This window comes from Puma concolor, chromosome A3 (genome assembly GCF_028749965.1).
Source record: "Puma concolor isolate L17-30 chromosome A3, mPumCon1.1.hap2, whole genome shotgun sequence".
Lineage (NCBI taxonomy): Eukaryota > Metazoa > Chordata > Mammalia > Carnivora > Felidae > Puma > Puma concolor.
In genome coordinates this window covers 58,878,389-58,950,477 of record NC_141669.1, presented here as the reverse complement: position 1 = coordinate 58,950,477, position 72,089 = coordinate 58,878,389, and the positions used below count along the sequence as shown (strand labels likewise).

The 72,089-nt window shown below is 45.5% G+C and overlaps 1 protein-coding gene across 1 annotated transcript; it reads left to right on the top strand.

Annotated features, from left to right (window-relative positions):
* Positions 1-50,673: 50,673 nt before the first annotated feature.
* On the top strand, positions 50,674-58,624 carry LGALSL (galectin like). Its single transcript, XM_025932088.2, has 5 exons — positions 50,674-51,091; positions 51,896-51,967; positions 52,118-52,206; positions 53,098-53,275; positions 55,477-58,624. The coding sequence occupies exons 1-5, from the start codon at positions 51,056-51,058 to the stop codon at positions 55,618-55,620; spliced, it is 519 nt and encodes a 172-aa protein (XP_025787873.1). The 5' UTR covers positions 50,674-51,055; the 3' UTR covers positions 55,621-58,624.
* Positions 58,625-72,089: the final 13,465 nt, after the last annotated feature.

Sequence of the window (72,089 nt, the reverse complement as noted above, 5' to 3'; positions counted from 1 at the left end):
GACTTCGGCTCAGGTCATGATCTCATGGTTGGTGGGTTCTAGCCTGGCATCAGGCTCTGTGCTGACAACTCAGAGCCTGGAGCCTGCTTCAGATTCTGTGTCTCCTTCTCTCTCTGCCCCTCCCCAACTCGTGCTCTGCCTCTCTCTCTCTAAAGAATAAACAAACATTAAAATTTTTTTAAAAAAATATTTGAGGAGTGCAAGATATGGAGGCATTGGGGCTGAGACTAGAAACTAGAAAGAGTGAAAAATCTAAATGACTAATTGGGCAGATCTTTGTCGAGGGAAAGGACAAGGGAATGCTGATAACCAGAAAGGCCAAGAGAGGCCTCCTCGCAAATGCTTCCTACAGATTCCGATAATATATTTATAAACCAAGCCAAATGCTACAGGCAGACATGTCCCAAATGTAGTGGGTTCGACGAACTGGGGTAACATCAATGTCATGCTTGTTTGAGATGTTTCCAGCATCTTCCCAGAATATGCCCAGAGCAATAACTATTACAACAACCTCATCGAAACAGGAGTGCCCACGAATGCTCCACCTTCCACTTTAAGGGTTAGGCTTTGTGCATTAGCATACATTCCTGCCACACACTAGAGCTCCTTCCTTTTGTGTAAGATGCTTGGGCTCTGAAATAATTGGTTTGCATTTAAATGCCCAGATGTGATTATATAACCCTGATTCAATTAACAGGTCTGACTTGATTCAAGCCTTGCTCAGGAATGAGCCAAATAGTCATCTAAATAATAATTAGAACAAGACAAACCAGCCTTGCTGGTCTCGGATGTTGAGGATGGAAAGAACTTCCAAGTCATCAGATGGAGTTGATGGATCTGGAGGTTCAACTCCCAAGACTGTGCTCACTCACCTTTGAGGTTCAGGGTTATAGGTCTGGGATTTCCTGACGGTGGCCATCAAGGGATCTGACAACTGCTCCCTCTTTTCAACTCAGCAACGATAAAATGGAGCCCAGGAAAGATGGTATTGCTGGCCCAGAGTTATTCTATCAGCTGAAAGTGAGCAAGGACTTAAGTTCAGCACAAAGGGCTGTTGAGTTCATCTGATCCAACTTCCTACACAGTTTGGGAATCCCTGATTGTCATCACACCTCTGCTTGGCCTCTGTCAACAGCAGGAAGCCCCCTGTCTCCACAGGTCTTGGATGGCTCCAACTGTGATAAACTCTTCCTTGCTATGATCCCAAACCCACTTCCCTATAACTTTCATCCAAAGATCCTTCTACCCTTGGCTTCCCAGTGTCATTTCTTCGCTTACTCATCTTCACTCCTTCAAAATAAATTCTGGATCCTGTTCTGCCGAGATAATGTTGACAGCAGCTTGGACTCACGGTTGCTTACAAAACCCAATCATGGGCTCTGCCTTGACTTTTGAGTGTTTCAGCTGCCTCCCCTCTGAACACCACCACAGCTCCAGACCTGGCAGGGCTCAGAGGAATTCAGGAATCCAGCACATTGTTGTACAAAGTCATTCCAAAGACTAGCACAAAATTAGAGAGGAAAATGAAATAAAAAATTCGAGCCTATGCCAATATAGGGATATCTGTTGATAAGAGAATCTGAATTTTTTCCCCAACAGGTTTTGGTGTCAAACTGACAGTGTCATTTATGATTAGTTCATAAATAGTATTACACAATTTTAATAATATTAGACATGGTTCCCACTGAGTGCCAGCTTGCAGGAGGGAAAACCAGACAACCCAGTGTTTTGATTGGTTGTTCAACATGAAGAGATCAGAATCAATCACAGTTTCCACAATGCATGGCACCTGGTATACAGTATGATAATGAGCTATATGCCTGCCTTTGCCACTAGACTGGGAGGTCCTTGGAGGCAGGAAATGTCTCCTTCGTCACCGTGCCTTCAGGATTGGCACAGCCGGCTTCTCAGCAAATATTTATTTATTGGATAAACTGATCCATAAAAGGTTCTCATTCCTGACTGGTTTGCCAGTTTGGGGGAGTTAATCGGTGGCATCTTCTGATGTCAACCACACACTGTGCGTCTCAGCACACCCGGGAACACGTCGTATACCGGAAATCCCAACATCTAGATCAGGAAGCAATTTATAGTACAAGAGAATTACTTACTTTACAAAATGGATTTGCTGCATAGCCCTTCTAAGCCATAAACTCCCTTACAACTTTTTAAATGATCCAATTTCCAAAACTTTGTTCAACATTGCTCGGGAGCATGTATCACAAGTGAATGACACCCCATGTAGCTACTAAAGATGTATCAGTACATATTGAATGATATGTTTGAGTTCGGCTCTGCCAAACTCAGGCATCAACTTTAACGCCGTTTTGATCTTTTCCACACCTCTGCTGGCATCTTCATCAAATCAGAGGGTCTGGCGGAAAAGCGGGAGGTCAGCTCCTTTCCACATCCCCGAGCTCCAGGCAGGCAAAGCCTAGAGAGTGTGGCCTATGAAGGCCCAGGCTTCCCGACCTTTGGAACTTATAAGTCACAATATTATAAATCCAAAAGGTGTCTAGAGTTAAGAAAAGGAGACCTACATTTAAATGCTGTTATTTAGGGGCACCTGGGTGGCTCAGTCGGTTGAGCATCCGACTTCAGCTCAGGTCATGATCCCGCGGTTCGTGGGTACAAGCCCCGCGTCGGGCTCTGTGCTGACAGCTCAGAGCCTGGAGCCTGCCTCGGATGCTGTGTCTCCCTCTCTCTCTGCCCCTCCCCAACTCGCACTCTGTCTTATCTTTTTCTGTCTCAAAAATAAATAAACGTTTTTTAAAAATTAAAAAAAGTATAAATGCTATTATTTACTCGAAACAGCCATCCTGTGAGGCGTTTTTCAGATAATAAAGCTGAAGCTTAGCAAGAGTAATGCCTCCCAAAGTCACACAGAAGTGCGGAGCTGGGCCTCAAACCCAGGCCTACCCATGTGCACATGGCGAAGACTCAAGCTTCCAAGACCCTTCTGAGGGCAAGTGCGTCTGGCCCACAGCCTTCTGTGAGAGAAGGGGCTTCGGCTTTCTGGGCAGGGCAGTGTTGCCTTCAGGTTTTGACTTCTCACCATGACGCCCTGTCAACCTAGAACCACCCCCCCACCTCCTTCCTGCCTCATTTGTAAATGACTTAGAAAAACATGTCTGGAAATCCCATTCTGATGTCAGAGGCCTGGGAAGCCAGCTCTCGCATGACTGGGTTCCTAGTGACCACCAGTTGTGGATGGAAACTGGGTTCTGACACCATTCCACTATCACCTCTCCCAACTTCTTTCCCTGTTTCCCTCTGCCTCAATCTTCACATTATCTGTGGGAGATGGGACAAGCCACAGTGGTCCTGGCATCAGGCCCAGGCTTCAATTCTACCTTTGCAGGTGTCAGATAGAGACCCTGGCTTCCAGATAACCAACCTGGAGTTCAGCTCAGTCTGGCCCTATAATCCAAAAGGGAGAGAGAAAGTCTATCACGAGTCCCTTATCACCTACGGCCTAGGGGAGAAGTATCATTGTGGGAACATGGAAATCCTCAAGTGGTCTCTTTTCCGGCCTTTGCCTAGGGTGACCCTGTTACGCGGCATCGGGGATGACCCCAGGATGGCTTGGGTAAGCCTGCCCTCTGGGAATGAGTGAGGTTGGAATGCAATGGATAATCAGTTTTGTTTTCCATTGTTTACCGCAGCCAGAGGAAGCTTTGGATAAGATAGCTGTGGTTGTATTAGCCCCCAGTTAATAATAATCGCCTTGCCTCATCTGCGGAGTCATGGCCCTTCACCCCTGGCCCCACCCAGCCTACTCAAGCCTCTCTCTGCCCTGTCTCTACCCACACTTTGCCCTCACTCTACCTACTCCTTATCCTTCAACACGCTATGCTCTTTCACACCATTGAGACTTTGTTGTCCCTTCAATTTAAAATAACATTCCCCCAATCCTCCCTTACCTGTCTACACCCAGCTCAGATGTCACCTCCTAGCTATAGATTGCCACAACACGTCAGGCAAAATTAATTACTCCTCCTCCGAATTTCCATAGCACTCTGTACATCACTTTACATCACTCGTCACATAACATGAGAGTATTCATATCTGTCTCGCTGGTCGGACGATGCACTCTTTGGAGGGGAGGGGTCATTTCTTATTTCTACATACACCTCCTAGAACACAGGAGGGGCTCCGTGAATGTCGTTGGAGAGAGGCCACAGCAGCAGCAGTGGAAGATATTTTTGTGTGTGTGCTGCATGTGTCCTGGAAAGCTCCTTGGGGCCAGGAGCACGGGACAGCCTCCTGAGCAATGAGACCTCTTCTCCCTCTCTCACCACATTCTGCAGTGGGACTCGGCTTGGGTCCTAGAGAAGGTCATCCAGCAGCTCTAGTGCAAGGAGGGTGTGCGGGGGAGCAGAGTGTTGGTTGGGGGATCAAAGCATCCTTTGAAGGACATCAAGGTTGCTTTTCAAACCCCTGATGATGGCTCCCCAGGAAAGGAGGGTAGACAGAGAGATGGGGTCCTCATTTCTGATCTGGGTAGCTTTGAACAAGTTACTTAATCTCTCTGGGGCTCAATACCCTCATCTATACATATGGGGAGATAATTCATAAACATCCTGTTGTTGTGAAGACTAATAATTACTATTTACTGAATCTACTGTAGTGCTAAGGGCTTTACAAACATTACCCAGTGAGAAAGCGACAAAGACAGTCAGAACTCGAAGCACTACACCATACCAAAAGGACAAGGAAAACTACAAAAAAATGACACAAATGGTAGCGATCACTATCTACTGAAAGTGCATTTAGACTTCAAAATCTTCATCCTGTAAGGAACTGAAACTGGGGGGAAAAAAAAAAGAAAAGACATGGTTTCCCTGAGCCATGGTAAGAAGCTATTACAGGAAGTACAAAGGTAAGGGGGCAGCAGGGACACCAACAAATTGTGCCTTACCTTCCATACGCTGACTTATTTCTGGGAAGTGGCTGCCCAGCCAGGAATTACATTTCCTAGCCAGGCTCGCATGTAGGTGGGGCTATGCAATGGGTTCTCCTATGGAATGCAATTAGAAATGACGCGTGTCACTTGTAGGTCAAGATGGTTATGAAGAGGGTGTGAAAAGCCAAAAGGTAAAAACAACCAAAGTGTCCCTTAATGAAGAATGGATAAAGCGTGTATACTTATTTTTTTAAGTTTCTTTATTTATTTTGAGAGAAACAGAGACAGCGTGAGTGGGGGAGGAGCAGAGAGAGGGAGAGGGTCCCAAGCAGGCTCCACACTGCCAGCACAGAGCCCAACATAGGGCTCGAACCCATGAACCATGAAATCGTCACCTGAGTTGAAACCAACAGTCCTCCCTTAAACAACTGAGCCACCCAGGTGCCCCTTATGATGGAATATTATTCGGGGTGCCAAAGGAAGGAAATTCTAACATGTGATGTCACAGTTCCCTAAGAACAAGAATGGGTGGGGGGGGGGCAGGTAGTTTCAGAGCTTGGCTCGGTTTGGGGCTGTGTGAGGAGACACGTGTGCTCAGGGCCCACCTTCAAGTTCAGCAGTTCTCCAAAACTGAGTCACAACCTCGTGGCTGCAAGATGGATTCCAAGGACTTTGCTACTGAGGAAGCCCAGAGAAGTTTGCCTCCTTGAAAGACACATCACTCACTCAGTGCTAGGAACTGGGTATGAGCTTAGGGTATAGGAATGCAAAGGGAGAAGGGAGCTGTGGTCCTCAGTCAGCTGAGGCGGACATGGGAACCTGTCCCCACATGCTCTCCTAGGCTCCTTGTGGTTCCAGATGGGCAGCTGTGTTCACTGAGCATAGCATTGAAGGGGCCGGGGATCGTCTGTCTTGTACTCTAAAGTGGGTCCTGCACCGGGGCTGCTGGCTCTGGGATCGGCAACAAGAGTCCCAGCCTCAGTAATGTAGAGGGGGTGGGAGCAACCAGGACAGGCTCTGGGGCTTAAATGGGGTCGTGGAATTATGAACTGGCAGCAACCGCAGCAACCATGCTGGCTGGTTGTCTAGACTCTGGCCCCTCTGGCTTTGGTGGCCAACCAGGAGCCCTGGCGATGATGGAGGAGACACCCAGCCGGAAGACATGCATCCCAGGGGGCTCAAGGGGCCCAAAAGACCAAGACTGACTTGGGTTTCAGATCATCATCATCCAGGACCTGGACTTCTTAGGCTTGTCACGGGACAGTGACCCTGGGAAAGAGAGAAGGTCATGCCTACAATAGAGGGCATGAAGCTGAAGCCGAGCTAAGGAGCCAATAAAAAGAAGCAACCTCATTTCATTATCAATTTTGCAAAAGTTTACTGTTTTAATGAATTGGAGCAATTCAAGGTTACCCAATAATGACAATACTCTACACGCATTCTTCCTGTGGTCCTAAGCTGGAGAAGCAGAGATGGAACGAGGGCCAGGGAGCCAGGGATTGCACACAAATCGGACAGTTGTGTCAAAATCGGGCACTGGCCATAGGGGTGAGTCATGCCGGAAAAGGTCATGTGAGTTGCGTTAAAATAAAAACTGAGAATGATTGGTTTTTATAGATTTTTCCCCCCAGGGATTCAACGTTTGCTAAATGCATGAGTGACCCCCTCTCCCTTATTCCAGGTTAAGATCTCCAGGACTCTCCTGCAGTGGCCTTCAACACCTCTGTTGGCGCTTACCTCCCTTGCCCCGGGCATTCACCACATGACGTGCCAACAGACTCTGAGACATTCAGAGATGCCTCAACACCCAAAGAAAACATAAAGTGCTGAGGCTGCCTTTTCTTTGCATCTCCTGTCTCTTGGAGTCTCTTGGAGTCATTCCCCCATCTTCCTACAAGGTGGTGTCTGTTTTTTTTGTTTTTGTTTTTCTTCAGCTCCCGGCTAATGTTTGCATTTTCTTTCACTAAGGCCAAAGTGGTGTGCAAGTACCCTGCCTCTGGTCTGAGCCCTGTTCAAAGCAAGCCGTTTTAGCTTCCCTGGCATTTTCCAAATTCTTGTACAACCTCCGCCCGGGCCATGAACAAAATCCAGCTGATAAACATCTGAAGCCAGCCTTTGCAATGGTGCCAAGGCCGCCTGGGTCTTTTACTGCTTCCTGGGAGGCAGTCCCAGGGCCCATGCTGAGCTCAGGCCCCTCCCACCTGCCAGACCTGGGCCGGGCCCTGCGGAGAGGAGAGACCCTTAGGAAAGGGAGGCCTGTCCCTCGCCAATCAGAGGGTGACTCAGAGCTGCCAGTCTGGAACCCCAGTTCTCACAACATGACTAACGCTGCCCTCCCCACCCGCTTGCCAGGATGACGCACCCCTCTCCGTCTGTCAGTGCTCACCTTTGTGGGAAGCACTCCCTGGAGGTGCGGGAATAGTTTACCATTCCCTTTGGCACCACGTTGGTTGCTGGCTGTGGTGACTTGAGGTCATTCGGAGACCTGCCTGCCTTCTTGGTGGCCCTGGGCTCAACTATCCCTGACACCCGGGGTTGAGCACCACTGCAGAGAGGCCTGGCTGGAATGAGGGTAACCAAGCTGGGCTCAGAAGCCTGAACCCCAACCTCAGGCCCACTTCCATAGAAAGGCTAATGCCCCCAGAGGCCTGTATACTCGTGGCGGGAAGGGCGAAAGTGGATTCACGTTTCCAGCATCGCTTCTGGCTCCAGCTTTCTTTCTGCTTCCGTCTGAGTCACTTTGCCATCTGTGTGTCTGCTGTCCTGGGTCTGCACTTGGATGTGGAACTCACAGGCCCTTCCCTTGATTTCTACCAAAACCAAACTAAACACTCATGCAAGACCTTTGTGTGTGTGGTAGACTCTGTCGAGGGCTGCTGCAGGAATGCAAACCACTTCAAACAGAATTTTTGACCTTTAATAATAATCCTCTTGAAGGCCACCCTCACCTCTGGGGATGTCACTCGGGCCAGACCACCCCACATTGCTAACTGAACTCATGTTTCTCAAGAGGGGTTCATGAACCACCCGTACCTGAATCACCAGTGTAGGAGCAGGGGTCTCCTGTGGGGATAATGTGTGTGTGTGTGTGTGTGTGTGTGCGTGTGTGTGTGTGTGTGTGTGTGTGTGTGTGTAAAAGAGATGGGGAGAAGTGTGTATTTTGGCTTGTTCGTTCGGATTTTGTTTTTTGTTAGAACGCTTGTTTATAAGTGAACTTCAGATGTTTTCCCATGCTGTTTACAGTGCCCACTCGTAAGAGTGACCCCTTAGATCATATCTGCGAAAGGCAAAGAGTTGAAAGGAACAATGAATGCCTTCTAGTTCAGGGGTCTTCAAGTGTTTTGCTTACATAGACCTCTACAGAATTTTGAAACCTTATGCACTCCCCTTAAACATTTGTGTGTTGGTATCTAAAAATATTCATCTTTAGTTTAAATATCTGCAAAAGATTAAATTCCACTATAAATGTGAAATATTTTAACATGTTAACGGCTTAAACATTTTGAAATAACTATTGTCACTCATTTAAATGTACCTAAGTAGAATTTAGATGTTACAGCAATTGACATCCTCCATTATCCTTTTTAAAATACCACCAATGAGCTCTTCATTAGGTCAGAAATTTTACATTATTTCTTTTTCTCCTTGCATTTATATTTCCGTTTCTCTTCCCCTATAGAACTTTATCCTGATATAATATACATTTATGATTGAAAGCTTTTATTAACCACCTTATCACATTTCTCTTAAAAATATATATAAATGCAAATTAAATTTTTTCTTTTCCTGAGGTCATAAAGCTCTAAAGCTATGGTATCCAATACTTTGGCCACTAGCCACATGTGACTATTTAAGTTTTTTAATTAAATAAAATTTAAAATTCAGTTCGTCATTCACACTAGTCATTTCTCAGGTGCTCAATAGCCATGTGTGACTTATGGGACTGCACTGGACAGAGCAAATAGAAAACATTTCCATCTTTGCAGAAAGTTCTCTTGAACAATGCTGGTCTATAACATGAAAAGATTGTCTCCCAGAGTTAGTCATCATTATAATTAGTAGTAACACACAATTCATCAAAATAGCATAAGTGTATCGCCCGTTTATTGAACATTTAGGTAAGATAACTATTATCCAAAAAGGTAAAATTTTATTAGAAATCCCCCCCCTTTTTTTAATGTTTATTTATTTTTGAGAGAGAGAGAGGTGAGTAGGGGAGGGGCAGAGAGAGATAGAGACACAGAATCTGAAACAGGCTCCAAGCTGTCAGCACAGAGCCCAGCCTAGGGCTTGAACTCACAAACCATGAAATCATGACCTAAGCCAAAGTCAGGTGCTTAACCGACTGAGCCACCCAGGCATCCCAGAAAGGCCTTTTTTTTTTTTTTTTTTGTAAGTTCATTTACCCATTCCTTAGAGAAAGAGAGAGCGAGCACAAGTGAGGGAGGGATAGAGAGAGAGGAAGACACAGAATCCAAAGCAAGCTCCAGGCTCTGAGCTGTCAGCACAAAGTCCAGCGTGGGGCTCAAACTCATGAAATGTGAGATCATGACCGGGGCTGAAGTCAGACGCTTAACCTACTGAGCCACCAAGGTGCCCCTAGAAATACCTTTCTTAATGAAATGGTTAGTGCTTTTTTTCCCCCTATGTATCCATGAATGAATGCTACTTTCTCTGGAATGAGAACAGTTTCCACATCAATTCTTCTACTTAATTTTCACTTTTAAAAATATAAATGCCAAGAAAATGTGCTCAGACTGGAGGTGTTTTATTGTAGTGGTATTATTTGATTGTCTGAACTCTTTCTAAGGAGTGTGCCAAAAATCATACATAACGACAAGATTGTTGTTAGTGGTTTATCATCTGATATTATTAAATGTTCATTAATTTCTCCTTCACCTTTATTAAAATGATGGGATAATGCCTGATTTGCCAAAGGATTTGTGGTCCAGTCATTAAAGCAGTTCACTTACTCAGCCTTAACCAATACTTTGACTTATCTCTTTGATCAGAGTCAAGATTTTTACAAATGACAAGATGACGAGACAGGCCACGTCCTTCTTTCTGCAAAACATGGGAAAAGAAGACCTTCCAAAAGAGGAAAGGTGAAGGGAGAGCCGCCCAAATACAGGAGCATTCACAGGGAGACCAGCTTTAGTAAAGAGGACACCTGAAAGTGAGCACCTGGAAATGGATGTCTTTAATATTATCTGCACTGCAACCCCTTAGAATGTCTTTGTGGTTCCCAGTTTACAGTCCCCACTGCTCCAGGAATCTCAAAAGCTCTTCATTCTGCTCTCCCCTCTCTTAGCCCCCACATTTTTTTAAGTTTTTTTTTTTAACGTTTATTCATTTTTGAGAGAGAGAGACAGAGTGCGAGCAGGGCAGGGACAGAGATAGAGGGAGACACAGAATGGGAAGCAGGCTCCAGGCTCTGAGCTGTCAGCACAGAGCCTGATGGGGGGGGGGGGGGGGGGAGGAGGGCTTGAACTCACAAACCGTGAGATCATGACCTGAGCTGAAGTCGGATGCTTAACCGGCTGAGCCACCCAGGTGCCCCCCACCCGCGTTGTTTTCTTTTGTTTTTTTAAATCCAAATACATAAATTTGTTCAGCCCAGTTACGGGCCTATTCTTTTTTTCTCCCTTTTCTTTCTTTCTTTCCAATATTTTATGCCTAAAAATGATACATTTACATATTTATTTGAATAAGATATAGTATCTAATAAGAAGCATTTATTTACCTATAAACATATGTAGTATATAATAATTAACCCACCACTCAACTTACAAAATGGAACAATACCAAATGACCCTAATGTCTCAGTTTCCCTCCTGGGTACATGATCACATGGTACCTCCTCCACGCTCTTCAGGTTACCCATGGCCGTGTGACTTGCTCTGGCTAATAGAATGTAAGAAGAAGCAACAAGTGACACTCTGGGATGGGCTTTAAGAGCATGGTTTGTCATGGTCCCTACCCCGACCACACTCACCAGAGACCACGGATTAATGGAGGCCTCCTTAGCTGGCCCATCATGAAGCTTTCCTGTACTTACACCGGTGAGATTTCAGAGCTTATGTGTTACTGCAGCGTAACTAGCCCATCATGACTGAAATAGCGCTATCTCTGAAACTTCACGCATATCCCTCGGCAAGGGTATCCCAGAGACATCCACCATCCTTGCTCTTCTTTAAGGTTTTGCCACGTACTTATACCCCTAAATGATATATTTTTATGTGTTTTTGAACTCTATAAATACGAAATCATATTTTGGGTTTTTTTTTAAGTGTGATTTGTGAGATTTATCAGTACCATGAATATACCACAACTTATCCATTCTGCTATTTATAAACGGTTAAGTTGGGTTTCTTCGCTGTTAGAAACATTGCCACTCAGGGGCACCTGGGTGGCTCAGTTGGTTAAGTGCCTGACTTTGGCTAAGGTCATGATCTCACGGTTCGTGGTTCGAGACCCACATCAGGCTCTGTGCTGACAGCTCAGAACCTGGAGCCTGCTTTGGATTCTGTGTCTCCCTCTCTCTCTGCCTCTCCCCTGCTCATGCTCTGCATCTCTCTGTCTCTCAAAAATAAATAAACGTTAAAAAAAAAAAAAGAAATATAGCCACTCTGAATATGCTTGTACACATCTGTGGGGATAGAAATATGGAATTTTCTCTGGAGTATGAGTTCTCAAAGTGTGGCCTGGAGACTACTGCCTAGAGCCTCTGAGACCTGCTTGCAGGGGTGGCTGTGAAGTCAACACTATTTTCATGATAATAAGATGCAATTTGCCTTTTTTAGCCTCATTTTCACACAAGAGAATAGTGGCATTTCCCAGCAGCTGCATGACAAACAATACGGCAACACACTGATGCAGAAACAGCTGGGAATCCCACTGTCTTCTAGTGAATCAGATTTACAAGACTATTTAACAATGCCACTCTTCCCTCTAAGTTGTCTGGTTTTGGAAAATCTAGTTATTTTTCATAAACATATTTTTTATGTCGGTGCGTCATGGGTCTATTATTGTTACTTTTAAATGAGTTAATGATGTTTTTAATTCTTAGGTTGAATGTCTAATATGGTAAATATTGGTCAGTATAACTCAGCTAAGCAAAGTTCCTTGGCGTCCTCAATAATATTTCAGAGTGTAAAGGGGTCCTGAGACCAAAAGGGTTGAGAACTGCTGCTCCAGGACATGTAACTAGAAATGGAAGTGCTGGGTTGTAGCTTTTGTACATCTTGGACTTCCCTGTATAATGTAACAAGAGTCTTCCCAAGTGGTTGTACCAATTCACCCTCCCCCGAGCAATATCCGGGGTTCCTGTACCGCATAGACTATCTCAGAGAGCCTTGTGAAGGGGGTGGGTTTCAAAAGCATCCATTTCTTCCCTCTGTCTCCCCCTACCTGACCCAGTTTTCCAGGTGGATTAGATTTGAAGTCAACGCTATTGTAGGACCCACTGAGGCAGGACAGCTGTGGGTTGAGTTTCTGGAAAGGAGAATGGATTAGTGCAGGCTTGTGGTTTGTTTATCCATTTTGGGTCTTGGAGAAATCATGTTGATTTTAGATCTTTTTGCAATTAAAAATGGTCACTATTTTCCCCCTCCTCATTAAGGCCCCTTGGTCTGTCCACCTCCCCCCCCCCACCCCCCCAGCCCCCCCCCAGCCCCAGGGCCTTCCTTCCCTGAGCTCACCTTGCTGAAATAGCGAGGGCAGATTTTCTGCACATCCAGATTCTTTACCCACTCCAGCCTGAAAAAAAGCCCTGAGGAGGCCATTATTGGCCTTCGGGCTCTACTGGGCTGGAAAGGAGCTTCCCAAGAGAAAAAACGAGTTTCCCAGCACTGCCCTAGAAGAGAGAGCCTAGAAGGCCTGTTCCTGCCTCAGAAACACCAAGAGGTAGAGCTGATTTTCGCATTCTGTTATTCTACTTCATTTCCAGGCAGGAACCATGAATAGCATATAATGTTTTTTCTTTAAAACACACACACACACACACACACACACACACACACACATACACACACCTGGGAATAACTGCACTTGGGAAGTAGGCCAGCTGTGTGCACATCGGCCTGGAAGAATAAAAACTCCCCTGATTTTCAGAAACGTGTTTACTTGAGAGCAGGATTTTTACCAGGAAAAACGCCACAGGGTTGTGTCCACTCCCTCAGTGCCCTCGTCCCTCCTCCCTTCCCACAAATCTCCTACTTCCGTCCCAAGCTGACAGGAACTCGCTGTTCCTCTGCCCCGGGAGGCTGGCCAGAGCCCTCCCATTTTCCGGAGAGGTTCTCTTCAGTTTCTAAGCAGAGTTGTTTCAAACCGGATGCCACATGGAGCCTGGGCTCCTTGCCCTTCCCCCGTCTGCCCCCCACACACTGGCCCCCGTGGAGCAAGCCCCCTCCATTCACCATTCTTGGCTTTGTAGTCTGCAGTGTAACCGAAGCCAACCTCCTTCTGCAGGGCCGGCGGGCGCAGGCTCCAGGCCAGTGGGGGGAAGCTGCCAGAGGAAACTTGACTGGGCAGTGAGGCTCCCAAATGCCTTCCAGCCACGTCTTCCCTCAGCCCCTCTCATTACCTTCCCCCTGCCTCTATGACCAGGAATCCTGAGGCCAGGAGAATTAGACAGGCTCATCTCACCCCAGTCCCTCAGTTGAGTCCAGACTTAAACCAGCGCAGATTACAGGGAGATGGACGGTTGAAAAAACAACCAAAGGAGTGTCTACAGCTTTCAGGCATTTAGTTTGGACACTACTCTTTGAGCAGAAGTTGTTCATTCATGCTTTGATTCGTTCATTCGCTATTCAACAAGGTATCGGCTACATACCAGCTACTGTTCACAGTACTGTGCCCCTGTGGATCTTATGTACTGATGCACGTTAGGAATTTAATGCAAAGGAAGGAATAGGAAGTCATTGGAAATATGACAATAAAAAGAGTAATTAGAAGGCTGCTGAGTGCCAAAGAACGACACTATCCTCTGACCCTGTTGCATGCAGGGCTCACCGGGCCTGAAGCCCAGATCTGGCAATCAGGAAGGCCAGAAACCCAGCCAGGAGCATAACAGCTAATGGGAGTGGGAAATTGGAAACGTGGCTTTGGATTTTCCCCAACACAAGTGTGGAAGGAGGTGGGCCATCTGAAGCTTCAGGGAGGGGGCTGGACCCAGCAGCAGCAGATGTCTCTGCTCACGTCTGGGGAGCAGCTGGCAGTCAGAGGGTCTACCTCAGGCTGGGGTAAGGGCTCGGACTTCCTTTCCCGGTGCTGGTTGTTGTAGGAGCTGTGACACCATTATACCCCCTGGTCACCCATGATGACAGAAGGGGAGGACCCAAAAAGATGCAACCACTGCCTTCCTCAAGAGCTGTGGTAGTGTCCGTGTGTCTCCAGATCAAATTCCATGTTCCACAGTGAACTAGTCATCTGTGTGGGGAGGCTTTATCACTGTTTCTGATTACTGTTTCTTGAGCATTGCCTCCAACATTTTGCTTTCAGTTTCTCTGCTTCCAGCTTATCTGTCACACGAATAGTGGCCTATAAATACACCTTCCTTCATTCATCAAAAATACACTGGCTGGCAACCGTCTGCCAGGCCCCATGCAAGGCACTGAAAATGTACTTTTGGAGGAAAGGCAGGCATCCCATTCTGAGGGTTGTGATGGGAGAGGAACACACACCTGGGAAATGCTTTCATGCGGGGACCACTGAGCTGAGTGCTCAGTAAAGGCACTCCTGTACCGTGGTGTGATCTCCAGAGCTCATTCAGTATCCAATGCACTGTGCTTGGCATTGGGATCTCAAAGGCCTCAGCTCAGAAGGGATGGGGAACTCACTGGAGATGAGTGAATAGAAGATTTCGAGGCAGGCACCTGATGTGCCAGGAGTACTGTGGTCAGAGTAACTGCCTGTGTGCAAAGGCTGAGAGGCAGGAAAGAGCAAGGTTCACGGCAAGGCCAATGCACATCCCCAGGGTCAAGCCTGAGTGTGGGGGCAGGGAGGTGGCCTATTGGAGGGGAGCCTGGGGCCGAGAGTGGAGAGGCCAGAGGGTATGGAGGCTGTGCCAAGGAGAGTTTGGACTTTGTCCTATAATTAAGCAAGAGGAAACTATGGAAAGTTTTTAAAAAGCTGGGCATGACATGGTCAGATCTGAGAGATATACTCACACACATATATCCACACATATATTTATATATACACACATACATATTGTTAAAACATATAGATGCATATACAGTGAAATCAGTTAAAATACTAAATAATCTAGGGGCGCCTGGGCGGTTCAGTCGGTTAAGAACCCAACTCTTGATTTTGGCTCAGGCCATGATCTCCCGGTTTGTGAGATTGAGCCCCTCGTGATGCTTTGCATCAACAGTGCGAAGCCCGCTTGGGATTCTCTCTCTTTCTCTCTCTCTCTGCCCCTCCCCTATGCACTTTCTTGCTCTCTTTCTCTCTCTCAAAATAAATAAATAAACATTAAAAAAAGAAATTATCTAAATAATCTAAATAAGTACACGCTTTAAATACATATGTGTATTTATATTTCACCCATATAAACCTAGATACATCAGTTACTGTGCTTTTCTTCTTCTATTCCCTCTCTCCTAGCCAGTCAGAAACTCAAACGTTGCCCAGGAGAATTCCAGTTTTCTTAGTAGAAATATAAGGAGAAAAACTCAGTTAATATTCAGCCGAGATTCTTTTTCCCCTTTCTTCCAAATGATGCTTTTGAACATCAGTAGGCAAGGCTATAGGGAGGATAATTCAGAAGGGAACAGGAGAGAGGGGTGGGCTTGTGACACCTCTCCCATGGAGATGTCCTCCTCCCCCACCCTTGGGGTGAGGGATGGCACAGAGGGTGGCTGGAGACGCTGGGGATGAGGGGGTCCAGTGAGAGGCTGTCAGCCCCTTGGATTTGACGACTAGAAGGCTGTGCAGAAATGATGCCTACCCCTGTGGCCCCTTCCTCCTCTTTCCCATGAGAAGATCTCCACACCCGGGCAGAAACTGTGGACACCTCTGTGGGGCCAAGTTATCCATCAACAGTTGCTGAGGGCTGCTGGCAGTCACACTGCAGAGGGGGGCGTGCCTGGGTCCTGACATTGCTGAGCTCAATCCAAACAGGCTGAGCTGAGACTCTAGGACAGCCCTTGCTCCCCTCACTCCAAAGTACCCCAGAAGTATAGTCCCCGACACCCCACACAAGAGGGGGAAAGGAGTGGTGAGGAAGGGAAAGTCGTACATATTCTACATACCATCAAAAAAAATTTTGACGTGACTTACGGTAAGTCAGGGATATAGGGGTTACCCTTAATTCCTCCCTCCTTCTCACTCTTCATGTTTAACTCATCCGTCAGCTCTTCCTCAGAAGCATACGGTAAGCCCAACTGCACCTCTTCATCTCCACTGTCCCCTCCCGGTCCGAGCCCCATCGGCTCTCATTTCACGAGTTCGTTTGCTAGGGCTGCGGTAACAAAGGACCACGGCCTGAGCGCTTTACAGAAATTGATGTTCTCGCAGTTCTGGGGGTTAAAAGTCTGAGATCAACGTGTCAGTAGGGTTGGTGTCTTCAAAGGCCTCTCTACTGGACATGGAGATTCCACTTTCTCCCTGTGTCTTCACGTGGTCTTTTCCTGTGTGCTTGTCTGTGTCCTAACTTCTTCTTGTAAGGAGACCAGTCAAACTGGATTAGGACTCACCTTAATGACCTCGTTTAGCCTTAATTGCCTCTTGCAAGGCTCCGTCTCCAAATACAGGCCCATTCTGAAGTACTGGGCACTCGGACTTCAGCATATGAATTTCAGGGGAACAGAATTCAGCCCATAACACTTGGACCACTACAAGACTAAGGGCAGATGCAGATGTCTTATAACTGCTCTCCCCACTTCCCTCTTTGCCCCCCTCCAATTCGTTTTCCACACAGAATCCTAAGTGGATTTTTAAAAACATACATCTTACCATTTGACTCCTCTGTCTCAAACTCTTTAGTGCCTTCCAACTGCACTTAGAACAAAACCCAAACTCCTGGCCTTGCATGATCTGGCTCCAGTCTACCGCGTCAGTCTCCTGTCCCTCTCCCCATCAGCCACCACACTGCCATCACACCCAGCTTCTTTCTGTTTCTGGGGCAATCCAAGCCTTGTCACAGCTCAGAAGCTTTCTACACCCGACGTGCTTGCCTGAAAGTTCCTTCCTGCTACGTGCAGCATGTCTGTCCCCTCCGTATACTTCATGTCTCGGGTTAAATGTCCCTCCCTCCCACTATTCTTGCCAACAGCAACCTATAAACGCCCTTCACGGCACTCACGTCTAACCATCACCCCTTTGCCAGGTTATCTACTTACCGCCTGTTTTTTATTTCTTCTACTAGAATGTAAGATTCGTGAGGGCAGGGACTTTGTCTTCTTTTCATGGCTTTCTCTCTAGCACCTGGAAGAGAGCCTGGCATATTCTAGGTACTCTGTAAACACTAACTGAATGGTGATCATGCCAGAATAAATTATGTGGAAAATGGACCCATAAGGAACTGAATGATTTGATCTGTTGCACAATATTGTTGGGTACGCGTTCATTAAATTTCAAAGGCTTCTGCCAAAATGACTGCTGTGTTTTTAGAATAATTGTTCTTGAGCCTTCCTTTCTGGCAGTGGTGGAAAAGCAGGAGCAATTTCCTGTTGAAACTGCTTCCAGGTCTCCACCATTAAACCATCTCATCAGTGGAGCAGAGCACACCCCTTTAATTGTCCAGAGCCATTACAGTGGCACAGACTTTGGCATTGACATTTCCAAACAGTTTGAATCTTGTCTCTGCTATTATAAGCTGCATGGTCTGGCAAGGTGTAATTCCCTGAGCCTCCCTGTCCTTATAGGTGGACTAGAGAGAAAAGTACCTACTTCTCAGGAATGTTCTGAAGTTAAATAATGTAATAGATAAAATTAAATGAAATAAATGACATAATAAAGCCCCACACATCATGAATGTTACTGATCGGTAGTCATTGTTATGGATCCAGGAAGCAATGATGCAGGACTTTGGAGCAGAGTCACGGAGGCAAAGAACAAGAGATAAATTCAACACATGATTGTGGGATTGCCCTGATAAAATCTGTAATTATTTGGATTGAGTGTGAGAGATGAAGCAACATTAATTGAACGGAACTTGAAATTCCTAGCCGGAAGATTAGATGTGCAGTCATGCCATGCAAACATTTCCATGCAAAAGCTGCTGTGTAGAATAAGTCCTCGAATCATTTTGAATTCAGATACATACTGCTCAATTTTTAGCTCTGGATACCTGTAAAATGGAGTTTACTTGTTCCTGGCCAGTGGGAGGAAGAAATCTGAAGCGATAAGGAAAAGCTGGAGTGTTTTTCTTTTTGTGTCCTTCTAAGTTTTATTTACCATGTGGCTTTGCCTTTCATATGTGACTGGATCTTTCCATTTCTTTTGCACTTTAAGGGGAAAGGGTCCTCTGGCAGTCCTCCCAAGGTTACAGATTCAGGCTCCAGTGCCCTGGAGAGCTCCACGTGCTACTCTGGTTATCCAGGACTCTCAGAGAGGTGCATATTGAAAGCATGCACTGAGAAAGTGGTGTTCCTGAGAAGTGGAAACCTGTATCCTACTGAAACCAGATTAGCAATCACAAGGCAGTCTCTTAAGTTTAGGGTGGGTGGTTGCTGTTTTATGTTTTATTGGTTGCTGAAAGAAAAGGTGGAGGGGAGAGGAATCATCAGGAAAGCATTCATAAAATAGGGATCCAATCACCACCACCCCTGGCCAAGTGGGGAGAGGAGGTGAACATAATTGTCACAATGAGAGTCAACCTGTCTTTTATCGTCCAGCTCAGGCCCAAGTCATGACCTTTAAAATTGCAGCAAGAGGGCTTCATGTAAATACATGTTGAATGAATTAAACTACAGGAAAAAAACCCTAAGTGTGCTTAATTATATACTCCAGAGAAACAAATGTATATGTTCACCTAGAAACATGTACAAGAATATTTAAAACAGTATTATTCATAATAACCTAAAAGTAGAAACATCCCAAATATCTATCAGTAGGAGAATGGGTAAGTAAATTCTGGTCTATTTACATAAAGGAATACTACACAAAATGAAAAAGAATGAACAATGGATACACTCATCAACATTGATGAATTTCATAGGTATCAGGTTGAACCAAAGAAGTCAGGCACAAAATAGAATATGGCAGACATATTCTACAGTGACCCCCAACAAGTCACACCCTTATATAATCCCCTCCTTTTGATTGCAAACAGAGACTGTGACTTGTTTTCAACAAAAAGAATATGCCAAAAGTGATGGGAAGTTGTTTCCTTGGTTAGGTTATGGTATATGTCACAGTAATGAGCCATCACTCCCATGGTTTGTTACTTTAATTTTTTTCAATAGGTTTGTTACTTCACATGAGACTCTGTCTTTGTAGAGAGAGATATTCCTCCTTACTTTCATGAAGTAAGCTGTCATGTTGTGAGAGAACCTGTGAGAGGACCACGTGGCAAGGAACTACAGATATTCTCTAAAAGCTGAGAGTGGCTTTTTGCCAACAGTCATACAATCACAAAGAAGGGAATTCTGCCAACAACCTGGATGAGCCTGCAAATAGATCCTTCCCCAGCAAAGCCACCAGATGAGAACATAGCCCAGCCAACACCTTGACTGCAGCCTTGTCAGATCCCGAGTGGAGGATCCAGCTAAGCTGTGCCCTGACCCCTGACCATAGATAATGCGAGATGATAAACGTGTGTTGTTTTAAACCATAAGTTTATTGTAATTTGTTATGCCACAATGGAAAACTAACACAGAAAATATATTGAATGATTCCAAGTTCAACAATAAGAAAAATTAATCAATGGTGATAGAAGTCATAATAGTGGTTACCTCTAGAGTGAAGGAGGGATTATGAACTAGGAAGGAGCAAGGGTTACTTTCTAGAATGCTGAAAATGTTCTGTGTATTGTTCTGGCTACCTGGATGTATAGATATGCAAAAATTTATTCAGCTGTATGCATCAGACAAATGTGCTTTAAACACTATACTGTATATGTCATGTTCTTGATTTGAAAATTTTAGAAAATAATAAGAAGAAAACCAAGGGAAAGAGGGAATTCTGAAGGAGGATCCCTTGTCCATCTCTTTACCAGTCTTGCATCCAGTTGAATCTCCAGCAGAGAGTGTGTGGAGGTTCCCAGAATTTGGATTCTAGTACCTTCCTTCAGCCTTCCCTTGGCTGATGGGAACTTCCCTGTGACACACACGCTCCTTTTCTAGTTACAAAATGAAGCCACTTGCAAAATTCTGGGAAGAACTAATAATTTTAAAGTAGTCCCATGGTATTAATTTAATGATGAGTATTTGACTAGTCCTCATGACCCAGAACGCCTATGATGCAGGTGTCCTCTGGATGAGGCTCACTTGTGACTATCTCCCTCTAGAAGTTTGATGCTCCAGAATGTCACTTAGCTAGTGCGAGCAAACTTGGCCAACTGTGCAGTAACCACATCACAAGGGGAATTTACTGTTCTCTGCTGTCTTTGTGTCCACATTCCACTGGGTATAGTCCATACTCGACTATTCACATATTTGGGCATTCTGGAAGGTTTCCAGTTGCCTTCTGCCTCTTGAAGTCAATCACCTAGACAGGTACCTTCACTGCCCAGTCCCACCCCACCCCCTGATATCAAGCAGAGTTTCCTCTCACTTCTTTGCTGGAGTCTTCTGCCTGCTCTGCCCCTAACATGACGTGTCAGCCTTATTTTCTGCTGGGTCTTCTGCTGATAGTCTAGTTTTGCCTGTGCTCTCCAAGTGGGTGCCAAGGAAGTGCTGCTGTTTTTCAGCCTTTCTTCAAGGTACTTATTTATCTTAGAATTTCCCTCCCCACTTCTCTTGAAGATGAACCCTTCCATTTTCATGGGGCAGGGGCAGTAAATATAACTAATTGGGGAAAAGCAGCCGAGCTACCTGGATGGTTAGGACTCTAACCTCCCTGACTCCCAGGTGGGAGTTGAGAGGAGAGGGAAGAAACACAGATGAACCCCCCACCCTCACCACTGCCGTGGTCACAGCACTGCACCCTAGAGGTATGTGCCCCAGCCTTTCGAAATACTCAGAACCCTCAGGGGAAGAACCTCAGCCCTGTGATTCCCATGATCAACTCTGGTCACTGTCTTAGCATCAGAGCAGAGATGGATCCATTGTACAGGGGGATGCTGTGCCATGAATGGGACCTGTGACACCCAGCACCAGAACTCATCAGGCAATGGGAGAAAACACACAAGGATTAAAATGTATAAGCCCAAGCTAGTATACGGAAAAATTCTTATAATCCTTAAAGTTCTGAGATGAAAGAAACTCGGTTAAGGTTTTCCCAGACTTGGTACCGTCCTAAAAAACGCACACAATGTTACCAATGAGTTGTGAAACTGGAAGAAACTTTACTAAGCCTTCAATAGCTGAGAAAAACAAATTTCAAACACGTTAGAGATAAGGCCAACTTGTCTTTCTATTCTCTCCAGAGAGAGTGAGAATACAAAAATTTTTTTTGTCACATGAAGAGAAGAGCGAAGTGTATGCAGACCAGAGGTATAGGGAAAAAAATATGATAAGGGTATATTAGGCCACAAACTAATACAAGTATTGTTATTTTTCTGGATTCTATGTTTATGGTATTTTTTCATAAAATATGCAGTTTACAGTGATTTCTTTTATTACCCTGAATAAAAATTCACTTTTATACTTAATTTTTTTAAAGATTTTATCTTTTAAAAAAATTTTTTTTTCAACGTTTATTTATTTTTGGGACAGAGAGAGAGACAGAGCATGAATGGGGGAGGGGCAGAGAGAGAGGGAGACACAGAATCGGAAACAGGCTCCAGGCTCCGAACCATCAGCCCAGAGCCCGATGCGGGCTCGAACCCACGGACCGCGAGATCGTGACCTGGCTGAAGTCGGACGCTTAACCGACTGCGCCACCCAGGCGCCCCAAAGATTTTATCTTTTAAGTAATCTCCAAACCCAACATCGGGCTGGAACCTACAACCCTGAGATCAAGAGTCACATGCTCCACCAACGGAGCCAGCCAGGCACCCCCGTACTTAAATTTTTATTGTAATTGTATCCTTTTTCTTAAAGAGGACACTTCCCATCATATAAGTATCACAAAACCAGGATCCGCCCTGAAGAGCCCACCTGCCTGAAACTCTCCCTAATTGCCTCTCACACCTCTGCCTCTCTCTCTCACTGCCTTTCCTCCCCGCACCTGCATAGATAGAGATCTTCACAGAATCCCCCAGTGGCTCCAGACATCATGTCATGGACAGTCTTTGAATTATAATGTGGATGGAATGTTAGCACTTGGGTCTACTACACATTTTACAGGTGAGGAAAAGAACGCAGAGAGACAAAGCAACTGTTACAGGTCACACAGTAAGCTAGAGGTGGAACGGAAACTCAGGACCCTGATTCCAGTCCAGTGCTTTTGACCGTGCTGCTTGCAGTCTGTTATTTGTTAACCCAGCAGTTTGCAAACTACCCAGCGCATCCAAATTACCTGGTTGGTTGAAATGCAGGTTTCTGGGCCTCAGCAATTGTGATTCATTAAAGCTGGATCTAGAAATCTGAGGGTTTTTTTAAAACAATTTTTTTATTTTTATTTATTTTTTTTTCAATGTTTATTTTTGAGAGAGAGACAGAGAGACAGAGCGTCAGTGGGGGAGGGGCAGCGAAAGAGGGAGACAGAATCTGAAGCAGGCTCCAGGCTCTGAGCCCTCAGCACAGAGCCCGACGTAGAGCTGTAACTCACGAACTGTGAGATCACGACCTGAGCTGAAGGCAGGCACTTAACGGACCGAACCACCCAGGCGCCCCTAGAAATCTGAGTTTTTAAAAACCACTCCAAGAAAAGCTAAGGCAGAGATGGATGGACGTAGCTTACTTATCCCAACCTCCTTACTCCTCAAACCCTACACTGTCTCCTTCCTCTTAGCCACTCCCTCTCCCAATACAGTGGAGAAGGAAGTAGTAGATACACACACACACACACACACACACACACATACACACACACACACACACACACACACACTACTACAGCCCTTTTCCCTAACACATTTGGCTTGCAAGCCATTTTCAAGGATAAATACCCAGTGAGCTCCAAAGATTATCCAAACAGCAAAAAGATCCCAGATCCCATACCAGGATTTTTGGAAAATAATGCTTATTCCTCCTCCACATGAACTGTAAAATCTGGAGCTGTCATATCCAGTTTCATTACTGACCATGGGAATAACCACAGGGTGAACCAGAGAATAGCTAGTGTGATTAATTTGTGACTCAGGCCTTCAACACCACTTTGATGCTAACTAGCAGTGATCTGATCTGCTGGCTCCAGATGTCTGGGGCCTCGTGAAATTAGCAGCCAGAACAGGATACACACTGTTCATTTCCAAAGTGGATGCCATCTGAGGCCTTAGCAATCATGGTCCCTGAACTTCACCTGCTCCTAGGAGCCCAAATTACAAGAGGACAACTTTTGCCTATTCCCAGGTATAGTGAGGTAATGTATATGAAACTCTGCAAATTCTCAGGAGAAATATAAATGTAGTGTTTCTACTCACAGTTATTATAAGCCCAGATCTGGAAGTCCTAGAAAGATGCTGTTGAGCCCAGATTAATCAGTCGGCACCCCCTAAAGCACATCATAAGCACAGACCTGACGAACAACTTGGCCCCAGAAGAATCCCTCATGGCACCACAGTTCTATTTTTATAAAAGCTACAAGGAAGATTATTAATGGCAATTCTTTTTGTTATTAATAATTAAGCTTGCCAAAAACAATTTCCTCTAGTGCGCAGGTCCTCAAGCACAACCTGTGTGGGGTTCCCTGACACACAAGGGGCCTCCTGGGGTTCAGACCAACCAGCCGCTGGAGCTGCTGGCTACTTTTGCCATCCTAAAAGCATTTTATGACTATTTTATGTTCTTTGGCCTTCCTGCTTCCTCCGTGTCCCGTGTCCCAAAACTAAATTCAAAAGAGTAGGCTACTTGTTTCTCTAAGTAGATGTGTATTTAGTGCTCCAAGAAGACATTTCATCCCTGCCTTCATAAACATAATAGTCCTGATTCTAGAGGTAGAAAGCTAAACAGCAGCTTGTCCTACTGGCTCAGGAAATTCTTTTCTCCATTGGTAGGATCCAAATAAAGATTACTTGGGTAGATCTGTGATTCTGTCTTGGCAGACAGTTGCCGAGTCTGAAATCCAGAATCTATTGGATGAACATTCATAGGCTTAATTTCAGAATCTCAAATGACGGACCCATTCCCACTGACTGCAAGTGAGGACGAGAATGCTTGGCTAGTTTTGATATTTGAAACTAACGCCCACAAAATAATAGCAAAGACCATCTCCTGATGTTCCTTGTATCAAAATATAGTCTCAAACTCTCTCAACAAATAACAGTTGAAGTTCTATCGTTGAGTAAATTACCTAATAAACTCTCAATAAACATTAGTTGCATAGAATTATGCTAAGTACCTTGGTGCCACAAAAATGACTAGGACATCATTTCCAGAGAGGACCTCACAATCCAGTCAGGGAGACAAAACATACACACTGGTAAATACAAGTAGAATATGAGAAGTACCACAAAAGAGATACAAACAAATCTATAGAATTTCAGATGCAAGAGATTACTTCTGGCTGAAGGAAATCCATGAAGGTCTTAAAGGAGGTGACATTTGAGCTGGGCCTTCAACATGGGCATAGTCTCGCTACAGGATCCGCCGTGCATTTCTCCAGTTACCCACTCAACAAAGTTTTCTTGCCAGTGGAGCTCCTGGTTATGACTCATGTTCATTTTCTATTGCTGTATAACCCATTTCCACAAATTGGATAGCTTACAACAATGCACATTTATCACCTCACAGTTTCTGTTGGTCAGGAACCCGGGTGCAGAGTAGTGAGGTTCTCTGCTCAGGGTCTCACAAAGCTGAAATCAGCTGGGCCATGTTTTCATCTGGAGTTCTTCCAAGTTCATTCAGGTTGTTGGCAGAATTTCCTTGCAGTTGTAGGGTCGAGGTCTCTGTTTTCTTGCTGACTGTTGTTTGAGGGTTGCTTTTAGCTCCTAACAGCCACTCTCATATTGGAGCTAGGCAGCCTTCTCACAACATGGCAGCTTGCTTCTTCAAAGCCAGCAGGAGAATCTCTTTAGGGAAGGCTTAAATCTTCCTTTAAAGGATTCACCTGATTGTGCCAGGCCCATACAGGGTAATCTCCCTTTTGGTTAATTGAGGGACCTTAATAGCCTCTGAAAAATCCCCTCCTCTTCGCCATCTCACGTAACCTAATCATCCCAGTAAAATCCCATCATATTCACAGGCCCCCACACTCAAGGGGATTATTCAGGGCATGTACACCAGGGAGCAGAAACCCTGGGGTCCATTTTGAGGACACTCTGCATCCCACACAATTCAAGCAAAAGTGTAAGCTTTAGCAACCATGTGATAACACACTTCTCAATGCAAATTCTATTTCCGCCCACAAATTTAAACATTATTTTATTTTTTTTATAAAAAATTTAATGTCTGTTTATTTTCAAGAGAAAGAGAGACAGAGTGCGAATAGGGGAGGGGCAGAGAGAGAGGGAGACACAGAATCCGAAGCAGGCCCCGGGCTCTGGGCTGTCAGCACAGAGTTCGACGCGGAGCTCGAACCCACGAACTGTGAGATCATGACCTGAGCTGAAGTCAGATGCTTCAGTCACCTAGGTGCTGACCAAGTCACCTAGGTGCCCCTCTGTCCACGAATTTAAACCAATACGACTGTATGAGGCAACGAAAGGGATAGTGAATGTGGAAAAGAGATGTGGCAGGTTGTATTTTCAAGCACAGCTTCCCTGATACAGTGCGTGTTCATTACACTTAATACATGTACACAACATTACTACAATATAGTGCTGAGTCCACTATACACACATGAACACACATACACAGTACCCACGCTGCTCTTACAATGGACATTGAAACCTCCTTCCATTGAGTAGTGGGGTCTATGTCACCCCCTCTTGGACTTGGACTTTGTAACGGTCTCGGTCAATAGACTATGGCAGAAATGATGCTAAATGACTTCTGAGACTAAGTCATAAAACTAATAGGAACCTCAGCCTTGTCGCCTCAGACATTCACTCTTGGAACCCAGCCACCATGCTGAGAACCCCAGTCACATAGAAAAGCCACATATAGGTGTTCCAGTAGACGGTCCGACTAAGGTCCCAGCCAACAGCCAGCAAGAAACACCAGACATGTGAGTGAGTGAGCTTCGGATGACTCCAACCCCCCACTGCAGAGTCACCTTTCACCTCTGAGCCACCCCAGCAAGTGCCATGTGGGAGCAGTGGGACCCTGCCCAAATCACAGATTCCTGAGTGAAACAAATGACTGTTTAAAGCCACTTAATTTGGGGTGATTTGTTAAGCAGCGATAGGTGACTGGAACGAAGGCAAGCTGGACCCTGGCAGCTCTGGGCACCCCCAGAATCAAGAGGAAGCCCTCCCGTTACCAGGAAGCCGAAAGGGTCAAAGACTCCGAGGCCCTGCAGCCTGGCTGCTGTGGAGCTTCTAACCTTCCCCGCTTTCATCTGGGGCCCCCTCCGCGCAGCCGATTAAGAAGTCTGAACTACTATCCACAAAGAGCTTGACGCACTGCTCTGAGGGCAAAAGAGAAAGCGAGCGGGCGGGAGAAATGAATGCGACACAGAACTAGAGGAAGAGACGGAGAGGAAAGAGGCGGCTTTCAAAATCGGGGTCCGAATTGCAAACACACATGTAAATGGGGGGATGCTGGAGAAGACAGATTTTTATAAAAGATACGTCCCCCCCCCCACACACACACACACCCCAAGCTGCCAGCAAGACATACACATAGTCCAGCCTCCATCCTGTCTTGCCCTCTCAGGTCTGGGATCAGGAATCTGGCTTCCAAATACAGAGTGAATCCCCATCGCCCTGCCACGTCCCCGGTTCTCTACAGAGCATGTCATTCCAGCCGTTTGGCTGTTATCTCAAGAGGCACTGCAGTGCGAAGGGCTTCTCACATGTGTTCTTGCTTACTTGGCTGGTGTGGGACAGGGGGTTTCTGAAGGATCCAGACATCCAGCATGAAGGGGGCAATGTGGGGGGCTGTTCTGGAAGGCGAGAGCAAATCATGCGTGACACACCAAACCCACACAGACTATACATGCAACACACACACCACACACAACAATGCACATGGCACCCACACACCGCACGCATAACACACATGCACACGCACACATACAGCCATCTAATCTTCAGGAAGAGGGACCTGGCGATAGGGAGGGTTTGACTCAAATACTTGCACGAATCTAAATGTGTAAAATTACAAATCCTAGCATTACAATATTTTGTAATCATTTAATCCAATGTCACCACTTGTGAGGCAAAGAAGCTGGGGTGTAGCTGAAAGTAGGAGAGTCCCTTCTCATTCCCAGGCTGGAGCTTTCTGTCGGATCTTGCCAGGGAAGCCCTCGCTGTGCCTCTTCTCAAGTTCTAAAAATATCCATGGTGGTGAAGACTTCGGCCCCAGCCGCGGGTGCGTGCGTGCACACGTACACACACACACCCACACACACATACCCTCGTCTGTGCAACTGTTGTTTTGACTTAAGTTTAAAAGGAAAAAAAAAAAAGGAATTTGTTGCTTCCTTTTGTTACCCATGCATAAAACCCTGGGCTTCCTTTCTTTCCAACATCTATAATCTCATCATTTGTTTTTCAGTTTGTGCACCAAACCCAGATCGGAAAACTGCAAGGATAAAATTGCCGTGGTAGCAGAGGCTCAGAGCAAAGTGAGAAAATGCAGGCCGCAAGTAGAGCCTCTTGTCACCCAGATGTCCCTCACTTCCCCACACTCAGAATTCACCCTTCCCTTCGGTGCCCCACAGACACCACCTGAGCCCCTGAACCAATGACCCCAGGAGGCCAGCCTTCCACTGGATCCTCTACCCGAGACTTTCTGGGACTCCTCAGGAATGCGACTCCACGGGTCACACTGCGGATGGCTGCTGTCCGGGAGCCATGCTGGACACTGACCATTTCATAACCCGCCCTCTAGGCCACCCTGATTCTGCGGAAGACAAGACACGTCCTCACCGAGTCAACTGAGAGAACTTTTGGATCCTGGGCCCCATAAAAGAAAGAAACCGATTTCCCCTCACCCTTGTCTCCCAGGGCCTCTGGCTGCTACATAATCAGGTTAATCGTTATCTACAGGGATACACCATGAGGAACTTCTGCGCTTGGTGCCAGGAGCGTTTTCCCCACAGTCCAGCTTCACCCACGATCCTGGACTGGGTCTTCCGTCCGTCCCACACCATCCTCACCCCTGCTAGGCCAAGGACCCTCCGTTGTGAAGGGGCTCACCAGTCCCCTGGGATGCTGTCGAGCGAGCCTGCCAAGGTGGCATGAATGGAGCTCAGCAAAGTTACTGTGTGTGGGACAGTGTCTTTCCCATAGCTGATGGGAGATTCTCCCCAGATGGCAAGTGCCTTAGTCTGCTAGGGCTGGCCTGACAAAATACCACAGACTTGATGGCTTAAGCAACAGAAATTTATTGTCTCACAGTTCTCGAGGCTAGGAGCCCAAGATGAAGGTACCAGCAGGTATGGTTTCTCCTGGGGCCTCTCTCCTGGGCTTGCACGTGGCTGCCTTCCCACTGTCCTCACGTGGTCCTTCCTCTGTGTGCACATATCCCTGGTGTCTCTTTTTGTGTCTCCAAACTTCCTCTTCTTATAAGGACACCAGTCAGATTGGATCCGGACCCACCCACTTAATCACCTCTGAAGGCCCTATCTCCAAAAACAGTCACATTCTGAGGTACTGGGCTTCAGCCTCTGAATTGAGGAGGACACAATTCAGCCTATAATAGCAAGAGATAAGCTGCCACATGGCTCCGCTGCCTAGCAGACAAGTGATATTCTCAAATTGTGCAGGAGGGCCCTCTGGCAAGTTCCCCCAGCTCTCTCCCCATCTAGTACAGGAGACCCCTGAGTAGGCTCCCTGCAGTGTAGCTGGCTTTTCCTCTCTCACCTCTTTCCTGTCTTTGCCATGGCACAAACTCTGTGCCGCAGGGTCCTCAGAGCCTTGTCTTCTAATTTGCAAGAACCTGATTTTGGAAGCTTACAATAACCTCAATATTGGTATTCTCTTTGCATTCTGGCTATAACAAGCCCATTAAAGAAAGGACCCAGAATGCAGGGGGAGAAGGAACAGCGCCAAGATTGATATTTCAAGACCTCCTTTCTTTGCACATTTTTTTAATGTTTTTTATTTATTTTTGAGACAGAGAGAGACAGAACATGAGCAGGGGAGGGGCAGAGAGAGAGCGAGACATAGAATCCGAAGCAGGCTCCAGGCCCTGAGCTGTTAGCACAGAGCCTGATGCGGGGCTCGAACTCACAGTCTGAAGGAAAGTTCTACCAAGACCAACAGGAAGAATTAAATCAGATAACAACTGAATCTCTAGTAGAATCTAATCTCAACCTCTCCGCACTTCCATTTGCTCATGTGTGAAATGTGGATAATTATTAGGTACACAGGTTATTTTAATGCAGAAATCTCATGCTTCACATATAGTACATGCTCAATAAATATTCATTAAACTTTTAAAACATTTTATTTTTTCAGGACTCTGAATTATGTCCAGTAGTGTCCAGGTTCTGGTCAATGATTGTAAGAGAAACAATCCTTTTCCTGGAAAGCTTCGTATCGAGTTTTCAAATCAAGCACTTGGTTTTGTTTTCTATATATTTTTTTCTCTTTCAGTCTACAAAGGCAGACGTAGTGACTCCAGAATTTCTATCTAGAAGGTATAAATTGGATTTTTAAAAATTAGTTCAGGAGACCTAAAGATGCATTTACATAAAAGGTAGCTGCTTTATACATTCACGCACAGGTTTTTGTGTGACCATAAGGCTTGATTTCTCTGGGATAAATGCCCAAGAGTACAGTTGCTGGGTTGTATGATAGTTTCATGTTTTATTTTTTAAAGAAACCATCACATCGTTCTCCAGAGTGGCTGTGCCCCTTGACATTCCCACTGACAATGTGTGAAAGATCCAGTTTGTTCCCATCTTTGCCAGCCATTGGTGGTATCACTATTTTTTTTATTTTAGCCATTCTGATAGGTATGTTGTGATTTCTCACTGTGGTTGTAATTTGCCTTTCCCTAATGGCTAGTGATGTTGAACAGATTTTCAGGTGTTTATTTTCTGTCTGTATATCTTCTTCAGTGAAATATATCTTCATGTCTTTTTTTTAATGTTTTATTTATTTTTGAGAGAGAGAGAGAGAATGAGGGAGGGGAAGAGAGAGAGGGAGACACAGAATCTGAGACAGGCACCAGGCTCTGTGCTGTCAGCACAGAGCCTGACACGGGGCTTGAACCCACAAATCATGAGATTATGGCCTGAGCTGAAGTTGGACGCTTAACTGACTGAGCTACCCAGGTGCCCCTATCTTCACATCTTTTACCCATTTTCTAATTGGATTCTCTGTTTTTCATGGTTGAGTTTCAAGGGTCCTTTCTATATTCTAGACGCTATTCCTTTCTCAGATAATGTGCTTTACAAATATTTTCTCCCTCTCTGTAATTTGTCCTTTCATCCTTTACCATCGTCTTTCGCAGAACAAAAATGTTTAACTTTGATGAAATCCCATTTATTAATGTTTCCTCTTACGAACTGTGCTTTTGGTGACAAGTTTAAAAACTTTCTGCGTAGACCAAGATCCTGAAGATTTCATCAGGCCTACTTGAAATCTTTGTCAGATAATTCTAGCATCACTGTCCTCTCAGTGTTGGCATCTATGGACTGCCGTTTTTCATTCAGTTTGAAATCTTCCGGGTTCTTGGTATGATGAGGGTTTTTTCTTCGTTGAACTTTAGACACGTTTGAATTATGCTATGAGACTCTGGATCTTTTTTATACCTGTGTTAGCTGACTTTTTCTGACACACCTCTGGCAGGTGAAAAAGAGAAATGCTACCTCATTATTCCTAGGTGGGGATAGAAGCCCAGGTTGCCCCACTCAGCCAAGGAAGATGGAGGGGGGATTCTTTATTACTGCTGGGCGGGGGCGGGAGTTCCAGCTCCTCACACGGTCATTGTTGACACTGGCAGGTGGCTTCATGACTCCTGGGTGGTGGTAAAAGTCCCGACTCCTCATTAGGCCTCCTGTGACACCATCCCAGCAAGGAGGACAATGGGTTCCTCATTACTGCTGGGTGGAGGCAGAAGTCCAGGCTCCCCGTGTGGTCTTCATCCAAGAACCCATAGTTAGTAAGTTGCGGAATTGACACTCAGGCCCCAGTATGTTGGCCTCCAAAGCCCAAGTCCTCAACCGCTGCATCATAATGCTATGAACTGTGATTATAACTTCATACAAATATTTTTGTATATGACCAAAGAGGCATGAGAATAGTCATTGTGCCTGAGTGAAATATGATGAAACTTTGATTTAAAAATATATTTTTTAAAGTACTTTTGCCTCTAGGATGATGGAGTAGACATACTTGTCTCTATTCCTCCCACTGGTGCTCCTAAAAACTCTGGATATTAAATATAAGACAAACACTGAAACTCTGAAAGGTAGAGAGAAGAAGGTGGACAGGTCAGGAACCTCAGGGCCTAAGGAGTGACAGTGGTGAGTGTCCTGGTTTATGGTTAATTTTCATAAACTTAAATTTCCCCATCTATAAAATGCAGAAACTAGAAGTACCTCATGAGGTTGTTGAGAGGATTCAGTGAGACAAGGAGTGTTAAACACTTGTCACGGGCTTGGCCTGTAGGAAGTGCTTCGTGTGAGAACCGCCATTGTTATTGGCTGTCATGTGCAACCATGGCTCCAAACACTGGCTTTTAAGGCAAGGGGGTCCCTGTTCCCAGTGACTTGTCTTTATCATTTTCAAGCCTGCCATTTGCATTCCAACTGATTCCAGTAATGTCTGTGAGGTGGTAGATTTTGAATCCTCTTTCTAAAACTTGTGTTGTCGGGTTGTACCAAGCGACAGTCCACTGGCCATATCAGAATGATTCGGAGCCCTTGTTACAAATACAAATGCCCAGGACCCAGCCAACCTTCTGGATCAGAAAGTTTGCGATAGACTTACTACAATCCCTTTCATTCTTAACATTCCTAGACAGTTTCCCCTTTGCTTGTTTTTTGCTTTCTTACTGACTTTGAGATTTGGAATTCTTCCTTCTTGCCTGCTTCTAAAATTCTGGCATAGTAAGACTTCCTTCAAGCGAGGAAAAAAATGCTCTTATCCATATTTTTTTAAAAAGATGCAGTAATGGCATTAACATTATGTTTCTTTTATTTAATAGCTAAATTATGGAAATTAAGTAGCTTTTAACAACATTTACAAGTTGAATTAAGTGAGACCTCAGATCCATAGTCTTGCGTTTATTTGTGAAGGCTCAGATTACCAGCCGTTCTAAAATATCTTGTTTTAATTTTTTTTAAGTTTGTTTATTTATAAGAGATAGACAGCATGAGTGGGGGAGGGGCAGAGTGAGAGGGAGACACAGAATCCAAAGGGGGCTCCAGGCTCTGAGCTATCAAGCACAGAGCCCAATGCAGGGCTTGAACCCACAAACATGACCTGAGCCGAAGTTGGATGCATAACTGACTAAGCCATCCAGGTGGCTTATCTTAATGCCAGATATCTTAATGCCAGAATATCTGTGCTGAATATTTTCCATTGTCCTTCTAAACCCACTCAACTCTCTTTTCCATCCTGCTTAGGGCTTCAGGAGACTGACCTTTATGGATTGCATTAACCACCCTCTGGCATTTGGGCTGGGTCAATGAGAGGCACCCCAGGAGATCAGAGGGTAAGTAGAAATCATCTAGGTCAGGATATTCATTACCTGTACCCTCCCTGCTGGGTCACCAGGGATTGACTGTGTCTCTCTAAAGTCCAGCTTCTATCAGGCAGCCCTTTCCTACAACTGTCTCTCTGGGATCCATTACCTGGGCCCTCCCTTCACCACTTTGGGCTTAGAAATGGTACCACTATTGCTAGCCCTGGGCACTGGACTACCCTTGTTAGCTTCCCTTAACATTACCACACCTTCGTAAATATCCTCTTTATTAAACACTCCTCACCGCATTCAAGGCTAAGACCTTGACTGACACAAATGTCCTACCCAATTCTTTCTTTTCTTTCAAAACTCCGAGGGCGACTTCCATAAGACTTTCATTTTTACAAGTGAGTAAATGTGTCACCAACAAGTTTACCTTTGTAGTGGCATCAACTGGACTCCTCAGCCACAGGAGATAAAATTAGTAAAATAAGCATAAGGGGAAATATCCAATATTTAGCCTCAACTATTATCAAAACACAAATTAAGCAACAGTGAACTTTGTTTTCTGCCGGTCAGTTCCCACTATGCTGGCAAAAACATAAAAAATAATGATATTACCGGTTCTGGCAAGGATATGGTGAGCCTTTGTTAACAGGTATAACTTTTGGAAACCGTGTTAATTAATACAACTCTTGGAATGCCGTTCAGCAATATATTTCAAAAAAAAAATGTTCAAACCCTTTAATGCAGTAATTTTTCTGCTGATAGTTCATCCAAAAGGAAATAATTTATGAAAATTAGAGGGCTATATTAATGCTTAGGTTAATTAGATCAATGCTTAAATTTTAAAAAAACATTAGAAATAAATTCTACTGATTGGAAGATTGAGTAAATAAAATGATAATTAAAAAAATTAAGTAACCATGAGAGGAAATCCCAGGGTATAATGCTAAGTTCAAAAGTATGGTTCAAAATTATAGCTATGTAAAAATTACCTATGCATGCGGTCGAAGACTAAAATACAACGATTAAAATAAAAAGAATTTATTTTTTTAAATTTTTTTTAACGTTTATTTATTTTTGAGACAGAGACCGAGCACGAGCAGGGGAGAGGCACAGACAGGAGACACAGAATCTGAAGCAGGCTCCAGGCTCTGAGCTGTCAGCACAGAGCCCGACGCGGGGCTCGAACTCACGGACCGCAAGATCGTGACCTGAGCGGAAGTCAGACGCTTAACTGACCGAGCCACCCAGGTGCCCCTAAAAAGAATTTATTTTTAAGATGATCTAGAATTCTGTTTGGTTATTGCTCTTTTTCGCTTACTTTGTCTATACAACTAATTTTTTAATGGCATCAAAGGATATTTCACTGAAATAAATATATATAATAGAGTATGTATACAGTAATACACTGCATTGTGTACCATTTATGCCATACCACATGATACTACAGTAGGCACTTAACACAAAACATGAAAGTAATATAGTCTCCATTTTACACACAAGGAAGCAGGGAGCTGAGAGGTTATGTAAACTTGCTCAAGAACACGATGCAAATAAGAAGTAGAGCTGGGAGCCAGCACCATAGCCTACCACTGTCTGCTAGAAGATCTGGCTGGACGGAGAGGACCCTGAACCAAGGCACCCTTCTAGAGGCTTCCCCTCTCTGACATCTCTAATGCAGTTCCTGGTTCAGCTCCTCCAGCCATCCCTACTGAGTCCTGAGAGCAGAAGCCTGGAATGGAGGCATTCCCATGGCTCTATTCTTGACTTTCCCCCTCTTTACACTTCATCCCTTGGAACACTGAGCTGCCCCCAGAGTTGTAACTATGATCTGTCTGCGGATCTAGACCCCTTCATTCCCTTGTATGTGAAACCTGCATTTCCAGCTGCCTGGTAGACCTTCCTATGTGTCAGGCATCTCAACCTAAACATGTCCAAGCATCCTCTTTTCTCAGAATACCACCTGGCCCCCTAACCTTTATCTGCCGTTAGTGATAGCATCACCTTTCCCAAGAATCCAGGCTGAAAATCTTTGACTTCCATCCTGTTGTATACCATTCGCACATTCAATCACTTGCCAAAGCATGTAGATTCTTGCCTTGCTTTGTTTATTGTGTCCTTTGCACCTTCCTCTATCCACATACTAGTCTCATTAACTTTCAACTGGACTATCATAATCCTCACAATTAATATGGACTCATAAATTCCAATACTAGTTTTTGCTTCCGAATCACACACGCTCACGCTCACACACACACACGCACACACCCATGCCAAAACCCACACCTACGGATCAGAACCTCTAGAAGTGCAATGGAGTCTGAGAATTTTTTAAATCCCCAAATAATTCCAAGTTGAGGAGCCCCTGACCTAATGATTCCTTGCCTCTCGTGTTTTCTTCAAGCACCCTCTTCTCCAAATTTTAATCCAGGCTGTGCATTGCTTTCAGAAATCTTTCTAAAGCAGCTACTTACATTACTCTTTTCAAAGACTTCCATTGGCTCCCCCACTGCCCCTGCAGCACCTTCCAGTGTGGACACCTGCTGACAAGTATTTATGAGGGGAGGAGGGGAGAGAGGAACCCAGGGTTGATTTTAACCAGCTCCTTAAATGCAAAGCTTCTCAGCATTTAATACGCAGCTATAGAGTGTGAATTTTCAAGACAGAGTGATGTAATGTGTAGTTTCCAAATTTATCTGACCGTGGAATCCTCCTTTGATGAAACATCTCATTTTTCTAGAGTTCTAAGGAAGCCTCTGGGAAAGGCCAGCCTAAATAATTCCAAACTCCAGAACCTGGCCCCAAGGCAGCCCATAGTCAGATCTCGGGTCTGCCTTTCCAGCCTTGTCACACACCGGCCTGAAATACCCACTCAGACCAAACGAGTCACCACTCCACCAACACTTCTTGTTCTTTCTCTCTTGAGGTGGAAAGAGCTTTATTCTGAGAGTCAAACAGGAGTCAACCACTCTGATTCTTGTCCTGTCAATCCACAGGCTCATTTCGATTTACCAAACTAAAGTGTACATTTACACAACGTAAACTAGATCTTCAGCTGAAGGAAAAGGAAGTCTAGGTTCCTCATCGATGCTAAAGAATGGTATCAATGATGCGCATGCTCACGGGTTCACGTGCACATTCACAGATGCACGCACACCAAGGAAGGTTTTTTTTTTAACGTTATTTATTTATTTAAATTTTTTTTTTTTTAACATGTATTTATTTCTGAGAGACAGAGAGACAGAGCACAAGTTGGGGAGGGAGACACAGATTCCAAAGCAATCTCCAGGCTCTGGGCTGTCAACACAGAGCCTGAAGCAGGACTTGAACTCATGGACCACAAGATCATGACCTGAGCTGAAGTCAGACGCTTAACCAACTGAGCCACCCAGGCGCCCGTATTTATTTATTTTTCGAGAGAGGAGAGAGAGAGAGAGAGTGGGGGGGGGGGGAGGGAGAGAGAGAGAGAGAGGATCTGAAGCAGACAACGCAGAGCCCAATGTGGGGCTTGAACTCACGACCGTGAGATCATGATCCGAGCCGAAATCAAGAGTCGGCCTCTTAACCAACTGAGCCACCCAGGCACCCCCACCAAGGAAGTTTTGATAATTTGGTGCTGCGGGGTATGAAACCAACTTTTGTTCTTGCTGTTCTTCTTTACTAGAGAAGCTTGTTGCATTATTGGGAGGGAGAACCTAAGATGAAAGCATGCCCAGGGCTGCACAGACAGGTTCCATGAAGTTATCTTCTTCCACTAAATCTCTGCAAAGTTGAGACCATCAGACAAATATCTCCTTGCCTTTTGGGTCACAGCGACCCCTGAAAACAACTCAAGCATTAGGAGGGGAATTTCACAGTTTTCTTTCTTTTTCTTTGTCAGATCAAATCCTCAGGATGTTTGAAAACGGATCTTTCTTAAACCCTAAATGTACGGACGTCCTGGGACCCTTTGAGCCACTCTTGTTCAGTGCCAGGTCTCCTTAGGTAAGTACCCTGCTCTAAGGAAATGAGGCAACATGTATCAGTGCTTCAGATGCATGAAACAGAAACCTGACTGCGGTGGCTGAGACAAATGGCTTATTTCCCTAGGATAAGAATTGTGGAGGCAGCACTCCAAGGTTAGCCATCCAAAGGTTTTGACACCATCAAGGACTGATTTCTCCTACCTTCCTGCTGTGCCATCATTAACACGTAGCTCCTACCTTCGTTACGTCCGTGTTCCAGTAAGAAAGAAGGATGAAGAAGAAAGAACAAAAGACACAGGCCAGCTCTTTACGGGGGGGAAACAGGGGCATTTATGAAAGCCCCATCAATCAGGCTTTTATTTAAATCCCATTGGCAAGAACTATATTACACGACTACCATAAACAGCAAGGAAGTCTGGGAAATTGAGCTTTTTAGCTGACAAAGAGCCAGTCACCTCCAAATGGGTTCTGCTTGCAAAGAAGAAGAGGTGATTGGAAATTAAGTAATCAGCCAGAAGTGTCTGACTCAGTGGAGGCACCAGGCCGCCTGCACCGTCAGGCAGAGAGCACTGAAGATTCTGTATGGACACAACCTGAAATTTAAGCGCCTAAAAGGCATTCAAAATAGAAAACAGAAGCCATGATGTGTCCTGAAAAATCGCAATTGTCATCAAAGCTAAAAACTGCTTTTGCCCAGTGACAAAAAAGGTTGGTAGGCATTTGAGCGACAAGTTTTTTAGTGAATTCCACTAATCCATGTATCTACACACAGCCTGAAAAAGGGATGGATTGTCTTCTACAACTTGCTGTTGCTGAATCCACTGTAGGCTTTTTTTTTTTTTTTAGAAATTGTTCTCGAAGAGTCCAGTGTGAGTTTACTGAGTATTCAATGACTTGAATGTCAGAACCTGAGCAAACTTCGGACATAACCATCCCAGCAAGGCAGACAACAGAGTGTTAACAGCAGATAACTGGGACAGTGAAAAAGAACGACTCATACCTTCCGTAAAAGTCCAAGAGAAATACCATTAAAAACACAGACATTGGGGCGCCTGGGTGGCGCAGTCGGTTAAGCGTCCGACTTCAGCCAGGTCACGATCTCGCGCTCCGTGAGTTCGAGCCCCGCGTCGGGCTCTGGGCTGATGGCTCGGAGCCTGGAGCCTGTTTCCGATTCTGTGTCTCCCTCTCTCTCTGCCCCTCCCCCGTTCATGCTCTGTCTCTCTCTGTCCCAAAAATAAATAAAAAAACGTTGAAAAAAAAAAAAATTAAAAAAAAAAAAAAAAAAAAACACAGACATTTTCCCAAGAGCTTTACTGCTGTTTCACGAAGGCTTTCAGGAGCTTTCCACTCGTGTGACAGCAAAGCCAAGAGAATTGAGCTGGCATCCTCCCCCCCCCCACCCCCCCCACCGTGACGCAGGCGAGTAGGTCCTTGTTAATCTTGTTAAATCTTAAGTGCCTCTCAGTTTTATGAGCCACACTCACTTTCCCTTCCAGGCCTCGCTGACCTTGTTGTCTTTTTGCAGCTGGAATGTCATCCCATGAAAGAAGTGTACAGTTAACTCTAGGATAACACCAGGCTGAAGAGTATGCGTGGGGCCTGCATCTCGGGGAGGAGCACAGGGCCGAGAGTCCGTATCGGATTCCATCAAATTCATTTTAAATCTGTTAGCCAAGATCTTTGGGAGACTGAATTTTGGTGACCTGGATGTTGCGTTTGTCTTTGCTTTTCAGAAGGGGAAATGAATTTGTCCTAAGGGTGGTGAAGCTGCATGGGGACGCATCACACAGGGGAGTCGAAAACGTATGCAGTTGGTGCAACCATTGTTGGACAGAAACCCAGCAGAAACCACAAAACTGTTAGATGTGCACACCCTATGATCCAGCAATTTCAGCTCCAAGTGAGCCAATGCTTAGATTTTTCATAAGAACGTATCCCAATTTTGCTTGTAAGAGTCGCATTCTATGAAACAGTTCACTTTTTGATACTAAATCCAGCTCTTGGAAGGGACAAATGTTCTAGAAGCAGAAGCAGCTTGCAAGTGCAGTGTCTAAGGATTAAAATATAGGCATCTCAAATCCTGAAACAGCTCGCCTTTTGAGCACTGCCTGGTTGAGGGCTTATTTTCACTGGGTCCCATGTACTATACCCAGCTAGAAGTGACTGCAGAAAGTTCAGAATCATCCAAGAGAAATGGAGGGCATGAAAAATTCCCAAATGGTTCCTCTCCCTTCCACCATCACTCAACGCCGCCTCCTCCTCGCCGATGGCCCTCCAGACTTATTCCTGCCTTATTCACAAGTGTGTGAATTCTTTAGAGTATTGTTATGCTGTGAGCTACAGGGTAAGTTTCTAAGATAGCTTCATGTGTTGTGAAATGGGTAAATCTTGTTGAAATATCCATAAGAGAAGGTGACAGAGCAGGTGTGAAGGAAAAGAACACATTAACATAAGGGTCGATGATGGCGACACAGTTCAGTAGCAAGAATGATCTTTATTCAGATCTCAAGTAGAATCCTTAATCCCTCTGGCTCAGAGGACACATTTGGTTTGCTGGGAAGTTTACACGGCATATTGTTGAATGTTATTCCTGCTGACTAGTTATGCGACGAGCACTTACCACCAAATTTTGTTCCAGCCTTTTGGACCAGGATTTCATACGCAAATAAAGGTAGAGAGGGTTTCACACAGCATTTCACTATTAGGCTCAAAGAGGGGATTTTACCAAATTCCTGTAAAAAGAATGTGAAGCCAGTGAATCTTCTGGAGCCAAAGTCTTAAGGATAATGACAGAAATAGAATTGCACGTGGCGGGGAGGGGAAGTGTGTATTCTGCCTCATCCAAAATAAAACTTATCATCTTTGGATATCTCCCTTGCCTAAGCCTGGTCTTTAGAAGTAAGAAGTCTAATTCCATAATATTGGAAATGATTTAAAAGTATCTTTAAAAGAGGGGACAGTAGGTTGAGTGCCCGACCCTTGATTTCAGCTCAGGGCATGATCTCACGGTTCATGGGGGTGAGCCCCACATTGGGCTCTGCACTGACAGCGTGGAGCCTGCTTGGGATTCTTTCTCTCTGCTGCTCCCCTGCTTGTGCTCTCTCTCTCTCTCTCTTTTTCTCTCTCTCAAAATAAATAAACATGAAAAAATTAAAAATATCTTCAAAAGGGTATGTGTATGTATAATGCCAAAAATGGTGATGGAAAAGATGTTCTGCTGAAGTTCCTCTTTTCTCTCCTCTTCTGGTTAAGTCCACACACTTCCCCTCTGCGGAGCAGCCCAGGCCCCCGGCTCTTACCTCCTCTGGTGCCCTCCTGGTCCTTGACAGTGTCGTACTACCTTACACACCCTCCGAAGGGCCCAGGGCCCACTCACTCACAGCTGCTGAACCTCACTCTCCTTCCTTTACCCTCTTCCCGTGGTGCCACCTGCTTTTCCTTCGGGCGCTTTTAGCTAACACCTCGCTCCCGTGACCGGCAAAACACAGGACTGGCCTCGCCCTGCATTTTATAGCCTTTCTTCCACCAACTCACTCTCTTGCCCTAAACTCCAAAGGAGCCCTTCCTTCTTCCAGGCCAACGTTAAGAAGCCTAGCCCGTGTCGTATTTCTTGTTCTGGAATTCAAGCCCAGTCATTGCCCCTCAGCATCTAGTCCTGATTCTTAGATTTTCACAGGCAGGATTTAATATTCAAATGTAGCAGGCAATACAAAATTATCATCCTTTTGATGTTGTTTTTAATAAATTCACCAGCACCAGGCATGTACTTACGCGCACGCACAGCACACACACACAGACACACACACACACACACACACGAGCAGGCACCCAGGACCTTAGGGAGAACCAATAACAAACAATATTGCTGCTGTTACTATTTTTAGGCTCTCTTCAACCCTCCCTGAGTAGCTAAAACAACATAGCTGAGTAGATAAGAGCTCTGATTCTAGGGCCACACTGCCTGGGTCAAATCTCAGCTCCGCTACCTGACCTAATTTGGCAAGTGAGCTAATCTCTCCATGCCTCAGTATTCTCATCTGCTAAATGGGAATAATGAAAAGACCTACCCCATAGGGTTGTCCTGTGGGTTAAATGAGTTCATCTTTGAACAGACACAGAAGTGCACTCACTGCCCAGATCCCCCTTCCAGGGAGGACCTGCTGTTCAGGTACAGAAAGGATGGTAAGAAGATTCCAGCTCTCAACGACTTCAGTGCGTCTGAGCTGGCAGACATGCCAGAGGCCATGCCCTTCCCAGGGAAGCCCACATTTGAGGGGCGGGGGGGAGGGGGTGGATATAAAGGCCACCCCTTCTAGTCCGGCACAGGACACCGACACGCAACGCTTGCCTCAGGCTCCCTGCCAGGTCGGCCAGCTGAGGCTTTGTTGAGCCTGCATTGCAATTTGACATCTTCCTGCCTTTTCCCCTTCTCTTCAAAGGTGTCCATCCCTAACAAGCATCTCACATCCCAAACTCTGTCTCAGCGATTGCTTCTAAAGACCTCAACCCGAGACAGCATTTGCCAAGGATTTACACAGGTACCTGGAGCACAGTGAACACTCTGTAAGTGCTTGTTGAATAAAATTAAATAAGGAATCTGGAAAGGCAGTACCTTCACTGCTCCTCCCTCTTAGAGAAGATGTTACAATTAATGTTCACGATCAGGTTATTTTAAATTTTTTTTTCAACGTTTTTTATTTATTTTTGGGACAGAGAGAGACAAAGCATGAACGGGGGAGGGGCAGAGAGAGAGGGAGACACAGAATCGGAAACAGGCTCCAGGCTCCGAGCCATCAGCCCAGAGCCTGACGCGGGGCTCGAACTCACAGACCGCGAGATCGTGACCTGGCTGAAGTCCGACGCTTAACCGACTGCGCCACCCAGGCGCCCCTGGGTTATTTTAAAGAGCCACAGAATCTCCCTAATCGGGGTGAGGAAACAATGATGCTAGCATAACTATTGTATTGCTACGTTTACGCTTTAGGATATTTTTTTCACTACTATCTTTTCTGTGCTTGATCTTACCAACTCAACTTGTTATTGCTCACAAGGGTATTTTGTGACGTTTTAAAGTTAGGTTCAGTAACGTTTCCCAATGTCTAACATGACTTTATATATAGCCCCTATATGGCTTCTAGAATCAAGATTTCTCAGCGGTGGGAAGAACGCTCAGTGCCGTCTTTACAACCCAGGGCAGATCGTTCGCAGGCTGTGTAACAGGAGGGAAATGAGTGGACTCTGGCCTGGGGACCCTGGAGTCCTCAACAGCTCTGAGGTTGTATTTCATCTGCGAATTGTGGCTGTACCCAGATTCACTTCACTTCGTGAAGAAGAAAGAAAGGACCCTGCTCTCAAGGCCCTTACCCTCTGTTGTGGAAAGGCCACACCAAGTAATAAACAGGACAACCAAAGACGGAGGTAAATACCGTGGAGAAGATGAGGAGACTGTAAGGAGCCCTGGTAAGGGCCTAAATTAGGAAGGGCCTCTCATGGAAGGTGACATTTAAGAATTTCAGGATGAGAAGCCAGAAAAGTGTCTAGGGAAGCACATTCCCGGAAGACGAACAGCAATTGAAAAGACCCTGAGGAATAAGTGTCCTTGGCTGTCGGGGGTGGGGGGGATAACACCAGGAGGCCAGTTTGGGCTGAAGAGCAGCTGAGGGAGAATGTGGCCTCCAGGTGAAGTTGGGAACATGGGGCTTGATCCTATAGGCCTTAAAAGTCACAGAAAGGAATTAGGGTTTCATTCTAAATACGATGAGACCCCAGCAAGTGATCTTAAGGAGTGTTGACGTCACACAACTTATTTTCTAAAAGACCATGCTGACTAAACACAAGCTCAGCAGTGAAGAAGGAAGCTGAGTTACAATTTACTAAAAGATATGGCTTCTCCCAGGTTCCTGGGTGATGCTCTATTTTAGCATTGTGTCATTATTTCAAAGGGCTTTTAGGTGAACCTGCGGCTATTTTATGTGCCACTATGAAGGCACTGAGAACGAACAATACTGTGGGTTAAAACCATCACCGGACCTGAAAAAACACTCCTCCTGCCCACACTCAGAAATTGCAACCATCCTGTGTTCTCACCAAGCCCATTCCTTCTTATTTCTATATATAGCATATCACCTGGCATCGGCTCGTCTGTATAAATCATCTAGAGCCAACCCTTGGTGGTAATATCTCTAGGATAATTGTTAGCTATATCACCTTGGCTTGAAATGGGATGATAATCATTTTTTGGCCTGTCCTAGCTATGGCATCAGTTTGTCAACGGTGACTAAAAGAGAAAAGGAGGAGCATTGGCCTCCTGAAAGACAGGGCCTTCTGCCTTCCAAAGAACTGAATGTAAACAGGATGTGTCGGTTTGTCCTTAATTTTCTTTCAGACTAAGAAGCTACTTATTCAAGCCAGGTGGAGGAAGAACTGGCCCAGGAGAGCCCAGGGCTAACAGAAGGAGTAGGGAGGGGTCTGCAAGGCCAGGAAGGAAGTAGACCAACCTGCCCAGGGGAGAAGCTGGGATTACCAGGGAAATGAGCTACTTTGCATCATTAAGTGCCCGTGCAACCCATGTGTGAGGTGGGCAGAACTGGCCAGGAATCCAGTTGTGGGAGGGCAGATTCCAGATCAGTGTTAAGGGGAACATCTGTTACCAGAGAAAGCTTCAGAGGATATAAATTTAATACTTGTGTCTCTGCCTCACTCATTACAACACACACACACACACAATTTTTTAAAGCATGCGTTTCCTCTCTTCTCCTGATGGAGTTTTCCCTGGCATTAAATGGATGGGATCAAAAACAAGCACGGGCAGCTACTTTGTTTTCTCTCTCCAAGTAACTTGTGTTTATTCTTGGTAATTAAAATGAGGATTGGCTTTTCAGAAAAGCTGAAGATCTTCCTTCCGCCCCCATTCAACCCAGCCTTGACACACACGCGCAGGCTCGCAAGGCATCTTGAAAATCCGTGCCCAGCCCAAGCCCTCCTGAATTCATAGAGTTCCGACTAGTTCTTATGTATTGGAGCAACACTGAGCCAACGCCGGCCAAGGTTGTGAATGAAGGAAATGTGAGTTTCATCAGTGTAGACTGCCAACTTGAACTTCTTCTGCAATTTAAAGCATTTCTTCAACTCTTCATTTAATCTTTCTCTGTAGGATAAATTAATCATTTGAACAATTCAGGCCTAAAATAAACGCGTAGCCGATCATCTAAATTTAGATAGAAAATGTGTTATCTGATTGGAAGTGGAACGTAACCAGCCTCTGGATCCAAAGGATTTCATTTTTATTTTCTGGGCTATGCTGCCATATTGGCAAGGAGCTCTTAGACCCATTCTGAACCTTCTCAGATGGAAGAGGCAGGGTGCAGGGGAGGAATCTGCAATCTGAGGAGACTAGAGATACCCCCAAGAAACTCGTATGAAGAGAGGGGCAAGTATTTTAAGTGCAAGCATGTGTATGGTTGCTTTTATTTATTTATTTTTTTAAGAAAGTAAAAAATGACCATACTGACAACAAAGACAGAGCCCGGCTCCATAAAGAATAATAAATAAATAATAAGTGAATGAATAAATACATGAAGTCTGTTTTCTCTGCCTCTCTTTGGTTGGTCAAATCTGGATGCCGAGTTTAAATTTCCGGGTCTGTCCCGGCTGGCAGTCCGCGTTCAGAAGCTGCGCTGTGTTCATCCCTACTCGGCGTAGTTCGCCCTTTAAGAAACCCAGAAGTCTGTGTCACCCAAACACATTTCTCTACAAACCAAAAGACTCCCTGGCAGCATGCGGCCAGAGTTTCCCTGCCCACTAGCTGGGATTTCCAAATGACCGCTACATCTGAATGTTGGTCTCCTCCCAGCTGGCCAAGCCGTGCAAGTTTCCATGAAACTACAAAACTAAGACACCCTGTATGCCACTCGACAGCAAGAAAGTAAAATCACAGAGGCAATAAAAAGGAGGACAATAAACCAGCAAATGAAAACAGAAACATCCAGCATAATGACAGGGGTGAAATTAGGCCTGGGGCGCCGGCACACAGGCCTGTCACACTCCTTGTTGGAAAAAGGCTGGCCGAAGACCAGATCCACCTCTTGGGATTGCCGAAAGGTGAGGCTGGGGAGAAGGCGCAGAAGCACATCCTCAGCTCTCAGGATACGCCCAATGCCATGCTGGAAAGAATCTTAAAATATCTTTCATTCATGCTGCTGGTTCCAAACGCCGAAAGCAGTGTTCTTTATGTTTTCCTCGGCAGAATACGTTCACTGCTCCGTCAGCTCTCTTTACCCCTCCCAGGAGTGAGCTCTCTCTCGGGACAGGGTACACCCCAGCAACTCTCAGACACGCTAAAGGGCCCACGGTGACATCCCCAGGGTAGGAAACAGCAAGGACTTCTGAAGCCCGCAACTCCTCCAGGGAATGGGTTCATTATTATCTCCTTCAGCTTGGACGGTTTCTGAAATCAATCCTTCTTGTACTAAAGTAATTAAAACACAGGCAGGAGGCTGACTCTAGTTTCCTCATAAATAAACCGAAAATAATGAAAGGTTAGGAACTGGCATTGACTGCCAAGCTTTATGTCTGTCCCCTAATTACTTTCGTACATCACAGATTCGTGCGTGTCTGAAATCATTATTTGATAACGGTGACCATAGTTCCTAAAATAACTAAGAACTGTAATCATGTATTGAAATGTAGAAAAATAGCTTGATAAATGTTTGCCCTCCTACCTAACTAGGTAAACAAAAGAACGCTGACTTTGTATGTTTTGCTGCTTACATGAATATTTCTCTTGAGCAGAGACTGGCCTGACAAAAACAATTATGGGGAGTTGAAAGGCTGAAAGGCCTATAAAACCGAGCAGTGTTTTCCTCCTCAAAATGGGCTGCAATCATCTTGGGGGGTCTGGGGTGGGGAGGGCATCGAGCCACAGTATAAAATAAGGTAAACGTTGGGATGCTTCAATTTCACTGTATTTAAGGGGAGAGAGAGCACATTGGGTTTATCAAAAATAAACACGGCCAGGGGCGCCTGGGTGGCACAGTCGGTTAAGCGTCCGACTTCAACCAGGTCACGATCTCGCGGTCCGTGAGTTCGAGCCCCGCGTCGGGCTCTGGGCTGATGGCTCGGAGCCTGGAGCCTGTTTCCGATTCTGTGTCTCCCTCTCTCTCTGCCCCTCCCCCGTTCATGCTCTGTCTCTCTCTGTCCCAAAAATAAATAAACGTTGAAAAAAAAAATAAAATAAAATAAACATGGCAATATTATAAAGCAGAGTGTAAAATTCTCAATATCACAAAGGCATTCTGAGCTGGGGGCTGTATGCACACGGGGCTTCACAGGCCCTCCTTCATGTCAGGCATTCTTCATGGGACCCTTTGTGAAGTGCTCTTGCAGTGTCAGGAAGAAACGACTGGCAGAATATAAAGCCAGGTGTTTCTGGTGTGCAAAGTTTCTTTTTTTTTTTAATTCTTTTTTTTTTAACGTTTATTTTTGACACAGAGAGAGACAGAGCATGAACGGGGAGGGGCAGAGAGAGAGGTAGACACAGAATCGGAAGCAGGCTCCAGGGTCTGAGCCATCAGCCCAAGGGCCGACGGGGGGCTCGAACTCACGGACCGCGAGATTGTGACCTGAGCTGAAGTCGGACGCTTAACCAACTGAGCCACCCAGGCGCCCCTCGTGTGCAAAGTTTCTACTCGAGATTAGATTGGAGAAATCTCATTTCTTGTATAAAAATATGAATGATAGGAATCTTAAAGTACATTGCAGACAACCGGTCTTGAGTTGGGGGTAATTTTGCACTCCCCACTGCCACCCCGTCGGGCACAGCTGTCAATGTCTGAGGACATCTTTGGTTATCACAACTTGGAGTAGGGGAGCGTTACTACTGGCATCTAGTGCTCAATGTCCTCTAACGCACAGGACAGCCCCCCACAACAAAGAGTTTCCCAGCCCAAAATGTCAACAGTGCTGAGGTCAGGAAACCCTGCTCTAGCCAAAGTGTATACATACACACAGAAAACTAGTGGCCTGAAGGTCAAGTCAGGCCTTGGGGATCAGGGCCCTCAGAAGGCCTATGAAGGCAGTCACAGTGCAAGGCAAGGAGACACATGTCTATCTGCACCAGGCAAGAGACAAAACACAGCCGCGGGGGACAGGGGTTCAGCTAGTTGCCAGACCAGGGAGATTTAGACTTCAGGCCATAGATGGAACGGCAATGTGGTGTTTGAAGGTGTGCTTTTGGGGGACTGTGAAAGTCGCTGTACGCATCTGATCAGAAATGTGCTGTCTCCTCCAGAAAACCGCCTTAATCCTCCAAATGGGAGAGAGCCGCCCCCCTCAGTGCTCAGGCTATGGGTCCGAGGTCCTTATTACCTTACCAACCTCTACCTTCTGCCAGTCGTCCTCAGAGTGAGCTGTAAGCTCCTCGAAGACAAGACTCGTGCCTTTTCAAATATTTCCTTGTGGTCCATAGGATCATAGAACAAAGCAATCCCCGTGAAATGGCTGTTGAATTTACATCAATGTTGTAGTGTCCCCCCAATATTAGAAACGCTGCATGCACACGTGTGAATAAAACACGTTACATGGGAAGAGAAAAAGGAAGTGATCTACTGTTTTCATCTGGAAAAATCCTTCAGCAAACTCTACCTTCAAAGACCTGTTTATACTTCTTTTTTGATGCTAACCATCTGCCTGACTGCCTTCCCCCTTTCTTGAGCCTTTTTAGCAGTTTCCAGTAGTAATGCGGTTCATCTTGAAATTTCACTGCTGCATCTCATAAAAGGGTCATAATCTTGGTTAATGTTATTTTAGACGTAAATGCCTGAGATCAAAGCACAGGGCAGTTTGCCTATCCTTCACTACACAACTAAAAATAAAAATTAATTAGGCTCTATAATTTGTTAATTTGCTAATGACTTTTCCCTGTAAAATGCAGTTTGACTCTGCTCAGCTTTAATTGTAACAAAAATTTGATTTAGGCTTTCTCCTTCCTCTTCATATTCAAAATGAGTCACTCTATAGACTGAGAAGGAATCAAGCATTTTGGGGATAAAAAGTAGTTTGGGAATAAAAGGCAATTTTGGAATAAAAGGCAATTTTCCATGTTAAAGTATTCTGGGAAGCTTCAGTACCTTCCTATTGTTCCCATTCCCAAGATGTAAGAAACTCATCCCAAGCAATCCAAATAGCTTCAACTCCACTTACAAAACAAATCAAAGGACTATTCTTCACCTTATAAAGGTGAAGATTCAACCCAAGATTGCTTTCATTCAGCAGCACTTACTCTCAAAGCCATTCAAATTCAGATGATGTTTACACATCTTTTCAGGAATCAGAAAGAAGAACTTCCTAAGAGCTAAGAAGGAGTGACAAAAGAGCCCAACCCCTTAATTTTGCAGGTGAAGAAACAGGCTCAGAAGGCAATATGAACTCTCTCAGCTACATAATGATAACAGCTAGGACTTATATCAAAGGCCCACAGCTTCTCACATCTTTATCACTTCCACCGTGTCTAAGCCGTCATTATACCTTAGCGGGCCTGGTACAGAAGTCCTACTTCTACCCTCCCTCCTGTGCCCTCCCCTCCCCACAAAGATCACTCCACACAGCAGCCAGAGGGACGTATCTACAACAGAGGGAAAACTAGGTCACTCCTTTGCTCAGAAACTTCCGATGTCTTCCCACCTCCCTTAGGTGAAAACTAATCCTCACGTGGCCTACGCAGCCTAATCTATTTGTCATTATTTGTCTCTTCTATCCAAGCACCCAACACTTTCTTCACTGGATCCTGACCCTTACAGTTCCATCCACCAGAAACCCCTTCTTCTAGACTGCCAAATGATTCCCTCCCTCCTTTCCTTTCTTCGGGGGTCTTCCCAAACATCACTTTACCAGAGGTGGCTTCTCTGACCACCTCTATGTAAATAACACCATTCCACCTCCTCTCTCTCTCTTTCTCTCTCTCCCTCTCTCCCACCTTGCTTTCTTTCCTATTTTTTCTAACACTTTTACTCCCTGACACATTACATATTTATTTATTCATTGACTGCCTTTCCCCACTAGAAGATCAAAAAAAAAAAAAAAAATCCCTGCTGGATCCCCAGACAGTATTTTTTTTATAAAAAATTTTCTTAATGTTTATCTATTACTGAGAGACAGAGAGACACAGAGCATGAGCAGGGGAGGGACGGAGAGATGGAGAGACACAGAATCCGAAGCAGGCTCCAGGCTCCGAGCTGTCAGCACAGAGCCCAACACGGGGCTCGAACTCACAAACCGAAAGACCATGACCTGAGCCCAAGTCAGACGCTCAACCAACTGAGCCACCCAGGCGCCCCTAAACACTCAGTATTTTTGAAGTCTAAGTGCTACTATGTGCCAGGTACTATTCTAAGGAAGGTACAAGGACCAATTTACTCAGCCTTCCCAACAAGAACCAACTATTGTCATCACTGTCATCTCTGGTTCGCGGATGAAGAAACTAAAGCACAGAGAAGCTTAGAAACTTGTCCAAGATCACCCAGCTAGTAAATGGTAAATCCAGAATCTGAACCCAGAGCACAGGCTCTTTAACCACCGAGATGTATTGGGTCACGCTTAACTAATGACGAAAAATGACTTCAGTGTTTTTTTTCTCCACACCGTACTCTCAGAAATTGGGATACATTCCAGTGTGCTTTCAAAATGTCAGCAGTTTCCTATAACTGCCTAATATTTTAAACAATCCCTAAGACTCATAAACAGGAGCAAAAATGTGAGCCACAGTTCTGATGCACTTGTTCAGAGCACACAAACCATAGGACTGTGACATACACATGTGTGCAGGCAACTCTCCACACTGGACTGGGATTACCATTATTAGCTCTGGTCCATAAAGGGAAAGCTAAGACATAAAAGCTGCAGTGATGTTCCAGGACACACAGCCAGGAACAGTGGCTGGAAGGGAGCCATTGAGGGCCCCTCTGGGACTGCAGCAGGCCACACATGCTCCCTGCTTATTAGTGTAAAACACCCTGGTGACTCACACAGTGGAATGCTTAAGCCAAGATGTCACCTAATAGAGGGTATGTTGATACAGCTTTATCTGAGAAGTTACATAATCATCCCAATGTGGAAATGCCAAAAAGGAATTTGTGCCTTGGAATAAAAGAGAGATGTACCCCTGGGAATGACTGACTCCACAAAGGATATAAGGAGTTTTCCAGTGAGAAACTTATTACCCTAGACAGAGCAGGTGACTTGTAAAAAAGAGGTCGCAATGGGGGCTAAGGATTCACTATGGGCAGTTCCACTTGGTTACGACTTAGCCAGACCCCTGCCCTAGACAGCCTCCAGTGTCCCCCAGACCCGCCCCCTCCCACAGGGGAGAAAGAGGCCTATTCTGTTATCCAGCCTCCTGGGATATAAAAGTCCTTACTTTGAGTCCTTTCTGCCTCTTGCTTTTGGGTCAAATATTTATTTATTCAAGTCTAGAGACTTCATTATCTTTCTACCCTAGAGGGCCGAATGAATCTCCCCTTCCACTCTGTAGGAATTTTCTGAAAGAACTTACTCTCTGAAAAAAGTCTCGAGCTCTGGGATACCGCTCCCACCCTCCAGTCTTCCCTTGACCTCTGCCTCCGTCGTTCCACCTGCCCCAGGACGTGACAGAAGGAAGGAGGTTGGCTGGAAGGGAGGGGCGAAAGTGTCACAAGCACCTGTCACCTGGCTGGCCCTGGTCCCCACCTCCCCAGCCCCCAGAACCTCCGCCCTCCCTCCCGCACGCCCCGACTGCGACTAGCCCGTCCCTCCCGCCCTCCCGCCCCAGCCTCCCGCCACCTTCCAATGGCCAAGGGCAAGCTGAGCAAGCCGCGGCAGCCCAGCTGGGTCCCCGCCCTGTTCCCGGTTCCCGAGCCGGGCCCCTGCGACCTTTAAATGCCGCCCAGGGCCAGCGCGACGCGGCCTTCGCCACCCTGCTTCCTCGGGCGGCGACAGCAGCACCCCGAGGAAGAAAGCAGCCCCGACCGCGCAGCGGCGGTCCGGCAGCAGCGGCCACCTCCGACCTCCCGGCCCGAGCCGCCTCCCGCTCCCCTCCCCCTCCTCCCCGGCCCAGCCTGCCTGGTCGGCGCCTGGCCCCAGGCGTGCGCGCACGCGTGCCCGCCTGTGTGCGCGCGCCCGAGCCAGCCTCGGACCCGCGCCCCCGCCCGGCGCAGGACCGCCCCGGGATCCCCGCCCGCGCGCCGCGTCCCACGTCCCCCGCCGCCGCCGGGCCGCCAGCCCTGCACCCCGGCGCGCAGTGCAAGAAGATGGCGGGATCCGTGGCCGACAGCGATGCCGCGGTGGTGAGTGCGGAGGGGTGCACGCGAGGCGCCCCCTTCCCGCGGCCCCGCACGCCGCCGCCTGCTCAGCCTGGCTGCGGCGGAGAGGTGGCTGAGGCCCAGCCCGGCGCCCCCCGCGTGGGAAGGCGCCGGGTACCTGTTAGCGAGCGCCGGCTGTGAGAGGCAGGCCTGGGGGGCAGGCGGGGCGCCCCGGGTGCAGCCGAGGGAGCGTGCGTGGGGGCGGACGGCGGCATGGGGGTGACCGACAGCCCCCTCGATGCCGTGCAGCCGGCGGCCAGGTGTGTGCACGTTGCACGTGTGAGTGTGCGCGTGTGTGTGTGTCTGGGGCGCGCGCCCCGCCGCCGCCTCCGACGTCCCGGGGATTCCCCCTTGGAAATGGGTCTGGCCCGGGGGCTCCCGAGAGAAGTTGAGCGCGGCCCTGCACTCCAGCCACGTCCTTCGGGACAGGCCTGGGCGACAGCGGGTCCAGAGGCGTTTGCATTTAAAGAGGGGCCTGTCCTCCACCGACGCGGGGCTCTGGCTCCCCGGTGTGCCTCGACCTGGATTTTGATCCAGATCTGAAGGTCTGGGGATCTTCAGAAGCTTAGCTACCAGGTGGAAAGGACGGGTTTTGTTCCGGGGCTTTCTGCGGCTATTCAATGGGCTGTGAGGTGGCAGCATCTGCAGACGCTGCCTGTGTCCTGCCAAGGCTGCTGGATTCAGCCAGATCCCTGTAGGTTCTTCCCCACCCCTTCCCCTTCCCCTCTCCCGCCCCCACCCCCAAAACTAGAGCCTTTGGAAAGCCAATCTGTGTGCTTCTATTTTTAGAAACTAGATGATGGGCATTTAAACAACTCTTTGGGCTCTCCAGTTCAAGCCGACGTGTACTTCCCACGACTGGTAAGTGATTTAGTTCTGTGCTCTGTGTCTCTGCCTGTACCCATTTTCTTTCTAACTGCATTTTCTAATGAGTCAGGTCCCCAGGATCTGAGGGCTTGGCTCTTCCCCTACAGGCTGTAAACTTCCTGCTTCTCCTGTCATCCTTTGCAGATAGTTCCATTTTGTGGGCACATTAAAGGTGGCATGAGACCAGGCAAGAAGGTGTTGGTGATGGGCATCGTAGACCTCAACCCAGAGAGGTAAGACAGAGAGTCCTTGTCACGGGAAGGCTTATCAGGGAGTTACAAGGCGGCGCCCACTCTTGTTGTGGTTTATTGCCCCTCCTCCTCTCCCTGTGGCCAGTGTTGCTAGTTAGAAGCGCCAAGAAAGTACCATGTTCCCATGAAAAGAATGTGTATGAATCCTAGCCATCATTTGTCCAGACAGCTATTTATATCAGAGATTATAAATATAGGCCCACATCATTTTCTCTTTGACCCTTAGGGAGGCCAAAGGATTTTTTTCTAAGGGTTTTTAAACATGGTGCTTAGAGCAAGATCTGTCAATGTAAATGGCAAGCAGACTTTACAAGATATTATTCCCCTGGTCAATTTCTGGGGCTGCTTCTGAGAATTCTGAAATGGATTAAGGCACAGATGTGTGGGTGGTTTGAAGTATCTGACATCCCTAATATCAGTCCTTTTGCAAAGCCTCCTTTGGGTATCAAAACACCTGGCTTGATTGTAATCCTCCTTCTCCATACGTAGCCCAATTCCCTGTGTAAAAAGTGGCCCATTAAAAGCAAACACACCCTGGGGCGCCTGGGTGGCGCAGTCGGTTAAGCGTCCGACTTCAGCCAGGTCACGATCTCGCGGTCCGTGAGTTCGAGCCCCGCGTCAGGCTCTGGGCTGATGGCTCAGAGCCTGGAGCCTGTTTCAGATTCTGTGTCTCCCTCTCTCTCTGCCCCTCCCCCGTTCATGCTCTGTCTCTCTCTGTCCCAAAAATAAATAAACGTTGAAAAAAAAAAACTTTAAAAAAAATAAAAAAAAAAAGCAAACACACCCTGAGAAGAAGGAGCAAGTATGGGGGCCTGGGTCATTGACAAGTGTTGTCATGGCCAACCCTGATTAACGAGGTAATTTTCTGTTCAGCTTTGCCATCAGCTTGACCTGTGGTGACTCTGAAGACCCTCCCGCCGACGTGGCAATTGAACTCAAAGCTGTGTTCACAGACCGGCAGCTACTCAGAAATTCTTGTATATCTGGGGAAAGAGGTGAAGAACAGTCAGCAATCCCTTACTTTCCATTCATCCCAGACCAGCCATTCAGGGTGAGTACCTCGAGTGCCTCAATTCTAACTGCTGGCAGGGTGATGATGCTGTTCTCCGGCAGTGTATGCCAAGAAGGCTTTAAGCAGCCAGAATTTTTGCATGTCCAGGAAATTTGTCACCTGACGGCGAAAAAAAGAAAAAAAGATCAAAAGAGCTCTGTTTGCTGATAGGAATTAATACCATACTAGCTCTTGGCTCTATTTAGCTAGTACATTTAGTAAATAAACCCATGTCTGGATTGCTAAGAACAAATACTTTTCTGTGTAGTACTCAACCTAGTACTGGGAACGTAATCTATACTGGCCCCGAAACACCTGATTAATAAATAATAATAAGTGCTAGAATTTTCCTCAACCTGTAAGGAGCAGTAAGCCTTATTGGTTGTGACCTTTTAAAGAATATAGTGATGATCTTTTCATTGTTTCTTGTTGCTTTTGCCTGTACGGCCTGGTCCTGTTTCTGCCTCTGGGTTAAGTAGCCTCAGTGTGTTTTATTGCCACAGGCTGTGTGGCTGACAGACTCCTTCTCTTGGGCCTAGATGAGTATAAATTGGCTCTCCACTATCTCGTGGGCAGGAAGCACAGCCCAAACTTCCCATCCAACCAAGCAATATGAGTAGCACCTTCCTCTATGAAGGCCAATGCCAAGAGATACAAGTAGTGTGGGTAATGTGTTAGGAAAGGATTTACTGAACTATTAGTCCTGGTGATGAAGTTGTCTGCATTACACCTTGTTAATATACATCACAATAATGACAACTCAGTTAAAAGCTCCCTGTTGCATATAAGCCTACTAAAAGCACAGCTATCCTTAACCTGTTGCACTTCATCTAGAAATTTACAAGGGCCTTATAAAGAAGTAGTGGGAGGAATAAGAATCCACGACATCTACATCAGTGATAGAATCGAGATTGTTGTTCTCATCGTAGCCTGGGGAAGGCACCCCTGTCCATGTCCCATGCCCTCCCCCTTCTCTAGAATGGTAATGACCCCTTAGACTCCTCTTGACTGTGACAGTTTTTTTTCTTCCTTTTGTTTTTTTTTGACTGTGACACTTTCTCAATGATGAATCTTAATGTGTAGCTCATGAGTATGAGTAACCAGAGCTTCTGACGGCCAAGAATATAATGCTCCCCAACAACCAAATTGAAATGAAATCAGCCCTTCTTGGTGATACAGTTTTAGTAATAATATGTATTAAATGTGACTAATATCACATATAAAGTCTCTTCTTGCATGGGAGCCACCAGTGCTTTTAATGAATACATAGTACAGAACCAATGATTAAAATGTATGGTGAATTACTTGAGGAAAAGAGGAAGAAAAAGCTTTTGCCATATGGAATCAGCATTTCTTTAGCTTAACAAAGCCTTGTTAATTACACCTGGTCCAGTGGTAATTACCTCCTCTCTGCTGTAGTGTTTACCATGTTTGAGTGTCTAGACTGTTATTACATGCTACTAAGGGGGTTCCGGTTCTGCTTTGTTAGGGTCTTCTCTGAGGGTAGGACAGAATTGTGCAGGGGATGGAGGCACCTAGGTGGCTTCATCAGTTAAGCATCCGACTTCAGCTCAGGTCATGATCGCATAGTTCATGAGTTTGAGCCCCTCATTGAGCTCTCTGCTGTCTCAACGAAGAGCCTGCTTCAGATCCTCTGTCTCCCTCTCTCTCTGCCCCTCCCTCTCTTGCTCACGCTCTCTCAAAAATAAATATTTTTTTTTAAAAAAGAAAAAAATTGTTCAGGGGATGACAGTGGAGACATTATGTGTCATATAAATAAATATATGCTACTTTATGTCCCTTTCTGGAGTACGAGGAGAAGGGAGAAATTAAAGCATGAATAAATCTTTAAAGGATATTGAATAGTATAGAGCAATGGTTCACAAAGTGTGTTCCTCATTCCAGCCATGCCCGCATCGTGTTGGAACTTGATGGAAATGCAGATTCTTAGATCTTACCCTCGACCTACTAAATGGATAATTTGGGGGGTGGAGCCCAGCAATCTGTGTCGTAACAAGCCTTCTGTATGAGTCTAGTACACCCCGATGCTTGAGAACCACTGAAGATGGTGCCTTTCTCTAAAATGAAGTATTATTTATTTGTTTTCCCCAGCAGGGTTCAGTGAAATTGTGAATTGAGATAGATGATGATTTAAAAAAAAAAAAAAAAAAAGAGATAGATGATGATTTTGTTTCTTCCAGGTGGAAATTCTTTGTGAGCACCCACGTTTCAGAGTGTTTGTGGATGGACACCAACTTTTTGATTTTTACCATCGCATTCAAACGTTATCTGCAATCGACACCATAAAGATAAACGGGGACCTCCAGATCACTAAGCTTGGCTGACACTGTTGAAACCACCTCCGTTTCAAATAGGATCAGGTGCCACGCCTATCTGACTGTCGGTCTGGAAGAAGTGTCCTAGAAGATCTGGAGACTTAAAAAGAAAACAAAAACAAAAAAGCAAGCTTCCCTGTCTCTTCTTTCTGTGCAGTTTAGACCCAAAATGACAACTTCAGACTGTGGTTTGCCCTTAGGAAGCCGTCAGAACAAAGACACCGAGCCATCATTTCCAGAACCAAGAAATACATTTATGCTGGATTTTATTCAGACTAAACGGACATGGATTTGTGATAATTTGTGATTTGGTAGCAAGTTATTCATCTTTTCAAAACAAGGTGATACTTAGAAACAAAAGTGCTAAAGACCTAAAACAACACCACCACCAACAAAGACGGTACACCGAAATCAACTCATTTCTGCACTGAAGTGGGATCGTGTAGCACAACCAACATTTTAGTCAGGGTATTTACATAGAATGTAGGTTGTTCGAGGTTTGGTTGGTTTTGTTTTTTTGGTTTTTTCTTCTTTTTTTTTTTTTGTTTGTTTTTGCACAACATAATCGTTAATTCAGATTTTGAAAGCTTTCTCGGAGTTATTTATTTATACTCAGTGTATGTATTAGGGAATGATTAATGTCTCAAAAACAAGTTATGAACTTTTGAATGTACAAATATCTTAGGTCCAAAGGGGAAAATTACATATTACAATCATGAAAGAATTGTATCTTCCATACCCCTAAACTTAGGATCTCTTGATATAAATTGCTGTAAGTGCTTTTGGGAAAACTTGGCAACATTTCGATAAAACTGCTTTTCAAGTAATCGATGATTACATGAATTCTATTTACGTGACTTTTTCTCCTTACTGTGAATTAGCACAGTATTGGCTTCCTTAAGACTAATTAACTACTTTTTCCTAGGTCTTTATAACAGCTCATTAAGTTGTTATTAAACTGATTGAAAACATATAACAGATGATTGCATAGACAATTTTTAAAATAACTGTTGTATAAACTTTTAAAAGTATACTATGAAAATGATTCTGGAATGCAATGTAAAGCAGAAGCAAGTGGCCCCAAATAACTTACTTGGAAGTAATTTATATCAACTTAAGCTGTTAGCTCATTGTATTACTTTTATCATGTGACCCTCGCCAATGTCCCTAAGCAATGCCTTTGGAGCTTCAGAGGAGAGGATGCTTCCCGCTGTGTTGGCTGTGCTGAGACATTAGGATAAGAGGGTATCCGGATTAGGAAATGATCCAGTTAGTTTATCTGGAAGGTTAACTCCCAGAACTCCAGGTCTCTTGAGCCCAGCCAATAGTATGAATGCTTCCACTTAAGCTGGAAGAGTTTCCGTGCACTTGTGGAACTGATCCATCCGACAGCAGAGCGTCATCAGGAGGAGCCTGCAGTACTGTAAATGTCACCACGCGGCAAGGGATGGTCGGAGTCCTGGGCACTGGACGTCACAAAGTGCATTGGCCCTGGAGAGAAGGACCCCTGGCATTGCTTTGGTCAGGTAGTGGGGAGGACTGAGGGATGCTGGGGTGGGGGTGTATTTATATATAATTTAGGTTTTGTTTGTACAGCATACTGCATCATGTTATGACACGTCCTTGCCCTGCTTTGCTTTGGAGTTTTTTTTACACAACATGCAGAGACACGGAAGTGGCCACGTCATTTTCACGTGTCGAGAATGTAGACAGTGTTTCAGTACCAAAGTCTTAAGAAAAAGCAACCTAAAATTGTGAATTTTTTATAGGTGATGTATTTGGGTTCTTCTCAACTTTGAAACTGTTTAGCACAGTTCCACTGTGTTCTAGAAGAAGATACTTTATCCAATGAGACTGGCTGAGCATTGAAAAGCTTTATGTACCAGCTGACTTAATCAGCCATATTCAGCCAAGAGGGCTGTTCTGTGGCTTCAGGTATTTTCAAGCCTGTGATTAACTTCTCGTGGCTTCTCAAGCCACTAGATTTTGAGGAGTGTTTGTACAGGCATTTAGAGGGCACCCTGAACTATATTTGTAGGGGTTTTGGTCGAAGACCCCCACGGGAGGTTTCCTTTGACTGGCTTGTCCATCCCCACGCACTGCATAATTCAGCAGAAACCAGAGGAGCTGGGTGTGTTGATTAGAAATGACACTGTTCTCTCTACCTATCGCTAACTGCTTATCGGCCAAGCCCTTACGCAGCTTAGTGTGAAGATACACTGTTAACCCTTCCTTTCTCTGGGAGGCCAGTGGGAACCTCTTGGTTAAGCCTGTTGGAATTAATCTAAATGATGTGATGGTTTGATTCAGGTATAACGAAATTAGCAGGGGGGCCGTGTTAATCATTAGCTGGAAACTGGAAACAGTGTTCTTGCCTCTCATTGGCATGTGAGGTATAAGGTGGGAATTCAGGGTGGAAAGTGCAATTTAAAGCTTCACAGGAGAGCATTTGGGTGTGTAAGGAGTTATTTCTGACCAGAGCCTAATTTTGCAATATGACCAAAACCAAGGAATATAAATAACAGTCAGGCTCTGGGGGAACGAAAGGCAGGCTTTAGACAATCTGTCCATTTCTGCATCAAAATTGAATTGAATGTGTATATCTACTTAAAAATTAATAGAAGTGACTTCTGCTTTTTGGGCTATCCCAGAATTGTCTGAAAAATACTATTTTTTTTAAATTTGAAACCCCGTTTCGAATCTTGCCAACCTCAGTTCAAAACCCCTAAGAGATCACTCTTGGAATTGATGGTGACTTGTTAAAATGGCAAATCCTTTCATTTGTACTAAAAAATATATATATCCAAAAAGAGGGAGGGAGCCCTGTGGCCTTGAGAGAAACAGCCTTGGCATTTTCCGGCATTAATGTAGAAATAATGTTCTTATGATCACATATTTTCAAGGAAACACTTTCTTATTTACTGCGTGGTGTAAAACGTTGCTAAATGTGTTCTTACATTATTATGTCACTGCTGAAAGTTATTTGCACTATAATAAAGGAATTTTCTACAAAGCGGTTTCTGGTTTGTAACATGCTAAATTTGGCACCAGATATGATGTACTTAGTATAAACCAAATGGTATTAACAGTGTTCCCTCACTTTAATATATGCTCCAAGACCACTTGTTCACATGTTTCCCACTTTGATAAACTGATCAAGGGAAGGAAAGTGCCTCGGAGACCTAATGAGTTTATGTTGTGTGTACAATGGGTTTTCTTTTTAAGTATAATTTATATACAGTAAATTCACTTTGATGTACAATTCCACGGGTTCTAACGCATGCATAGATTCCTGTTAACCACCACCTCAACCAGGATACAGAATTGTTCCATCACCCCCCAAAATTCCCTTGTGCTATCCTTTTATAGTTAAATTTGTCCCTCACTCCTAACCCCTAATCAGGCAACCACTGTTCCATGTCCCCTCTCTATAGTTTTGCCTTTTCCTGAGTGTCCTAGAAAGAAAAACATGCAGTACGTAATCTTTTGAGGTCGGTTTTTTCCCATTTGCGTAATGCATTTGAGATTCATGTGGTGTGTGTATCAATAGTTTTTATCGCTCAGTAGTGTTCTGTTGTATAGATGTACCAATTTCTTTATCCATCTACCTGTTACGGATGCAGTGGGTTCTTAATAAATCATTACATATAATCTTAGCACAGTATATATACAAAAGCAAGACTGAATATCCATGTCTTCTCTTTCCTGTGGTTTGAATGATTAGGAAGGAAACTTGATTCCTTGGCTATTCTGCCTACAAATAAAACTATAGCTTATAGAAGTTTGCCGAGCTTCAGTTCGGGAGGTGAGCAGACATATTTACTCACATGCTGGTTCTAGGGTCCTACTTACGCCTTAAATGTTTTTATTAATCCCTTTTTTCCATTTTTATTTTTCAAAGATGCAAAGTTATGAGGCATGATTCTGTCACAGCTTTTGCAGTTAAGTATAGGCAGGGAGGCACCTATATGCGCACCTGTTAAGGTGGGGACAGTTTGCTGACACTATTGGACAGAGATGGGGGAACTTCCGTGCCCCACAGCCTCGCTAGAAAGATCCCTTTTGAAATATGACATTATACTTGCTTTGTGACAGCATTGTGGATTAGATGGTGTGGAAGACAGCTATAATTGGAGCCTCCAAGTGCCTCAAACACTGAAGGTCTTCACTCATGCAACAGGTATTTATTGAGCTGTGCCAGTTGCTGTTCTAGGCACTCAGACAATACATCAGTGAGTAAAACTGACGAAGGTCTCTGGTGGGTTGAAACTTTAGTGTGCTTAAGAATCACCCAGAAAGCCCGCTTAAAGGCACAAGCCCAGCCTCATTCCGGAAGATTGTTTCAAAAGATCTGGAGTTGGTCCCAAGAGTTTGTATTTTTGGGAAACATCCTGGATCCCAAATTAAGGAGCTCTGCCTTGGTGAATTCCATACACATTCACCTAATCAAACTGTCGGATTCTATGGGGCTGTGATACTCTGATCTGTGCATCTCTTCCTGTGAAAATTGCATTTCGACGCAAGGACATCCTTGCACTCCCCCAAAAAATCATGCAACTGTCATTACAGCTCTATAGCTGTGTGCCAACATCCCTGGTTTAACCTCCTCCTCTCCTCATTCTATCCCTACCTCAAATATAAGACACTGAAGTAAAAGAAAGTGCCTTTCAACCAAGTTTTATAGAAATCTTCCTTATTTGGATTGACTTTGGATCTCAGGAGGACCTGACACCTGTTTGAAACAGTGGATGCTCTGAGAAAGATTGAGGTTCTGGGGGAAGCCTGCCTTCCTGATTGGTAACTATTTCAATCAGTTACTCGTTGGAGAATTGTCAGGGTGGGACCCAATCGTTACTCTGAGACAAATAACAGAGAGTGACGTATAACTTGTAAAGAGGTCAGAGGGCAAGTAGTAATGGCCCAGATGAGCTGTTCCTGGCATTTTGGAAATGAATTTAGAGTCTTCCTTTCACAAGAAAACGCTGCAACACTGCGTGCATGCCTTGCTTACTAACCACCATGTTAATTTCACAATGATTCTTCCCTAAAAAAAAAAAAAAAAAAAAAGTCTCCTGCACAAGGCCAAGAACTGCCTTGCAAGACAAACACTAAATAATTAATTAAAATGGGTGTATACAGATGCCAAAACAATACTCAACCAAGACAGAAGGGGAAGAAATAGTCACTGACGCTTTCTCTTGCTTTGATGCACCTTCCATCTCCCAGGGAAAGATGGTGACCAGGTGAGCAAAGTCTTACAGAAGTAAGGAGACATCGTTCTTTGAAAGGGCAACAGACTGTCCCTAAATAATAGGCCCTGGGAAGCAGCAAGCCAGCCATGAGCCTTGGGGACGATGTGAGGTTTGGGGGGCCTTCCAAGGTTTCATGAGTAAGGATGATAGCAAATGTTTGCTAATGACCCCAGCAACTCCCTCTCTGTCAGTATTCTGTCATTAATTCTAAAACGATAGATGAAAATAATCAAAGCTCACCTAAACAGCTGGTCTGGGAACAGGAGGGAGAAGCAGTGAGTCTGTGGTGAGAGGTGAGAATGGGGCACCCCTGCCTCAGGGATTCCTTGTGTAAGCTTAGGTAGGCACTTTATTTATTTACTTTTTTTGAAAGAGGGGGAAAAATGTTTTAACTGTTGAAATACATTAATAAATTGAGTAATCTGCATTGCCGCACTAAGTGCTAGATGCAGTTACCATCACATTAAGAACTTTCCAAATATCACACTAACCATCAGTCACCAGTTCAAGTGGGCACTTTAAACTTCCTGCTTCACTTTGCCTCCTGTGAGAAACGGAAATCATGACACTGTATCATCATTGTATCATCATGTTTGGAGAGCCAGAGGTAATAGCAGTTGGGGCAGGAGTAAAACATTTGTCACGATTGATAAAGCCAGAGTGAAAATAATCATGATACCAACTCCTGTAGCAGTTCTCCACAACGTTGTAAAACAGTAAGAAAACCTCCAGTGTTTGAGGCTGTGTCTAATCCCTTGGAATATGCTTTTAATATCGTCTCATTGAAGTCTATTTTATTTAAAATCTAGCCAAAGTTAGCAGTGTGTTAGGCAATATTTAAAACGATGTTTGTAAAATACAATTAGAGATTTTTTTATGCTGAATTATTACATTTGTTCCAATATGAGAAGCATGGGTTTCTCCTAATGCAGTAAAAATAATCTTTAGTTCAACATAAAATGATTTTTCATCTTACATTAAAAAGTGAATAAGGAAGACATGCACAAAAAAGATAAGGAACTACTGAAAACAGTTCTTTTAATGAGAATCTTCATGGAGTAGTGTGGTCTGTTACTCTAAGATGCTAATTCACCATTCATTTATCCTACATTTTTAAAAAAATTTTTTTATGTTTATTTATTTTTGAGAGGAAGAGACAGAGCGTGAGCAGAGGAGGGGCAGAGAGAGAGGGAGACACAGAATCTGAAGCAGGCTCCAGGCTCTGAGCTGTCAGCACACAGCCCGATGCGGGGCTTGAACCCACAAACCATGAGATCATGACCTGAGCCGCAGTCAGGCACTCAACCGACTGAGCCACCCAGGTGCCCCATCCTACATTTTTTTTTAACTTTAGAGAGAGAGAGCACATGCACACAAGTGGGGAGGAGGGGCAGAGGGGGAGAAAGAGAGAGAGAGAGAGAGAGAGAGAGAGAGAGAGAGAGAGAGAATCCCAAGCAGGCTCCATGCTCAGCTTGGAGCCCCATGACCCTGGAATCATGACCTGAGCTGAAATCAAGAGTTGGATGCTCAGCCAACTGAGCCACCCTGGCACCCTTATCCTACATTTTTTAAATTTTTAAATAAACAAAAAACCCACACATTATGGAGAAGTCCAGTGTCTTTATCTGAGGAGGTTGGAAAGAGACCTGTTCTCATAAGACTCTGATTAAAATCCAATATTGGGGTTACCTCACAGTTTGGGGTAGAAGGCAACTAACCTTCATTCTCTTTGCTTTTGTAAGCAGTGTAAATTCCTGACTTGGGATTCCCCCTGGCAATCCTCAATAACTTTGAAATTACATAAATGCTTTTTAAAAATGCAGCTTGCTCAATTGAAAGGGCAAATACCTTTATACAGTTCACGCTCTTAAAGCACGTCTGTATAGTTACTCATGCCCGTAGTTCTTCTCTCTCGTAAGGGAATCACTCATAACTGGATGCTAATGTAGTGAAGCTGGGATTAAATGGAGCACTTTTATATGAAGGCTCTGTGTTGGACACCGTGGGTTATAAAAAGAGATAAAGGACATATGTCGTCTACCTGGAAGAGTTTATGATCTAACTGGAAAGACAGGTCATGGACATATAAAATACACATAAAGATGCACGTCAACAAATAGAGCCAGTCTGAGTGGGCAGAACATTACATGCTCTAGGAGTTCCAGGGGACAGGGCTTGCTAGGGTGACCCAGGGGTGGCATCTGGGTCCGGAAGACTTCAGCTGGGCTTTTAAGGGCCCGAATGCCCTTTGCACCTCCGTGCTACACCAACCCCCCCTCCATACATAATAACTTTGGGTTTGAGCTGAGGGGCCAGTGTTATGTCTCCCAAAGTTCAGTGATGTAGTTGAAATTCTGGCCTCCCAAAGCAAGTTCAAGGAGGAATTTGCTATTTTTAAATTACAAAACACATGGGTCTCTGGTAGAGAGAAGACCTTCCTTTCAGAAGCCTCCAGCAAAGAAAGGGCTCCTTCCTAGAATATCTATGGAGAAATCATATCATAGATGCATTTCAAGTACTCAACTTCAGCCCCACCATTTGGCACCAAAATACGAAACAAAGCAAAAAGACAAAACCACCTTGTATAGAAAAGAACCATTAAATACTCCACCTGTCATCCCACTGGAAGAGCAAAGGGCCTGAGAGTGGGGATGTGACTCAGATGTGCCTTCCGTGATTGAGCTTCCTGGGCCTCACAGCTGAGCCCTCAAAGGTCCTCTAAGATCCCTGGGCCCATGTCTAAAGATACCATTGATCTTTCCTGTGCCTCGCTCCTAACCACCAACCAGATTCTCCTTCTGGTGCTCCACCAGAGGAACAAAGACCTTCTCCATCACTGAACGAAGAACTGCATTGTTGAATTTACTGAGAACTAGCCTCCAAAGTGACCCCTTCTTAAAGGATTTTTTTCAAGGGAAATTTTGTCCCTGAGCTTTCCATGCTGACTTTTGTACCTAACGACATGTGACAGATTTCCACCGTTTAGCCCAAGTAAACAGTTTTCTTGTTTATACATGATAGCCAGCTTCTTGATAGCAGAATCCATTTTCTGAGCTCTGGTTCTAGACAGAGATGTCCAGTAAACTTTCTGGGGCATTGGAGAGATTCTGCAATCTGCATTGTCCAATACAGTAGCCACCAGCCACACGTGGCTGTTCAGCACTTAAAATGTGGCTAGTGCCTACCATACTGGACAGCGCACCTCTAGAACATCAGACTGTGCTGAGCTTATGCTCGGTCTAGACCCTCAGGGAATTTTGTAGGCAGCAGAACTTCCTGTTTGAATCTAAGCCGCACTCACCCTCAAATTCAGGAAAGTCTAGGCACTTTCTGAAGGCATATTCATATGACAGACCAAGGTGCCTCTGGGGAAGAACACACCGCAAAGAGTCCACAAGGCAGTTTGTTCCAGGAAGGCAGGCAAGCTTCCGGAGAAAGTGATAACTTTGCAGTCACTTCTGTGTTGTCCCTCACGCTGTCCCAGGCCCAAGTCAGTGGAGCTATACTTGAATCCTAGAACAAGGGGCTGCAATAAACACCCTGCTTCCGTGTGAACCCCACCCCTCAGAGAGCTGAAGAGTGAGGTAGCGGCAGCACCGACGACATGCAGTCGTGTACCCACCGACGTTTCCCACACACCTCGTGCGTTCCAGGCATGGTGCTAGATGCTGGCAGCCGTGTGGGCAGCTGCCGTGGCACCTGCCTGGGCCTGAGTCTTCAGCAGCCTCTGCACAGTTCTCAGCAGTACGACAGATGCCACCGAACAGCGACAGGAGCATAGCCATCCATCTCAGAATCGCAGTGGTGGTCAGAAGCCTTTATTTATTTTTATGCCTCACGCCATTGTGTTTAGGTGTTTGTCTAACCCATAAGTGGTTGGCCTCCTGTGAACAGTCTTGGGTTGACCTAAAGCCACGATTGGAGAAGGACCCAACATTTTTTCATATCCTCAAAAAGCCAACCTACTCCAGAAAGCGTTTGGGAACAAGAAATTTTATGGGTCATTTTGTGGGAAGGCGAGTCTTTTATCACACACCACTCAAAAAACAAGGGAATAAAAACCCTTAGTAGACATTTTTTTCTCCCCAAGTCCCTCTTTAACTTCTAGCCCTCTCCAACGTTCTCCGAGGCAGTTTCTGTATCTCTCCAATTGCCTGCCTTATGCAGAGAGCTATTTGGCCTGTACCAGCTCTCCAAAAGGGGCTTTTAAAAGGCAATTTTCTCCACAGGGGAGATGCAGGCCCCATGAAAACTGAGAATTCTCTATCATGCCATTTGCTAGTTTCTTTAACACTTTGCCTCATTTCCAAAACAACTCAAGGAAGCAAAGAGTGAGGACATCAAAACAGGTGGGGAGGAAAATGCCAGAACCTCCTGGTTCTTTCTGTCCTCAAGACTCAGGCTTAATGTCTCCTCTTCGACTTCCCTAATAATTGTAAAGAAGTTGCCTCTTGGGGCTCCTGGGTGGCTCAGTTGGTTAAGCGACAGACTTCGGCTCAGGTCATGATCTCATGGTTCATGGGTTCGAGGCCTGCGTCGGGTTCTGTGCTGACAGCTCAGAGCCTGGAGCCTGCTTCGGATTCTGTGTCTCCCTCCCTCTGCCCCTCCCCCATTTGCACTCTGTCTCTTTCTCTCTCTCTCTCAAAAATAAACAAACATTAAAAAAAAAGTTAAAAATGGAACTACCCTATGATCCAATAATCACACTGCTGGGTATTTACCCACAAAATACAAAAACACTAGGGGCACCTTGGTGGCTCAGGCAGTTAAGCGTCTGACTTCAGCTCAGGTCATGATCTCAAAGTTTGTGAGTTCGAGCCCTGCGTCGGGCTCTGTGCTGATAGCTTGGAGCCTGGAGCCTGCTTCAGATTCTCTGTCTCCCTCTTTCTCTGCTCCCCCACTCACACTCTGTCTCTGTCTCAAAAATAAATAAGCATTAAAAAAAATTTTTTTTAATACAAAAACACTAATTCAAAAGGATACATGCATTCCTATGTTTATTGCAGCATTATTTATAATAAGTCAAACTATGGATGCAGCCTAAGTGTCCATCAGCACACACACACACACACACACACACACACACACACACACACATGCATACACACACATAATGGAATCGTACTCAGCCATTAGAAAAAATGAAATCCTGCCATTTGCAACAACATGGATGGAGCAAGAGAGTATAATGCTGAGTGAAATAAGCCAGTCAGAGAAAGACAAATACCATATGATTTCACTCCTATGTAGAATTTAAGAAACAAAACAAATGAGCAAAGGAATGAGAGAAACAGAGAGAGAGACCAAGAAACAGACTGGTGGTTACCAGAGGGGAGCTGGGCGAAATAGGTAAAGGGGACTAAGAGTATATTTATGATGAGCACTGAAAAATGTATAGAATTGTTGAATCACTATGTTGTACATTTGAAACTATTATAACACCGTATGTTAACTATACGGGAATTTTTTTTAAGTTAATAAAAAAAAAGAGGGGCACCTGGTGGCTCAGTCAGTTGAGTGCCCGACCCTTGGTTTTGACTCAAGTCATGATCTCACTGTTCGTGAGTTCAAGCCCCACATCAAGCTCTGCGCTGACAGTGTGAAGCCTGCTTCAGACTCTCTGTCTCCCTCTCTCTCTGCCCCTCCCCTGCTCGTGCTCTCTAAATAAATAAGGAAAAGAGCATTAGGACTGACAGATTGGGGTTCAAATCTTGCTGCTTGCCAGCTCTGTGATCTCCCTGTATAAGTTTTGACAAATCTGAGCCTCAGTTTTTTTCTTCTGTAATATGGGACTGCAAAAATCTTTGCAAGACTATTATAAGGATTAAGCAAACGACTATCCCTGTGGCACTTAGCATAATGCCTGGAATGTAACGAGAGCTCAACAAACAGTTTCTGTGAGAACTATGTCAGATGGGCGCCTGGGTGGCTCAATTGGTTAAGTGTCTGGCTTTGGCTCAGGTCATGATCTCACGGTCCATGAGTTCAAGCCCCACGTCCTGTGCTGACAACTCAGAGCCTGGACCCTGCTTCGGATTCTGTGTCTGCCTCTCTCTGCCCCTCCTCCACTCATTCTCTGTCTCTCTCAAAAATAAGCAACATTAGGGGCGCCTGGGTGGCGCAGTCGGTTAAGCGTCCGACTTCAGCCAGGTCACGATCTCGCGGTCCGTGAGTTCGAGCCCCGTGTCAGGCTCTGGGCCGGTGGCTCGGAGCCTGGAGCCTGTTTCCGATGCTGTGTCTCCCTCTCTCTCTGCCCCTCGCCCGTTCATGCTCTGTCTCTCTCTGTCCCAAAAATAAATAAACGTTGAAAAAAAAAAATTAAAAAAAAAAAAATAAGCAACATTAAAAAAAAAAAAAAAAAAAAGAACTACACGAGAAATCAGACTCGCTCATCTGATACTTTATATTCTGGACCGACCTCAACTTAGCAGTTCTGAGGCTACTGAGGCTACCTGAATAGCAGGGCTTGCTAGGTTCTCATATGGCAGAGGAGAGAAACAAGTCCAGAGAGCTTAAGTGACTTGTCCGTGGTGCGACTTTGCGCCTCACTGCTTTTTGGGATCCTGGGCAGGGTTTTCTGTGGAGACACAGTGAAAACCAGCTGAGGAAGGGTGATGAGTGACCTGAGATAGAATGGCTCCCTGGGGCCATTCTGGGGTGAGCTGGGGCCCCGGTTGCTGTCTTGGTTGATTCTTCAGGGGAGGCTTATGTGCCTGACCCACCTCCCGGCGACAGTTTGAAGGGATTAATTAGCGTCTGGTATACAGCAGTGACAGGGCATCCTTATTCTGGTAAGCCACCCGAGTGCATCCAGCAGCTATAGCCAGATGGAAAACAACCACTTAGGCCTTAACGAGCTTGCTCGGCTGTAATTCTGGGGAGTCCTAAGAGCCTTACTAATTATCCCATCTTTTTGTTGTTGTTTGGGGTTTTTTGGCCTTGTTTTGTTTTTTTGTTATAGGTTTTTTTTGTTTGTTTGTTTCTTGTTTAAAGTTTCCTCACTGGGAAGGCTCCTGCGTGGATTAGTCATCCACGCTTTCTGAGCAAATTTTTAGTCATTTGCAAATGTGAGGTCATGACACTGTGTTTGTATTTGCCTGGTCTCAAGCTCTCTTCAAGTCACCCAGATGGCTTCCATCTTCACCCCCAAAGGGCACATACTTCTTTTTTTAATCCATTCTAGAAAGCTGCCACAACTACCCAGGGCTCTAGAGGAGAAAAGGATCATATTTTCTCGTTTCCACAAGAAGTAACTCCCTGGTGAAGCAATGAACAAAGCACCCAGCCCTTTTTAGGTCAGGAGGGTAGGATGTCATGCCCTGCACAGGCTTTTATGAAAAACAAAACAAAACAAAACAAAACAAACAAAAAATAAAACACTCTGTCTGTGAGGCATCACCATGAAAGTGAACCGTGAAGTCAATCTGTGTTCACACTACAATAGTTGAAAGGAACACCCTCCCCCACCCACAGCCTATGAGAGAGAAAACTCCTACTTACGCCCAAAGTTTGGTGCAAGTGAAGTGTCTGGGCGCAATCCAGAGTACCACTTAGACAACCAAGTTCTGCATGGCTGATTGTTTGCAACGGGTGGTAGAAACCACAAAATCATGTTCCAGAATTCCACTCACCCACCTGATGCAGGCTGTGGTGTTCCCACCAGCAGAGTCACACTCCACAGATGAGGCCCCGCCTCTAGAAGGCACCTGGGAAGAATTCAAAGAAAATATCTAGAAGCACAGATGTTGTCCTGCAGGACTGAGACTTGGAAGGCTAGGTCTAAAGTGAGAGAGGGGGACATCTGGGTGGCTCAGTTGGTTAAGCATCTGACTTCAGCTCAGATCACCATCTCATGGTTTGTGAGTTTGAGCCCCGTGTCAGGCTCTCTGCTGTCAACGCAGAGCCCGGTTGGGATCCTCTGTCCCCATCTCTCTCTGCTCCTCCCCTGCTCATGCATGCACTCTCTCTTTCTCTCTTTCTCTCTCTCTCTCTCTCTCTCAAAAATAAACATTAAATAAATAAAGTGAGAGAGGGAATTGACAGAAGGCATAGAACTCATTCTTGAGGTGATCCAATATTGCCAGTTTCCAGATGAGAAAACGGAGGCTTAGGGAGGTGAAGTCAACTGCTTAAAATTACAGTTTGCCAAAGGTAAATGTGGAGGGGAGTCTGGATGGCTCAGTCAGTGAAGCGTCCGACTTCGGCTCAGGTTAAATCCCATGGGTGTGGGTTCAAGCCCAATGTCGGGCTCTGTGCTCACAGTTCAGAGCCTGAAGCCTACTCTGGATTCTGCATCACCCCTCTCTCTCTGCCCCTCCCCTACTCGCACTCTGTCTTTCTCTCTGTCTCTCAAAAATGAACAAACGTTAAAAAAAAAATTCAAAGGTAGATGTGGAGATGAAACGCAGGTATCCTTCTGCCTAGGAGTCTTTGCAGGAGCAAAGTCAGGATCAGGAGGAGGCAGTGTGTAAAGTAGAGGTGAGATGGGAGACCCAGGGCTGCCGGAGAGGCACTGGAAGGCAAGGAGTTGTGTACTCCAAATACTTCACGTGCTTTCCAAGGATTATCCCGGCTTAGGGAGTAATGAAGGTGGCCCTCCAAGAAAATGAATTTGGCTTTCAAGGGTAAGGAAAGCAGATACAGAAAGAGAGAAGGGCCTAGTCAGTTTAGAGAGATGCCCTACCAAAGAGAAGGGCTGAGATGAAGCACTGCCCGGTGAACTTGGGAAGCTGTATGAAAGTACAGTAGTCTCCTGGAGGCATTGTAGATCGTTCAGCTCTATAGAGATACTTCTAGCACAAAGTCTGTTGAAAGAGAACACAGATAAATTTATCATCTGTGGTACCTAAGAATGACATAGTTATCCAAAGACGGGTGCCAAGGGCCACCTTTGCCAGGCATGCCCACTGCCCACACTCCGAACAGGCACTGGTTTGTAGAGATGGCTCACTCATGGGTCCTGGGATTCTCCACCTTGGGGAGGACTATTCACCCCTATGAAATGAGGGAGAGCAAGCGTTCCTGAGAGGATTTTCAACTGGGTCAGAAAATGTGGCTATGAATGCCAAGAGGACATAAGGTTGGGACAATAAGAAGGATGGCTAGACCTTAATAAGGGTATTGAAGCCCCACTCATACCCTGAAAGAGTCCGGAGTAGCCCATGTGCCTGAGGAGCAGTGCATGGCCCCCTGGTGGACAGGAGGCTGAATTGCAGTGCCCACTGCACCTGCATGTGTCGCTGAGGCTGAGAACAGAGAGGGCACTGAATTCTGCAGTTCCACACACCTTCCACTGGGCTATCTGTGGTTCTGGGAGGTAGACGTTTGTCCTCACAGCCAGACCCTCCAGGTTCTGGGCTTCTCTTCACTACCCACGCTCCCCAAAAGATGAGCTTTTCACTTCTCCTTCCAATAACTGACCCATAACTTCATGCAGGAATTGCAGGTGGCAGTGACCAAGTGTAAGGTGGGTCTTGAGGGAGAAGGTGTTAAGAATGGCCAGCTCTGTTGCTGGGTAACTTTCTCTCCCTCATGCTCCACCAGCCTCCCTTTCTCCCTTCCCTTTAGGTAGTGTGCTGCAGTCATAAACAGTCCTGGAATTTTAGTGACTGAAAACAACAAAGGTTTATTTCTTGCCTGATGCTATGTATCTAACTCAGGTCCGTGGATGGCATTGGCATCCACATCATCCTCGCTCAAAGATCCAGGCTGACGGAGCCTCCAGTCAACCAGGCAGGAAGCACTTAATAAACGGGCCTCGTGTTTTCACTCTAGAGTCTGTTTCCCCCCCCCCCCCCCCACCCCACCTCCCACCCCCACCGCCAGCCTCAGGATGGCTCTGTTGAAAATGATATAACCCGGGATGCACAGGATAAGAATATTCACCACAGGAGAGTGGAAAGGCCAAACCGTACAGGTTCAGGAAACTTGTTCTCAATTTTAAAACTGCCGGTTATTAGCTGTGTGACCTAGAGCAATTCATATGTGTTATGAACGGTTTCTGTGGCCTTGATTTTGGTCACCGAGATGATTAAATTATCCTCATGCGAATATGCTTTAAGATGTAGGTTTTACCATCGTGGATAATACATTTCGGTTCTCAAGTCACTGATGGTCCTCAGGTCATTGACAACGAGCCTCGTCATCTAGGGCTTTGGCGCAAGCAGGACTCAGACCCATCTCCACTCCCAGATGTGAAGGAACCAGGAGCGGCCTTGTGTGGTCCTCGGACTCACACGGCACTTAGTAGATGTCACCTCCCAGCAGCCAGACTTTCCTATGGCCCCTAGTCTCAAAAGGGCTCAGTTTCTGGTGAAAGCATTGTAAAAAGAAGTCTCTCTCCTCGTCTTTCAACACTTTATGAGCTTTAGAGTGTGTGAACACTGAGGCTCTTTTTTCTGCTTTTTTGAACTGCAAAGAGCACCTTATGGGCCAAGAGGCTGCTCCAGGTCAAATCCCCGCTGCTGATGGCAGCCCAGGTACATGCCTGCACACCACCTCCTGAAGACGCCCAAGCCAATTTTTCCTGTCAGGAGCCTCACCTGGACATGAAGAACCAATAGGCTTTCTCAAAAAAATTTTTTTAATCTTTTTTATTTTTGAGAGAGGGAGAGCAAACGGGAGAGGAACAGACAGAGAGAGAGACACAGAATCCGAAGCAGACTCTAGGCTCTGAGCTGTCAGCACAGAGCCCCACGCGGCGCTCGAAGTCACAAACCATGAGATGGTGACATGAGCCGAAGTCGGACGTTTGACCGACCGAGCCACCCAGGCGCACCTCCAACAGGCTTTCTAAAAACATTTGATAAAGCAAAAGAGAACATTTTGTAAAGATCAGACCTTTGAAAACAGGCATTTTCAAACACACCCTGGAGCAGACTTGTTGGCAGGCCATTTAGCAACAAGCATCCAAGGTGCATCTGCCCTTTGAGCCAGAAATACCACGTCTGGGAACTTACCCCAAGGAAACAGTCTAAGATATGCCTGAAGACTGAGACGCCAGGGGATTCGTTATAGCCTGTTTCATGTAGGGAAATATCTGGAAACAACCTAAAGAGTGTCTTCAGTAAATAAATGTGATCATAGGATGAAATCCTACACGGCCGCTACAATGTCCCAAAATACCATAATGTGACAGGAAGAGAAACAAAAGGAAGGGAGGGAGGGAGGAAGAAGATAACACGGTATGTAGAATAAAATCCTATTTTTATAAAAATGCATGAAGGA

Excerpts from the sequence above, each read along its gene's own strand:
- LGALSL (XM_025932088.2), top strand. The coding sequence starts at position 51,056 with ATGGCGGGATCCGTGGCCGACAGCGATGCCGCGGTG. Across the intron at positions 51,968-52,117 it reads ACGTGTACTTCCCACGACTG|ATAGTTCCATTTTGTGGGCA; the intron begins GTAAGTGATTTA and ends CATCCTTTGCAG. Across the intron at positions 53,276-55,476 it reads TCCCAGACCAGCCATTCAGG|GTGGAAATTCTTTGTGAGCA; the intron begins GTGAGTACCTCG and ends TGTTTCTTCCAG.